The sequence below is a fragment of the Mchenga conophoros genome, linkage group LG20, assembly GCF_057382185.1.
Source record: "Mchenga conophoros isolate Kocher_MC1m ecotype Shallow Benthic linkage group LG20, M_conophoros_male_GT1.1, whole genome shotgun sequence".
NCBI classification, from domain to species: Eukaryota; Metazoa; Chordata; class Actinopteri; order Cichliformes; family Cichlidae; genus Mchenga; species Mchenga conophoros.
Genome location: NC_140545.1, coordinates 28,473,135 through 28,544,603, shown reverse-complemented (window position 1 = coordinate 28,544,603; position 71,469 = coordinate 28,473,135). Strand labels below are relative to the sequence as shown.

The window sequence follows — 71,469 nt, the reverse complement described above, 5'->3', positions numbered from 1 at the left end:
ATTAACAAGATGAGGATTGTGCACGCCCCTGCCCAGTGTCTTAAGTTTCTGCCTTATTACTGTTTTGGAGAATGCTGTGTGTGTGTGTGTGTGTGTGTGTGTGTGTGTGTGTGTGTGTGTGTGTGTGTGTGTGTGTGTGCACACATTACTGTGAGGTAATTTAATGTGATGTAGGCACAGTAAAAATGCTAAAATTTTATCAGCATTTCAAAAACCAAACATGAGCACACTGTGCATGTGTGTGCAAAAGTTCAAGGCCTTAACTTTATACAAAGTCTGTTTGGGCTGAGCAAGTGAAGTAAGGTTCAGTGACTGAGGGGAAAATGAAATTTGTGCTCTTTGAGCACTTTGCCTGGGCTGAGCCACCTGACTGCTCAGTGGTAGCCTGTATCACCATGTTCAGTTTCATGCTCCTCCAAAAGTACAACAAACTGCATGTAAATCAGTGCCTTTGTTACAACATCAACAGCATGGTTCATTTTAAACACCTATTTGCACAACGCCTCCTGGTGTATAACACAATGCAAAAATACCAGTTAAAATTCTGGGTTTGATTCAGTCACTTTAACTCCTCCTCAGAGGCTTGATATTTTTCCCAACCATAAAAAACGACTCAAAAAACACTAAAGATAAAAAGCCTGAAATTTTCACTGTTTTTTGTTTGGTTTCTTACCATCTAAATTGTTAATTAGTATAAGCAATGTGAGCGACACAGAGAAACCATGAAGGTCCTGGGTTCGAATCAGCTATCTGGGGCCTTTCTGTGGGGAGTTTACATGTTCTCCCCTTGTCTGCGTGGGGTTCCCTGCAGGTACTCTGGTACTCGTTCTTCCTCCCACAATCCAGAGACATGTAGTTGGTGGGATTAGGTTAAAGTGATGATTCTAAATTGCCCATAGGTATGAATGTAAGTGCAAACTAATGTCTGTCTCTCTGTGTTAACCTGCAACATGACCTGTGTAGGCGGTACCCTGTGTTTTGCCACATGGAAGCTGGGATAGACTGAAAAGGAGAAAAATATTTTTGTTTTGTTTTATTTATTTTTTGCCAACACAAATAAAATCTTACTCTCACAGCAACTTTAATAAGTGCTTTTATTTATTTAGATTACTTCCTTCTTCTGTTGCTCTGTCTAAGCAGATTTCTGTAATTCTATAATTCAAACCAACGACATGTTTGTTAAACCGTTTCCTAACAAGACCGTTGGAAGAAGCCTCAGCATTAATATGCTGTTTATCTTTATTAAAAGACTATGTATAACAGGCTTTTAAGTCATGTTTTTAACCACAGTCTTCTTAAAAAGCTTTTGTTTTTGCTAATTATAGAATTATTCCTAAATAGTTCTAGGATGACGTCAGTTCTGCCTCCATAACCCACCGGCTGATCGCTGTAAGATTTAAGAGAGACACAAGGCCTTTTATTTCCCACTAGGACAAGAGTGATTATAGGTCATACTATTAAGAAAGTTTCATTCATGTACATGCTTATGAATGATTTCATCCAACAGTATTTAATAAGCATGAGTGCACTGATATGTTTTTGTGTCTGCAGGTGGAACGTCCATCTTTCTCAATAGAGAATCTAAGAAGATATACACCAGATTCAAAGATGGACAGCCTGTCAACAAAGGGTTTGTCAAATTTAAACGTTTCTCTTTCTCAGAATATGGGTTTGGTTTGGACACGCTTGTCCCTGTAAATCAGTCCAAAGCTGTACTGAGTGGTTGTCTTTATTCCTCAGATTCCTTGTAGACTTTCAAAATCAGTGCCCAGGACTATGAAGCTGTTTTTGTGGCTCTTGGTGGCCCGACACTTTACTAAGACAAGCTATAAAATTAATTTATAACTTTTTAGAAATGCATTTCTCTGGATTTTTATAGTTATTGTTCTGTCTCTCACTGTTCAAATCAACTCAAATTGTAGACTAGAGGTAGATTTCTTTATTTAGTGGGCAAACTTACAAAATCAGCTGGTGTTCAAATATTTTTTTCCCTGACTGTAGATTGTACCAACATCAATTTGTGTCCCACTGTTTTCCAACTGTCAGTAGGCTTTTGGATGGCCCTTTGTAATAAATGTATAAATGAAAATCATTACTGTGCCTCAGCATATTTGACCCGTCCAACACTTCTTCCCCAGCTGGGTTTGTGACAAAGATTTGATTGACTGCAGAGCTTCAGAATACACAGTAAGCTGTAGTCAGTACCACCCACACCTTCATCCTTGCTCAGTTATATGCAAGATTGAGGAGATTTCCAGCATTTCTTTTCTGAGGGTGCATGTAGAGGTAGAAGGTGTAGGACAGCATCATGTTGAAGATGCTTAAAAGCATAAGAGCAAGCAGGGACGCTTGTTTTGCATCACTTTTGAATGGGCTCTGAACAGGAACGTTTTACAGAATGATGCCATATGCATTTTCATGGAAGGACGGTATCATCAAAAGCTCCCTAAGTTGGAACAGTTTGTTAGTCCAGTCTGATCTGTCACTACCACAGGGATTGGTCGAAGGGTTTTGAAAGTAGCAAAGTGACCTCAGCTGCACATATAAACGTGTTTTGGCTGCTCAGTGAGACTAAAAAAGTGCCATTAAATTTCATTCAGCATTTATTTTGTGTAAGAAAGCAGTCAGGAATACTGGGCATAAAGGGAGTTGTGTAGAACTCTAGAGTTGTGTTAGCCCCTTGTTTTGGTTAACAGCTTTGGTGTTGGTGCTGCTGGATGCAGTTCTTTTTACTGGATGTTCAACAGTTTCAGCGTGATGATCACAAAGATTGTGTTGACTGTTCCCTCAGAGGTAAAGGGCCAGCAGGAGCCCATGCTGACCTGTGAATTATGCGGCAGGGTGGATTTTGCCTACATCTTCAAAAGATCTAAGAGGTTCTGTTCTACGGTCTGCGCTAAACGGTAAGATCATTGTCTTCATTTTCACAGTTCACTGTGGTTCACTGCCTTAATATTGTCTTCGAGCTGATACATCATTAGTCGACATTTAGGAGAATATGACTGAGGAAGCTACTTGAGTGTTTGGTCCAGACTTTGCCTGTGACCTCAGTGTCACATGTTTCTCTCCCGTGTGCAGTGACTTGCTGTGTGCTATAGTTCCAGCTATTTTAAAATATTTTAGGGTCTTTACCTTAGAATATAAAGCACCTTGAGGTGACTACTGTTGTGAACTGGCACTATAGAAATAAAATGGAACTGAATACAAAGAACACTTCTACTGAGAATGACAAAGGAATAATTTAATTCACAACACACCAGACGTAAACATCTAGTTCAGATTTGTGAATGATGCACAGATTTTGAACTTGCCTTGTTTGCTATCCTTGTAGTTACAATGTGGGATGCACAAAGCGAATGGGTCTGTTCCCGAACCGCAAAACCACCCTGGAGAACATGAAGAAGCAAAAAGCTGTGAATGGAAACCACAAAAACACCATCATAGACTCTAAAAAGAAGGTGAGACAGTCAGGACTATTTACCCTAATGAAGTGAAGGATAACCGAGAGTGGTTTGCAAAGATGGTGGTGGTTGGTGCTTTGAACCCCGGCTGCTCCCGTCTGCATGTGGCTAACATTGTAACGTTAGTAAGATGCTGAACCCAAGTTACTCCCAGTGCATCCATCAGACTGTAAATGTTACATAGAAGTGCAGAGTGTGTGTGGGTTTGCTGTGTCTCTCAGTACGGTCTCAACAGCATAGAGGAGGTTTCAGTACTCTAGCAGAGCTGAACACGGCCATAGAAGCTCTTTAAGCTGTCAGCGGGACTGGTATCTGCTCCTTTGTGTAAGAAGGAACAGGATAAGCACTGCCCAAACCAGAGAGTGGATATCTCTGACCAAACAATCAGAAACAAGCTTCATCAGGATGGCCTGAGGCACGAGTCCTTCAGTGGCCTTGTGCTTCCTGCAGTTTCTGAAGGATGAAGAACTGAAATGTTTGAAGGTTGCCATGTTGCCACCATCCTGGAGGTCCAGACTGGCTCTTAGTCCATATTCTTGTGCCTTCCCAGTGTCATCAGCATGGACCCTACCACTAACAAGGGTGTTCAAAACACAAACAACCAAAACATAAATAAACACGAGGCTAAGAAGAATTCTGGATTCTGCTGGTAAAAAAAACGGGTACCAAACTTTTGAATATGGTTATATATATAGATATATATATATATATATATATAGATATATATATATATATATATATATATATATATATATATATATATATATATATATGTATACATATATATATATATATATATATATGTATATATGTATACGTATATATATATATATATATATATATATATATATATATATATATATATATATATATATATATATATATATATATATATATATATATATATATATATATATATATATATATATATATATATATATGTATACGTATATATATATATGTGTATGTGTATATGTATATATATGTGTATATATGTGTATATGTATATATTAGGGGTGCAACGATATTCGTATCGATATTGAACCGTTCGATACAGTGCTTTCGGTTCGGTACGCATATGTATCGAACAATACAACATTTGTAATTTCTTTTATCAACTTTCCTTCTGACGATGCTGTCTGTGTTGAGCGCTCAGTGGATCTGCGCTCGACAGTGCAGCCTAGGCGGAGTAGTCGAACGCAGATTCACTGAGCGCTCAACACAGACAGCATAGTCAGGAGGAAGAGCGCAGGGCAAGCTAGCGAGACAGAAGTTAAGCTCTCCTTGCAAGATGGACCTCCCCCACCCTCATTCAGATCTGGCGTTTGGAATTATTTTGGTTTTCATGTGACGTATGACCCTGAAGGTAAGCGAGTCATGGACTAAAGTAAAACAGTATGTTGGATGTGCCATGCAATGCTCAATTACATGGGTGTGAACTAGTGTGTTAGCGCAGTTAGCTCGTTAACGTGTTGGCCGTCTAGCCCCATGCACGGAGCGATCGGCGGTAGCTCGTTAACGGAGATTTGCCGTGTTGTGGCGTTAAGGTCATTTCAATGAGATTAACCTGAAAGCACTAGTGGGAACACAACGAATATGACTGCACATTTACGCCGACATCATCCTAGTGCAAAGACCAAAACAACAAGCATGCTACTAACTTTAGCCGAGTCATTTAGACAGCTGTTAGCACGTGATTCTCCTTATGCTGCTGAGAATATAGCCCAGAAGAAGCGGATAGTATAGCTTTTATTTTGGAAAGAGACATTTCTCTGTAATAAACTCTCTTTTCCAAAGATGAGTGATTCCTCAATCAGATACAGGGCTTGCAAAATCGCTAGCCCGACGTCCCGGAGCTAGCGATTTTTTCAGTCGGGCTACCAAAATCTATCTCTGCCCTGCCCGTCGGGCTATTGTAGGAAAAATATATGTCAATGCTTTTGCATTCTTTCAGAAATGTAGCTGGGTAATTATGTCATTGGCATCGGTGAGCCACTGTCAATATGTGACATATTGAAGTCGCGTTTGAATTTGCGCTTGTTTTTTTGCTTTCACTTTGCAATCGTGCGAACTGTGTATAGAGAGCGACAGCACTGATCTGTGAGTGATGATAATTTGTGCACCAATTCCTCTGACGTCGTCTTATTAATCGTTAGCTTATATGCAAACATGACAAGTGAAATCTCCCGCAGCAAGCTTAAACATGTGAGAGGTTGATCGCGCAGAGAATCGCTCAGCTTATGTGAGTGCGTGTGTAAAAGCAGCACGATATATATTTTAGTTCTGCTGAGCCAAATAAGACAGGTCAGGGTGAAGAAGTGACAGCCAAAGAAAAGCTTACCACAAAACGGAGAAGTTATGACAAATGAGACTATAAGGCAAAAAGAAAGTGCAGCTTTATGGTTTCATGGACAAAAGAATTTCTGTGGCTGCAATATGATGAGCTAAATAACCAGGGCTGCACATAAGTGGTCCGCAGGTGCGCATTCACTGTCAAAATAAAAAACACGCACAAGGGTTAGGGTTAAATTTAAAAACTGTACTTTTGAGTTAAAATATATATTTATAATTTTAATAAATGACAAATTAAAAATGCATGAACATTTTTTTGTATCGAAAAAATATCGAACCGTGACACCAAAGTATCGAACCGAACCGAACCGTGAATTTTGTGTATCGTTGCACCCCTAGTATATATGTGTATATATATATGTATGTATATATATATATATATGTGTATGTATATATATGTATGTATATATATATATGTATATATATGTATATATATATATATATATGTTATGTATGTATGTATGTATGTATGTATATATATATATATATATATGTCTTTTCTCTTTTTCTTTTTTCTTTTTTTTAAATCAGACTGATGTATTACACCTATAAATGAGAGAAAAACCTCAATATAGTCCCATTTTTCTCTCGGACTCTCTCAGACCGCTCCCTGTGTTCAGAGGCCTGCTGCTGCTCTGCCTACTGCTCACTCAGTCCACCCTGCACAGGAGGATTCAAATCAGTGTTCAGATTTGTCCCTCTACAAAAGACCCCCGTCCCCCGTGTCAGTTCCCCAGCGCCTGCCTGTGACACAAGGCTCTGAGCTGCCACTGCTGCACCATGGCTTCCTGCCCAGTGATCCGGGGCAGTGGAACATAGGGGACGTTTACGAGTTCATCTCGTCTCTGCCAGGTGGGTGATCAATCTGGTAACGCCTGCGTTCATCTCCAGCTGTGAATTTTTCTTTCTTTACAGTGCAGAAAGAGTCAAGTGTGCACAACTCTACAGAGGCTCTTCTCATTTATTCATAATTTGTTTCTATGGAGACAGACAAACTTGTAATAACTTAAACTGAACATTAATCTACAAATCGTTAAAGGCACTTAACTCAATCGATGACAACTAAAAATCTCAACCAGTCTAAATCTCAGTGACCTGAAGTTTTGTGAAAATCTTGTGAATTTTCTAACCCTGAGAGGAAGCCACTTAGGGGTTTCAAACTGATACCATTGGTGTATCTACTATCTGCTCTCAGACAAGTTCCAGTGTCAGTCATCTTGGACTCAGCGTCAGAATCAGAATACTTCCTCAGGGATTAATAAAGTTTTCTGATTCTGTTTCAGAGGTGAGAAGTTGCGTTTTCTAAAAATCTTGTGAATGCAGTAACTGGACATGACGTAGGATAGGTCTATCTCCTAAATATCTTGGCTGTAGCTCAGGTGGCAGAGCAGGTCAGTCACTAATCAGAAGGTCGGTGGTTCGATCCCAGGCTGCCTCCTGGCTGCATGTCAAATATCCTTGGGCAAGATACTAACCCCATGTTTGCCTACTGGTGGTGGTCAGAGGGCCCGGTGGCGCCAGTGTCCGGCAGCCTCGCCTCTGTCAGTGCGCCCCAGGGCAGCTGTGGCTACAATGTATCCCATCACTAGTGTGTGAATGGGTGGATGACTGAATGTAGTGTGAAGCGCTTTGGGGTCCTTAGGGACTACATTTTACCATCTTTGACGAGTTCAAATCTCAGTGACCTTGACCTCAAGGTTAGTGGTCAAGTTTCTGTAACCTTCTGAATGCAGTAACTCAACAACAAAGTCACCTCGGATTTTAAAACTGATACCAGATGTGTATCTACAAGGAGCTAAGGGGTTGCACTGGCAGCTGCCAGCAAGTTTGTTTTTCCAGTGAAATATATAAAAATGCCAAAGATGATACGGTTTGTCAGGCATAAAATAATATTTTTACACCACCAAGGTATTACCAAAGAGCCTTTGGGATGGTGTGTTGGGTATGTTCTTTAAAAACTCGAGATATCTGGACAAATGGAGGACAGAACAAGCTGTCTACAGCAGCTGACCAAATTTAAAAAATCCAGCAAAGATCTGACGCAGATTAAATTGATCCTGACTCAGCTGATCCTGTGGTTTGCTGAAGCCTCATCATCAATTGATTGATTGATTGATTGATCAGACTTTATTCATCCCAAGGGAAATTGGGTTAAGGCTGCCAGCCGTGCCAGCGCCATCTTACCCTTCTGACCTACACAAACATCACATGGGGAAGACAGGTCAGAGAGGTATAACAATGGTAAATACACAACATGAGGAAATACGAGGAGAAAAAAGAACTCCCCCCAGACTGAGCTCCAACAGGGAGATCAGTTTGAGAACAGAAAAAAAAAAAAAACACCTCAGTGCATACAAAAAGCACATGACTATCAATACACCATAGAAACACAAGACAAGCAACAGGGGCGGGCAAAGGGTAATAGAGAGCCGGTGTAAACAGCGCATCCGGTCCTGCAGCATGTCTGCGCTGGTCCAGTCGACCGCCATCTTCCCCAGGAGGGGACAAGCATCGAAGCCGTTTGGAAAGGGAGGGGGGATGAGTGTGTATCAGTGTATGTGTGTGTGTGTCCAGAGTTCAGCTGAGACGGTGTCCTTCGCCCTGCCAGGCTAAGTAAACAGTCTTCCAGCCAGCCAGCCAGGTGGCCTTGCATAGGGGAGGAATAGTCTAAGCACCGTCTGTTTTCAGGGTGTTTTTGTTCAGCTCCAGCCTTGAGATCACAGCTGGCGCCGAAGTGGTAGCTGCATGAAGTGATGGTGGTTTTTACTTTAGTGCGAACAACTCATGTGAATTTCAAAGCTGTTCTAACAGTCCGACACTGGTCTCTCAATCTCCTGTTGGAGAGCCGTGAGCTTCTCCATGATGTTATCAAACTTACGCTCCGTGATGTTGTCATTCTGGGTGGCTGTAGCTCAGGAGGTAGAGCAGGTCACTTACTGATCGGAAGGTTGGAGGTTCGATCCCAAGCTCCTCCAGTCTGCATCCAAGTATCCTTGGGCAAGATACTAACCCCAAGTTGCTTTCCGATGCATCCATCGGAGTATGAATGTGTGTGAGTGTAGTTAGAAAGCACTCAGTATAGAGGTAGTGCTTGTGAGAATGGGTGTGACTGGGTGAATGTGGCGTGTATATGCTTTAAGTACTCCGGGAGAGTAGAAAAGCGCTATATAAGAATCAGTCCATTCTTGTGCTCAAAGAGCCGATTCTGAGAACTCACGACTGCAGTGAGCTTCTCCAAGGTGTAATCAAATTTTCGCTCAGAGGTCTTATTCTCAGTGTTCTTCTCCAAGATATAGAATAGAATAGAATAGCCTTTATTGTCATTGTACAGAGTACAACGAAATTGGAGTGCCACTCCCTTGGTGCAAGTTTCAATAATAAATATAAATGTAAAATATAAAAAGTACAAAAAAAACAATCGTAAGTACTCAAACAATAGTATGTACAATATATACAGGATAGCAGCATTAATATAATGACAGTATGAATAGCAGCATAATATAATGACAGTGACGGTATGGAATAGGTTCAATTGTTTTTGTGCTTATTTACTACGGTGATAGCTCTGGGAAAGAAGCTATCCCTGAATCTGTTTGTCCTGGTTTTATGTGACCTGTACCGTCGGCCTGACGGTAATAGTTCAAACAGTTGGTTGCTGGGGTGAGAGTGGTCCTTGATGATATTGCCAGCTCTGCTGAGGTACCGAGAGTTTGCAGTGACCTCCAGGCTGGGCAGAGAGCAGCCAGTGATCTTCTGGGCTGTGTTGATGACCCTCTGCAGTACTTTCCTGTCTGCAGCTGAGCACCCTGCATACCATGTTGTTATGCCGTACGTTAGGATGCTCTCTATGGTGGCTCTGTAAAATGTCACCAGCAGCCTCTCCTCCAGGTTGTTCCTCCTGAGCACTCTCAGAAAGTGGAGACGCTGCTGGGCCTTTTTAACCACCGCTGTAGTATTTGCAGTCCAGGAGAGGTCATCAGATATCTGCACGCCCAGAAACCTCATGGAGTGTACCCTCTCCACACAGCTCCCGTGAATGTAAAGTGGGGCCGGGTCTGCTCTGCCCTTCCTGAAGTCCGTGTTGCGCTCAATGAGCCCATTTTGAGAACTCACCACTCATCCCATCGATTCAATCCCAGCGGGCAGCCTTGTGGGGTTTTGAACAGCCGATTCTGCTTTCTTTATCTTCAATAAGCCAGGGCCAAGCCAGCTCCGATCAACAAGAACCCTGTTATCATGGTTCCAAATAGGTAGATATCTTCAGCGTCTTCGATCGACAGTCCCGCCAGGCACACAACCCTCCAGTTCTGCCACCTGTCCATCGTGTATCCGGCAGGGAAAGTACAGGGAAAGTGCGACCGCCTTCACCAATTCAGACGCCACCAACCTTCCAGTTAGTAGATGACCTGTTGTCCCACATCTACCACACTGGGCTGGCTGTCACTTCCAGTTAGTAGCACAGGTCAACTTCTAATTGGAAGGTTGGTAGTTCGATCACCATCCTCTAACTGAAGCATCAGAGAGCAACTTGGAATTAGTATCTAATCTAATTAGGCAAGCTGAAGAGGGCGGTGATCGAACTACCAACCTTCCAGTTAGTAGATGACCTGTGCTACTAACTGGAAATGACAGCCAGCCCAGTGTGGTAGAACAGTCCCCATCAACAATAACTGCTTCCTGAGAGTGGCTGTTTTCAGGTCATCAAGCCACTGATGTAATGACACTGAGTATTCAGGACCACCTGTGTGTCTGTGTGAAGGGGAGTGAAACAGCAGTGATGGCTGAGAATATCCATGGAAGACAAAAGGCTGCATTTAACTGCAAAACACAAGTTTGGCTTTCCAAGTAACTTAAGGGTTAACCCAGGGTTTTCTGTACTACTAAGGTGGTTTACTCCTTAACAGGGTAAGTCGTCATGGTAACTTGTGCTGTGAACCTATCTAGCTCTGAAGCAGGTTAAAATCCAGATCAACAATCAGTTCTCCAGAAAGTAGCATCACCTGTCCTGGAAAATCTGCCCGACCTCTGTACACACACAGTAGGAGGGTTTATTGTTTTTTAATGGAGGTGTCTTTGTTTCCCTAATGAACGTCTGTAATAAATAATGTCGATGTTTAGACACAACTTCATTCTGCGACACCACGCCCAACATGTTGGCAGAACCTTCACTGTATATCAAAGTCATACATACATTATGTTTGAATTCTATTTTTATATTTAATATTTGCTCTCAAATCCAACACTGAGTGTGCAGCTGAGAGAATAAAAGCTGAAACCGTCAGATACAGGTTTCAGTTTAAAATCGGCTGGAAGTGCCACATTTACAGTTTGTTTTAAGCATATTATAGAGTTACTGCTGGTTGAATGTGTTTTATATGTGCAGCTTGTTAAACTGTGCTTTGCTAAAAAACACTGAATGAATCACAAACTGTCACATTGTCACAAGAACACAGGACACATGTTACGATTACCTGTTCATTAGTTTAAAGCTTTCCAGTAAGCTTTAAACTGGATCCATTTAAAGATTAAAGTTGCAGAGCTCTAATGTTTAACCATCAGCTTAGGAATCAGCAGTGAGAGTGCACTCAATGTTAAAATGATCAACTGGATTTAAAATGATACCATTCTGTGTGCTGAATCACCACGTTAACAATGAATGATCGTGTCTTTTTTTACAACAGTGTTTCATTTTATTGACATGTTTTCTATGTTTCTTATAGATTTTAACACATTTCTAGTAAAGCTGTCACATGGATCATTTTCTGTGATCCATAAAGGCTGGTAATGTAAATGTGCATTTGAAGTGTTTTAAGTAGCAGGTCATTTCAAATGCAACATTTCTGTCAGCTGAACAAACATCAGCAAACACACAAACTGTGTGTGTGTGCAGTCTGTGACAGTGTGTTGCTAACTAAAGGTCCAGCTGCTGGATTCCCAGGGAGAGAAAAGAGTGTAACTTTAGTCAGAGATGGAGGAAGACAGATGAACAGGTTATAGTTAAAGGTAAGAGCTGCAGATTTAAAGGTTACATGTAATGTCCTCATTTTTATTCCCATATTAGATCTGTATATAATGTGTTTTGATAAGTTGTATATTTTCACATTGTGAAACTCCCTGCAAAACGAGCTAAGTATAGTAACTTTGTGTTATTCAAATGCTGATGTTGCATGGTAGTTTTGTGCAGGTTAAACAGGTTAGCTTGCTCACAGTCAGTGTTGGGTTACATTAAATGTAGCAAAGATTAATGTGGACTGGAGCTGCTGTCGCTTAGATTCATTCACTGAATTTCTACCAACTGTATAAAGACAGTGTACTGTTAGAGTAGGATAAGTCAGCAAAGATGGCTCAGTAAACATCTGCTTACATTTAGTTGAATTCAGTTGTCTAAATCCACAAAGAGCAGCAGGTCAGCTGACCTGTTCACTAATAATCACAACTGATGTAGAGTTACTGAATCCCACCTTAAACCCCGACTGTAAACGTTTTTCTGTTTAGATGTGGAGGCAAAGTCGCCCTCTACAATATAGGCAACAGTTTGGAATGATGTTTGGAAACTGTCTTTCACTGCCTGTGTCCTGCATCACTCGTTTAAGCTTAGTGCATTCATTAGAATTAGAAAGTAGATTTGTATTCTCCCGTTGTAGTCTAATGTAAAACTAGGTGTAGTTACCGTTGGTAGAATTGTCCTTCATGGAGCTACTCTTTACTTCCTTACTTTCAGTACATTTCACTTGTTTACTTATACTCGAGTAAAATTGATTTAATACTTCAACTTTTACTGCAGTATTTTTTTTAATTCAGGTATTTGCACTTCGGCCTATTTCAATAATGTCTGTACTTCTGACACTCTGTGCCTTCATAAATTAGACAGCAAAGCCTCGACAATCTCTCTGAGATTGCAACCAATCTGTCCAAGTGAGGCTATGACTATTTGCTGAAAGGTTACCTCCTGTCAGGGGATATTTGCTGTCTTTAAAAAATAATAATAAAATATCAATATTTGGGTTCCCCGTATTAATACAATATGCCTGCGAAAAATTTGGTGATGCTATGCTGTATCAATTTTTTCCTCCACCCCCTTTGAGTTTAGTGATGCAAGGCTTGGATGCAGTTGCTCAGCTGTGGAAAACTGCTCCATGAGCCCCTCTCCACCCTTTTCTTGATCTAATCTGAAGACCACCTGAAGTTTGGAGCTGACTGTGATTTTATGTGGCCTACCACTCCATGTCTGGGTTGCTGTTATTCCCAAGTACCACTAACTAGATCATTGAAAAGATCATTGGAGCCTCTGTTCCCTCCATCACAGACACTTATCGCACCCACTGCATCTGCAACGCCACCAGCATCGTGGACGACCCCACACACCCCTCACACACACTCATCATCCTGCTGCCTTCTGGCAAGAGATACCGCGGCATTCGGCCCTCACTGCCAGACTGCCAAACAGTTTCTTCCCTCACACTCCAGAACACTCAGTGACTGGACCGACACGCTGACACACACCTTCTTACACCAAGTGACTTTTTGCACAACACTCAGTCTTTTGTGCATTTCTATTGCACTGTTGTGTCTGTATCATTCTGTTGTGTCTTTGTTGTAGACCATGTAGCACCATGGTCTTGGAGGAATGCTGTCTCGTCTCACTGTGTACTGCACCACTACACGTGGTTGGAATGACAATAAAGCCACTTGACTAACAGCTGACTGCAGAACATTTAGTAGTCAGGATTTTTACTGATTTTTACTCGTGAACTCGAGGCTGGTCACGAACATGATCCTGTCGGACATCAGACTGGTCGACTTTGGCCACACAACAAAGGCAGCAGTGAAATTGTAAGAAGTGAAGCTGAACACCAAACAGGTGTTAACAGCATGGAAATCCCAACCCTCTATGCAGATTAGGGTTGTCACTATCTGATTATTACACAACAACAGTCGATCATAGTGATTTCTTTGATGCCTGACTTCAGCAGTGTCCTGTTCTGATTCCGCTCTCTTTGTGCTTCCCTTTTCTTGCAAAGAGATCTCCGATAGATTGTTTTACTGTTCTCTGTAAGGACTGCATGTGAGCTGTGAACTCACCGTTGTCGCTCTGTTGCTGCAGGCTGCCTGGAAATTGCCGAGGAGTTCCGCTCTCAGGAGATCGACGGGCAGGCCCTGCTGCTGCTGAAGGAGGACCACCTAATGGGAACCATGAACATCAAACTGGGGCCTGCACTCAAGATCTTTGCTCAGATCAGCATGCTCAAAGACTCATAGTTCATCTCATCCAATACATACCCAGCTCTCAATGGCAGCTCAGCTATTACTGCACTAACAGGACGTGCTCAGGATTCCCCATGTTAAATAGTTCTCGGCTGAATTCAGGTCCCAAGACAATTTTCATTGATGGATATTTTGTAACTGTCTCCTGACCTAATGGCCGTCAGCTCCAACGTTTACACTGAAAACTTCACTGTGCCCTGTGGTTGGGAGGGCTGCTGTGTTAGCTAGGCAGTGTAGAAAAAAGTTTGATTACGAATACATTTAGTTTTTTATAGTGTTTATTGTACCTTAAGTTTAGCATTTCATTTGTTCTGGAGGGTGACTGTGAAGATTTCAAACGTGTGCCTACTGTTTCAGTAAAATACACTTTATTCAAGCCTCTGCGTCCTGCATGGAGTCAGTTATTCCTGAATGCCTGTGATCCGGCTTTAGGACTGTCTCATCAAACTCTGCGTGGTTCTGTGTCTGGTTTGCACAGTATTTGAGCTATGGGAAAAATACATTTAAAAAAATCACAAGGAAGTTAACTATTCATTTATCCAGCTTAAATACAGGGCTCTGATTAATTGTGTTAAAGTTAGACATTAGACAGTTAACAAAGTAACTAAGCTTTGTCCAGACTCTGCACTCTATGGAAGGTATGGTTTTGTTTGTTTAGTAATCTTTGACTGAAACGGAGGTAAAGATGCAGAACAGCCCAGCTCAGAGCCAAGATGCAGCTGGGAATGTGTAAGAGTATACTCTGTCAGAGCATGTCATTGCTTCATACACAATAACATTTAAAGGTTTTCAGAAAGGTGAACTATGAAGCAAGTTCAGGATAGCCAGGTGTTCTTATTTAGATGGCCCAAATATTCGAGCAGCTACCACAGCAGTGGCTTCACTCACTTAAAATGGGGCTATTTGCCTGAACATTTGTTAAACACAGACTGGTGCTTTCTGATGCTCTCCAAAATTCAAGGAGGCCTGGAAATTGCCTGGAAGTGTGCAGAAACAACAACAATCCAATACACTTTCTGCAAAAAACAGAAATAAGAAACCCTCAAGAGGCTCTTCAGCGATGGTACTTAGACTTTTTTTGTTGTGCTTTTATTGCACTGAAGCCGTCGTAATGTTTTCTTGGTATTGATACACAGTACTACTACTAAAACTGGTCTGTGGAGGTTCATCTCCAGGACAAAACAGAAACTAAACAACATTGTGTATGCTGTGCAGAGCAGTGAGGAGTGCTCAGTCCGTTACATTGGAGAACCTAAACCATAAACACATGGCACAACATAGAAGAGCCATACTGACAGCACATGACTCAGCCGCACATCTGCACCCTAGGACAAAGGTCACTTTTCGAGGATGCTGATGTTCACATTCTGGACAGAAAAGACAGATGGTTTGATAGAGGAGTGAAAGAGGAGGCCAATTATGCATACTGTCATCTTTGAACATGAGCTTACGACTCATGGCTCAGAGAAGGTTGGGGACCACTGCCTTAGATGATTCTAGAATGTACTGCATATGTGTCAGCCTTTTAATTACTTAAAAGCTGCCTTGTGAAGGTGACATGCTTCATTGCTATATGACAACATTCGTCTAAATCAGTTGGAAGACCTACACTTTTCCATGTTTATGGAATAGTGTTTGTCTGCTTCCACTCTGCCAGACTAAAGATTTCATTGGTGGTGGATGCACAGACAATATCAACTGGTCACAGGATGCCTTCATCAGATGAGCAGCTTGTTCGTTGGATCAAAAACAAAAACAGGAACAATCAGTCTGCAGAAACATGATGATTACTTTTGCAAGAATTTGAATTTACAAACACACAGACTCAGGTTGAGGCTGACAGCAGGAGCACCTGTAAAGTTGATGGTGTCCGTTGATTCAGTCACATTTCAGTTCACCACTTGCATTCATTGTTTCTTTACAATGTGCTTCTCGTGTCCTCTGTCCTCTGATCATCTGCATGTGACCTCAAGCAAACCAAGGATGTGTCAAAAATTAAAATACAGCTGTGGTGGGCTGCATCAAAACAATTCATGATTTAGTTATAAAATTATGTCATTAATATTGTTTATAAAGGTTTACAGATATTACATTGGATTCAAGTTTCCGCCCTTCCTGGGACACTGAAGGACATTCAAAGAGTGGTCCTGATTCAGTCCCTTTCTGTGTCCCTACTGTCATTGTCCCGTTGGGAGATGAACCTTTGCACCAGTTGGAGGTCCAGATTGCTCTGGAGCAGGTTATCAACAAGCATGCACTGTACACGTTCATCTTTCCTTTGACCATTACTAGTCTCTCAGTTTCCAGTCTCCCCCCAAAGCCATCCCCACAACATGATGCTGCCACCGCATCACTGTGGGGATGGTACTGACCAGGTGATGAGCCGTGCCTGGTTCATCCAGACATCATGATTGGCATTCAAGCCAAACAGGTGAACCTTTGTTTCATCAGACTAAAGAATTTTATTTCTCATGTAATGCATCATTTACTGAGGAGTGGCTTCGTCTGGCAGCTCTACCATACAGGGCTAATTGTTGCAGTGCTTCAGAAATGGATGTCTTGGAAGATGCTCCTCACTCCACAAAGCAGCACTGAAGCTCTGTTGAAGTGACCATCGGGTTCTTGGTCACCTCACTAACTACAGCCTCTCTACCCTGATTGCTCAGATTTGCCAGGCAGGAAGAGAACTGGAGGCCACTGTGCTCACTGGGACAGACAATTCCTTGTAACTGGACACAAAGGAATATATTCTAGCATCCACAGAACCTTCTTTTGTGGTCTTCCAGATCTTTTGGTGTTAGACCTGTTATGGGCTCCTGACCTGTCTCTTGCCCAGGGACAGTTGGAATAGGCTCCAGATTAAGTTTCACACTTTTTTTTTTCTCGATAAAACTTGACCCTGAAGCTGATATAGGCTGCTTGGAAACCAGCCAAACCAGTTTATTCCTAATGTTGGTCCCGAGCCCAGGTAAATCAGGAGGGTTGCATTGGGAAGTGTAAAACCTTTGCCAAATTAGACATGTAGATAATCCTGGGTTAACAACGCTGCCAAATCGTTGTTCAGTAAATTATGTGCAGTTTGTTCACCTATTAGTTCTGTTTCATTCAGCCGACACTGGGTCCGATGGGTCCCAGATGAAAGAAGAGAGAAAAAATGAACACATTTCAATATTTTCTCACAATAATTCGTGATTTATTCTCCCCAGTGTAAGACAAAAAATCATTTGCTTTAAATTTACACGATCAGAAATCACCCTAGCTTCTTTCTTCATTATAAGGCACACACAACAGAAACTAAAAGCTTCACATCCTCTCGGCTACAACGTGTTCATGAACATACACTCACGTAAGAACCTCAGTTGAAAAATACAAAACATTTTTTGCAACTTGTTAAAAGTAGTAGAAATGTGTACACACATAAACTGAGTTTGCTTTGTTTTTAAAACCCTTTATTTGATACAAGTATTTTTGCAAATTCTGAAATCAATTCTAACCTTCGATTTATTTATTTTATTAAAGTTGTTATAAATAGTCAGTTGCAAATTGTTTTTGAAGTGCTTCAGTAAAGATAGAAAACAGCAGAGCTACAAGTTACTAATGATGTTGTCATGGCCTCTGACACTGAGCTCTGTGCAGACACTAGAATAAACTGTTGGCATTAAAATAGTTGTGCTGGTCTAATCTCATCTGTCTGATACATCATTTATCTGAATGATGATTTTTCCTCATGCACGAGTTCTGCAGGATTGTGTGTTGGGACCAGTACTTTCCATATTCTACATGCTTCCCTTAGAAATTATTATAATGAAAGTTATTATTAAATTATTAGAAACACGTACATTGCACATGATACCTAACAGCTTTTCTGATGAATAAAATGTCTACCATCATCCCCATTTGAACTTAAAAATGTCTGTTCGACACCTTTTCAATAGAATGTCTTCTGTCTCATTACTGACAAACAAAACCTAAAGTGCCAGAATTATTTGAAAAATGCAAGAATCATGTAAACTCAGGTAAACTGACTCAGCTGTAGCTTAAATCTTATCATTTACTTTTAAGAAGCTGGTACCAGAGGTTTGGTCAAACAGCCACAATCTCTGGTCATAAAAACTGAAATATTATATAACTGAAATAAATAAAAAAAAAAATATATATATATATATATATATATATATATATATATATATATATATATATATATATATAATCATAATCTTCATTTGAGTTTCCTTGTTGTTAGTCACAGTCACTTTAACCAACACTGACGATTAGTACTAAACTTTTGCTTTCACTTAGTTTTTGGATCACTGGATCATGCTTTGGGTTTATGAGCTCTATTTTCTGGGTTAATAAACTAAATTCCATTTTAACCAGTTAGTTTTACAGGAGCGCTCTGCAGCAGATGACGACTGTGACTTACAGGTCAGCACATCCATGTTAATACCCCCCCCCCCCCCCCCCCCCAAGCTCAAGCAGGACCACATGTGTGTGCATCACACAGCTGCAGCATTCACTCAGTGTCCAAGGAGTCATGGCAGTTATCCTCATGTTTGCTGGTCACCTGGTGAAGTCAGAGGGAAAGGTTAAAACAGCTGGCTACCCCAACCCAACAACTCCACCCAGGAGAAAAACAGACATGCTGAGAGTGACAGGACCCCGACCAAAGCATAGGAACATATCACAGAGCAGCAGGGGAAAAAAAAGAGACAGAGACAAATCCACATATTTCTCATCATTTAATTAAGTGATTTGATATAAAACATCATTAAAACGCAGGGGGAAAGGAACAGCAGAAAGAGACCTGGCAAAGAAAGCACACGGTTCATGCTGATCTGAGAAACGTTTAACCTGCCTCTCTTGCAAATGTCCAATTTTGGTATTTTATGCTTCCAAATTGATGTGTGTTTGTTTGTTGTGCTGAAAACGTGAAGAAACGAGGAAGAAAGAAATGAGCAGACACCATCAGACAGCAAAGAAAGCTCTCCTGAAATACCGATAACACCTGACTGCAGAGCTAACACGTTAGCCTTTCATTTGTCTCCACTTAGGTTTGTCTACAAACCAATAAATAAAATGAGAGAATCTACATATTCCAGATCGATATGATACCGATTTGCAGATTTCACAGTTTAACATTTCCTTTCATTATCGGAGCGGTGCTAACGCTGGCTCGTGTTTTCTGTGACTGCCTGTTATTTGTTGTGTATTGTTAATGAACAGAGCGTTTCTGGGCCGATGGTTTACTCCAAAATGAACTGATGAATTTGTTTCAGTCAAACATTATACTGGGAGCATAAAACTGCTTTTCAAAATGAAAGCACTAACCTGTGGAGTACCTGTCACTGGTTTAAAAATCCTCAATGTTTGACACATATACCCTATAATTACTTTACATGAGCAATGCACTCTGGGTAAATGATGTAAACTGATGGCACTTCAGAGCAGTCTTTATCAACTGCCACTTAACAGGTTACACAAAGTATAAAACATGGCACAGTGTGCTACTTTTGGCTTTGATTTCAAGCTGGAAGGAATCAGGGGAAGTGACACTGGTCTCTTTCTTATTAGAAAGGATTGTGGAAGAAGACAATACCCACAACACTTACTGTGGTGTTCTTGGTACGAATCACCTAAAAGAGCAGACAAATGGCAGATAGAGTCCAAACACCCTTGAATAGTCTGAGAAACATGAAAAATAAGAAATGCTTTCCTGCTGGGTGGTAAACCAATCACAGCCGCAGTTCCTGTTCCTGAAAACAAACTGGTACTCATCACGACCCTGATCACAGAGGCAGCAATAACTGCAGAGGTTTAGCCAAGTTCAATCAGCTGGTGTATAAAGTATAAGGTGATCATAAAATGATGACCACTCTTCCTCTCAGCAGGGCAGCAGTGGCTGCACTGACATTCTCGCCTTGCTTTAATGTCAGATATGTCTTCCAGCTCAGTTTGAACCATCTGTTGAATTACCCAGACTGCAATGCAACTTAAACAACAATGGCGGCTTGTTATTATTATATCAGGTCTTAATGTTAGTATAACAGGCTGTGCACACATTCAGTCAAGGTGCCTTTTAAATGTGAATTCATGTGGGAGGCTGTTTGATTATTGCTGCTCCACATTTAAAACACATGATGTCCTGTCTAATGGACAACTCTCCAAGAGGACTGTTCAGTGTCATAGAACAATGAAACCATCATTTTCATTTCATTCAGAGATCGTTCATCACTACAGGAATGTGGGTAATAAACATGGCATGTTAAGCCAATTTTTAAAAGAAGGGATTATTTGGAAAAGGAGCTCCGAATTTTTGACATTGAAAAGTTGAGAAAGAATTGAGAAAACTGAGATCACATGGTTTCAATTTCAAACATTAAACCAATTTTACTAAATCCAGGTTTGATCAGCAAAATCACAGCACAGATATCTGTTTGTACATTTATTCATTTTTCCTATTCTTTTTAATTTCCCGACTTTTTGTTACTGTTTAACCTGACAGCAACCATAAAACTCATTATTGTAGGCGATTAAGACACCAGCCTGGATTGATGGGTAAGCTAGCAGGAGAAAAATAATGAAACAGTAGCCCCTTGTGCTCAAAATTTCACCATTGTAATCAACAATGTTTTACATTCCACAACGAACATGAAGTGCAAACAGATGTGCTAAGAGGACTGCAGACTAAATGATTTACTGCAACTCTGTAAGGACGCTACTCTTTGTTGCTACTCTGCTTTTAACTGAGATCTGACTTTGCCTTCAGCCTCTTAGAGTAAACATGTGCAGTGAAAATCTTTATCAAGTCATTCAACATGAAACAAAAACTGTAGAAAGAGCTGGAAAGGAGAGGTGTGTAATGTCATTATGCCAAAACGATCCATGTGAGTTTAGAAAACAGTTCATTGACAGAAAAGGTTAAAGTCAAAACTGAGAACCCATCCCACAGAGAGAGCACTGAGCCAGCGACACACACACACTCGAGCAGAGAACAGTTCTGCTTCATCTCTGCTGTTTATACCTTGCTCCTGAAGAGAGGCTTAGCTCCGGGTCCACAGTACTCGTTGTATATGAGCTTGAACAGGAAAAGGTGGAAGAGAGTTATGAGCGAGGCCACGCTGAACCAGAAGAGGAAGGGCAGGCCTGGGTACCTGTTGGCCATGTGTTCCTCGTGAGCGAGGATGGCCTTGAGGTGCAGAGTGTGGCGGAGGTCCTGCAGATGCCGCAAGTCTGTGGAGATGTAGAGCAGCGGCGTGATGGGCTGCGTCACCATGACGGGGAAGGTGTGGCCTTTGATCTCTGAGGTTAACTCCACGGGCTCGTTGAGGCAGCCGGCCTCACAGGCATACAGCTTCACCGGCTTTTCCTGCGGCTTTACCGACACGTGGAGAAAAGGCTTTCCGTCCACATCCAACAGCACCGCCAAGTTGATGAGGTCCTGGTTGTAGTGAATGCCTCTCAATGCGTAGCTGTTGTGCAGCACGTCTGGGTCGGTCTGGAACTGAAGATGGTTCTCTGTGAACTGAAGGCCACCAAAGCTGAGCACCATGCCCTGCATGACTCCATGGGCCCCAGCAGCTACCAACACCTTGCAGCCTCTTTTGTGCAAAGTCAGAGTCCACAGCGTGACCAGCTGCAGGATCTGAGCAGTGCTGCTTACTCTCTCAGGCCACAGGTTTTCTGCATGCATGGTAGCGTGGCCGCTGAAGCAGTGGTCAGCGTAGTTGAGACTGGATTCGAGACTGGCGCGCTCCTCGCCATTTAGCCTTTGGTCCAGAAGCGGAGCCGCGGAGGAGGACAAGATGTAGTAGAGGGTGGTGTTCACAGTGCGGCTCGATGGCGTGTGGGAGTCGATGATCTTCCTCATTTCAATACCTGAATGGAAACAAAAAGCAGAGTTATAGCTTCACATGACTCCCTGGGCCCCTTCTGAATAACACAGCAGGTGAAAGTAGCTATTGAAAATACATTTAACTGTACACAGAGAGACACTATTGGCTGACAGGAAGCTTTAATAAATTAAAGACAGGGTCACTCACATCCTATTCCAGTGGTAGCTGCTGATTCAGTTCATTTGTTAGTCTTGCTACTTCTGTGTTATTTTTGGTATTTTTGTAGATTCAACTAAAGAAATGGGAACAAATGTTGTGTTTTTGTGACTGCCAATAAAAAACTACAGACACTAAACTGGGTCTTTATAGGCAGACACAATAGTTACTAACTTAAAAAAAAAAGCTTCACCTTTGGACGACTTGCAAATCACTGCACTGTTTTTATTTAGCTTTAAAGGAGGTTTGCTCACTCTCACGCTTGCATTATGGCTGTACAGTGACACCATCTGTGATCGCTTTTGGTGCAGCCAGCTACTGCTACTCCTCACCTGAAATGAAGAGCTCCCTCCAGGCTTCCTGGTGGTGTTTGACCAGGTCATCCTCACTGGTCCTCAGCAACTCTTCCAGCTCCTTTTTGGCTCCATCTTTGAGGGCGCTGAAGGTCTCCTCCAGCATTGAGGACTCGATGGACTCTGAGGTCCACACCACACTCACAATGTTGTCTACGTGCTCTGACTTAGCCAAAACATGGATCCTGCTGCTTAGCTTTTTGGTGACCACCACGACCAGAACCATCCTATTTTTTTCCACCGGCACCCTGCCAGAGGAGAGGACTACCTCTCTGTCCTCCAGTTTCTCCACACTGGTGGAGAACTTGCTACCGAAAGAGGGATTTCCAGACGATAAGTCCAGGTTAAGCGCCCTATCGGAGGGATTGTTGATATGGATTCGCTGCAGAAATACGTTAGGTCTGCTTCTATGAGCAATAAACTCCTCTCTAATAGTGACACAGTCTCGGGTTGACTGCAGGGTGGCTGGTGAGGCGCAGCGGACTGACAGGACCGATCCCTTCCGGAACCACAGCATGTTAGCCTCAGCCTCGGCCAGCGCCCCATCCAGGCTGACGGTGACTCTGGGAGAGTACTCAGTCTGGTGTACCGGAGCCGAGCCAGGCTGTGAGGATGAGGCTACCCAAAGTTTGTTAGACTCAATATCAATCAGAATATGGCCGTTTCCAGTTACAAAAGGCGTGTCTAGCCGTTCCTGAGGTGTGCTGTATATGCCTTCTCCTCGGTCTACCAGAGACCTCCACCTGTAGATCTCAGTCAAGAGACACTGGCCGGCCGCCCCTCCGGGCATGGCCGAGCCACCGAATAACCTCCATCTTCGCTCGGCTCCCAGGTACCAATAGAAAATGAGGAAGAGCAACAGTCCTATAAGGAGTCTTCTCGCCCAACTGCTTGATAACAAGCCTGGTAGCCCCTTCAGTCGTTGCTGTAGCCACATTTTACGATCAAAACCCGGCTGTGAGTCTGCTAAGGACAGCACCCAGAGGGCTCGGGGTGAACACGCGAGGATGTCTCACATGGAATTTCGCTCGTACTTTCTCCAGGAACGAAAGCTGACAAACAGGATTCAGGCTAAATGAGCTCGTTAGCTAGCACTGTGGACAAAAGCTGCACAAAATGTGCGGACGCTTCTCGCATTGTAAGCTTCTCTCGTATCCTCAGAAGTGAGACTTCAAGATCTCCGTTTGACTTCAACTAGAAAAAAAGCGAATAAATAATTAAAACAATTCTCTCCAGAAACAACTTTGCCATAGGCTGACACTTCTGGTTTGTCAAAAATGTCGTAAAGCAAATCGGCAAAAAAAAAAAAAAGATCGGCAAACATAACAACCGGAACTGTCGCAAAAACCAGTAACTTTACGACAAACAGCGCTGGACAGGAAAACCCTGCGGAACTGATCATTCAACATCTCCGGCCAGAGCAAAGTGGAGTTACTGGTGCTTTATGCTTGCTGATGTTTGGGTACAACATGAATAACGACAGCTGCAGTCAGGGGAGAGGAGATCAGCGTTTACTTTCCATAACAGCGACTGTCTGTCTGAACTGACAGAGAGAACATGTCAGGTGGTCTCGACTAAGGAACACGAGTCTTCATTTTTATAAATATCATAAAATTTTGATATTTCATACCTCAGCAATAATCATTTACCCAAAAAATAAAATGAAAATAGGGGAGATGGACTAGGTTGATGAACAGAATGTTTGAGATAGAAATTAAACTGATGGAATAATTCATATTGGTCTGTTGTCATTTTTAGAAAAAAAAGTTGAATTTTTGGACAAAAATGTCATCTTTTTAGAAACTGTTTTGGTGACCTGTGTGTGTGTGTGTGTGTGTGTGTGTGTGTGTGTGTGAGAGAGAGAGAGAGAGAGAGAGAGAGAGAGAGAGACTAAATGTGTTGAACCATAAAAAGAAGGTTATTTTTGATTAAATCGGTGCTTTTGTAACAACAGAGGGCAGTGAAGATGGGGGGAGTTGGAGGCTGTGTGCTTCGTTGGCTTTGATTCGTTTCATTTGTGTTTGTTTAATCCAAACAAAGAAAATCAAAGTCAGACTTACACACACTCTACCTTAGCGTGAGACGGTCGTACCTGAGCAAGGATCCCCAAGTCACACAGCAGCCAGTGTGGGTAAAATGAGGATGTCTCTGACTCACAGTGCGACCCCAAAGCAATTTCAGAAAAGCAGGTTCTCACTTTGCTCTCCTCCAGAGAGTGGAGGAGGCCTGGGTTTAACCTGATCCATGTGAAACAGCTGTTTGTGGGGGGATATCCCACCCCCGCTCAACTCCAGCGACCCCGAGTGACTGGAAGTTATTGCTTGCCTGACTTTCACCAACTGGAAATATCCCCCCGACTGTAACCCCACGGCCACAACCGCGAACTCCTCCCAGACCGTCAATAAAGTCATTACAGTGAGTGTTACTTCAGCCACTGAAACACCAGGGGATAGCTTTGATCTGACCAATGAGCCTAATTTACTGATGAGTGAAGCGCGCAGAGTTTTTGAAATCAACCAAGACAGCTTTGCAGATTCTGACTTTTTAATTAACATTTTATTACTATGCTTTGAAACAATGTCAGATTTCCATATAACATTTATTTGTATGTTGTAATGTTTTTCTTACACCGCGTGTAATTTTTATAGAAACCTTATTCATTGTATGAATGTGTAATCATGTATCTTTGATAAATAAAATATTTCATCTTTTATTTGTTTACTTTGTGGTTATTAAATAAAGATTAGTCACATATCGCATTGATAAACACAGATGGCAGATGGAAAAAGCAAACACAGTGTTGTGCTGCTAAACTTTGAGGTTCTAAGACACCAACGTTCAAATAAGAAAAGATCAAGAGGAGATGAGCAGCCCTGAGTCTGCATGTAAAACATGAAAACTCCAAAGCAGCCAACCCAGGTGGCCTTGCATGGAATGGGAAGGAACAGACTCAACACAGTCGTTATCAGGGAGTTTTTGTTCGGCTCCAGCCTTGAGCCCACAGCTGGCGCCGAAAGGGTAGCCGGATTATGATGGTAACATCTTAGATCTATTTCCAGGGGCGAGAATGTTGTATGTTAGATTTTGTTTTAAATCAGATGATTATGGGGTAAATTGCAGTACTGAAGGCAGAACATACATATAATACTGAGTGCAGAAAGAGATGGTTTCACTTCACAGGTGTGTCTGTCAGGGTTCATTTGTAGCCTTCTTAATGAGGTTGGGACCATCAGTTGTGTTGTGCAGCAGTCAGGTTGGTACACAGCTGACAGCCCTATTTGACAACTGTTAGAATTCATATTATGGCAAGAACCAATCAGCTAAGTAAAGAGAAACAACAGCCCATCATTACTTCAAGAACTGAAGGTCAGTCAGTCTGGAAAACTTTGATTGTGTCCCCGAGTGCAGTCGCAAGAACCAAACGCTATGATGAAACTGTCTCACATGAGGACGCCCCAGGAAAGGAAGACCCAGAGTCCCCTCTGCTGCTGAGGACACATTCATCCGAGTCACCAGCCTCAGAAATCACAAGTTAACAGCAGCTCAGATTAGAGCCCAGATACATGCCACACAGAGCTCCAGTAGCAGACACATCTCTACATGTTCAGAGGAGACTGTGTGAATCAGGCCTTTATGGTCAAATAGCTGCTAAGAAACCACGACTAAGGAAAAGCAACAAGCAGCAGAGATTTGTTTGGGCCAAGAAACACGAGGAGTGGACATTAGAGCAGTGGGAATCTGTGCTTTGGTCTGAGGGGTCCAAATCTGAGATGTTTGGTTCCACCCATGACACAGAAAAGATTAACTGATAGTGTCTACATGCATGGAGGAGGAAGTGTGATGGTGTGGGGGTTGCTTTGCGGGGACACTGTTGGAGATTTATTCAAAATTGAAGCCACACTGAACCATCATGGCTACCAGCATCCTGCAGCAACATCCCATCATTGATTTTTCAACAGCACAATGACCCCAAACACACCTCCAGGCTGTGTCACGGCTGTTTGACCAACAAGGAGAGTGATGGAGCGCTGTTGGAAAACCATTTCAGGTGATGACCTCACGAAGCTCATCGAGAGAATGCCAAGAATGTAAAGCAGTAATTAAAACAAAGGGCAGCTATTTCGAACCATCTGAGATCTAAAACATGAAGGAAGGATTAATGAGGGATTAATCTCCATCTCATATGTTTCCTCCGTCAGGTTAGGGATAGGAATTAATAAGGATTTGGCGATTCCGATTCCATTACCAACATCACTTATCAATTCAATTTCCTGTTGATTATCTTAGCACTTCTCACTGGGTTCTCGTTGGCTGCACTTTGAGAGTGGCCACCATTGTTAAACAGCATACCAAAGACATTACATTCATGCAGATGAATTGCATGTTCTGGGTCAAATGTTTGTACATGTTGGAGGTTACTTAAAAACGTCATTAGTACCGATTTTTCTACCTCTAATAACCTCTAGCTGGACTTTAATGAATGCAATAACACTTTTTAACGTCAATTAAATTAACCACTAACTAACAAAGAACTCGTATACCAGTATTCGCAAATATATCGGATGTCAACACCACATTAGATATACCTCTGTCTAAACTCTTCATTTGGGTTCTAATGTTAGGTTTATGATTACTTTGGATAATGTGATTGGCACTGATGTTTAACATTTCCTTTCTTTCTTTTCATGGTCAAGTTATAGTGAGAGCTTTAATTTAACAAACTGAGTTTACCCATAGTCTATGTAAGAAACTTATATACAACCACCGTTTCAGGCTACGTGCAGATACGCATGTCTGCGGAACAGCAGGATCCCCATGTGCACAGTTCTCTCCTGCCCACTGTGGAAGTAGGCGTTTGCTTGCGATTTTAACAAGTGGGCTACTGTGTTATAAAAGAGCCTGGATGGCAAATCTTTACACAGATGCCAAACTGCTGTTTTACTACTGTTATTCTTCTACTGTAACTGCTGTATAGACAAATACACGGTTTGTGTGCACACACTGAGAAACTGCGAGGAGGAGAGAGAAAAGGCAAAGTAGGGAAAAACAAGGCGAGTTAGAGAAGGCTGAGCTGGCAGATCCAACACAGCCGTAGTTGACGTTCGCTAACGGGACCAGTCCGGTTCAAAAACAGGGACGTTAACCTGGCAAAAATGAGATTTTCATCTTTGCTGTTATTTTCAGCTATTGTTGTCTGCGCGCTTTCCGCTCTGGTAAACTCCGAAGTAGAGGGAATTCCTGAAGGTAAGTCTGGAATGCTGGCAGAGATAACGCTGTGTCCGCACCCCACGGTGTTGGTGGTGCAGTTTGTAGCAAATGTGTACCGAGACGAGTTGGGCCAGTTAAGCTCGACACAGGGAGACTTAGTTCATTTGATAACTGGCTGAAAAAAGCTGTGTTGCAACCACGCGTGTCACAGAAATGTGTGAGAAAGAGTTGAAGCCGAACTACAGACAAAACAAGACGATGGCGACAAATTATCTGACTGCATCTTTATGAAAAGCCCGGATCCTTGGATCAGTGTTAGTCTGTTAGAAAAACCGAAATTTCCCCACTTTGTCTCGTAGTGCTTGATGCATGTCGAAAAGTTGTTTTTCAGTTTTCCAAAATAAAAATCACTGTTAATAAAACATGAACGGAGTTTATTAACGTTTCGTCAGCGCTTTCCAATTCAAAGCAAACTGTAGTCGCTCCGGGCTGAGGAGGGCTGCCATGCCGCTGACGTGGACGATGCTCCTCTGAACTGCTGTAATCATTGCCTCTAACACATTCACGTTAGCCTGTGGGAAGCCTATATTATTAATAGTTGCAGGGGATGCGGACTTGATTCTGTGATACACCCACAAAGAATAAAAATCTAAGTTTAGAGACTTTTTTTCAGGCTTAATTCATAGCGACATTAACCCTGAGCAGTTCACTGTTACATCGTAACCATAACCATCTTAAAGCCTTTATCACAGCCTGTGCAAGAAACGTATTTGCTCCTCTGTAGAAATGTAACTACATGTCGACATAATCGCACAAGTATAGCTCTGCATTAAAGCTCTGTGTTTAAGTGCAAATATGCGAGCATCAAAATGCCATCATATTACTAATACAGCGCCTCTTCTTTCTGCTAGGTTATTGTACACTATAGTTCACAGTCATACACGCGTTACATAAATACTCTTTATGGTGGTACTGTAAAGTTTTGTCACGCTTAAGTCATTCTGAATTCCTCTGTCATGCTCTGGTTTCCAGACAAACTTCTAGTTGTGACTGTTGCGACCAAAGAGACTGATGGCTACAGGCGTTTTCTGAGGACAGCGAAACACTTTAACTATACTGTCAAGGTAAGAACTTCTGGGGCAAAGTTTTCGAAAAAGTTTATTTCATGCTCTGTAGACGTGAGGGCTCACAGTCTCTTTAAAACAAGTCCCTGCTGTGTGCTTTAAGGAGTTTTATCCAAACACAAAAATTGGTCCTTTTCAGTGGATTTCAGTCATACTAATATGTGTTGATAATATAAAGCAGAAAATAAGGAAAGACATAACCTTAATGGCTGTATTTTTAAAGGATGATACATTAAAAGCTTTAAACTAAAAGATGAGGTGTATGTTTTTAAGGTTCTGGGCCGAGATCAGAAATGGAAGGGAGGTGACTACATGTCAGCCCCAGGAGGAGGCCAGAAAGTACGACTTCTTAAAGAAGGTCTGAAGGAGATGGAGGATGATGGCCAAATAATCCTTTTTATTGACAGGTAGAGTGTCTATCTGGGTACCTATGCCACTATAATACTGTGTTAGTTATTCAGCCACTGGTTCAATTTCATTTCATGTTACATGAATCTGCCTTGTTCTGCCTTTTGTCAGCACACGAAATATAGTAATGTGTAGTATGTAATTTTACAGCTTGACGACAAATTAAGGAAGAACTGTATTAGTAGGTGAGAAACATACTCTGTTTGGATGCTTTTCAGCACTGTGGTGCTCTGCAGGCTGCAGTTAACATCCAGTCATTCTGTGTGGCATTGTGTGTGTAAACTCTAAGCAGGTTGATTCTGATGTATCAAAACGATAAGAAGAAAAGAGCTCAGTGGCTGTGACATGACGGTTCACTTTGTGTTTCGGTAGGAACAGTGACTAGAAACACATCTGCATTTAGACATATTGGAAGAACATCAGTCCACATGGTTAGAACAACAGCAAACATTTGATGAGCGTGATATTCGGCATTGATACGTAAGGAAAACATAGAAGCACTAAATATTAGTGCATGATGTAATCAGGCTGTAAGTATGAATAGTCAACAGTTAAAGTGATTGATATTGAACAGCTGCACTGCATTTGACTCTCTTTGTAAAGATGAATGCACATTTGTGACTTCATCATTTGAATAGTTGTGTACAACATGAGTATAGAAGTAAAATTAACAGTAACAGTATTTTGTCTAAGTCCGCCATTGTAGAAATCCATTTCACCGAAACAATAACGTGGCGCACGGTGTGATGTCAAAAAAGGCGCACACCTTTGACGCTGCGTTTTCTCCGTTTTCCTCGTTCACACATAAACGCAAAAATGGAGTTTTCGAAAATTTCCACCCTGGCAGTAGTTTTTAAAAATCTCAGTTTTCAGTGATCGAAAACGCCGTTTACATGTGGACGAAAGGTGCACCTTTCGTCCACATGTAAACGGCGTAAACACGTAAAAAAAATCACACTTACAATTATTTCTATTGTGCGCTGCAGTAGATGTGTTTTAGCAGACCTGCAGCTCTTTGTGGTTTTACAGAACTGAATTCAGCCAGATGTAAGCAGATGTTTCACGAGATATCTTGGCTGATTGTCTCCCTCTACACTGACAGCACAATGTTTATGCTGGACAGTCTGAAGCTGCTGTGAAGGTGGACTTCAGTGAATGAATCTAAGCATCATCACATAAAGTTCATATTATGTAACTCGACACTGACCATGAACACCACAGCTGCTGTGCACCCGTCCAGTGCAGTGCTTTACCTAGAATCCATTGTATGACTCTAAGCTAACCTGTTTATCCTGCACTAAGGAGCAGATTCAGTAACACAAAGGTCAAAGGCTACACCTCAGTTTGTCTTGCAGGAAGCCTAAAAAATAAGAAAAAAAACAAAAGGTCACGTATACAGAAGCCAGTATCTGATGTAAAAATGAGGACTTACATGTAAACCTAAAATTTCCAGTATATTAAATACCACTGAGCAGTCTTTACCTTTAAATATAACCTCTCTTCTCTTCCACATTTTATACCAAACTAGGCCAACTGACTCAACATGTCCAGGTCAAAATAATGCAAATATCGAGTACAGGTGTATAAGAATTGCCTCGGTATAAATTTAATAGCTACTTATTTAAAATATATTAGCAGTTCTTAACTGTTTCTGCTGTTTCTCTAGTCTTTTAAGGTAGCGTGCTTTGAATTGAGTAACAAGCTCCACTTATAGCAGTTTATTTGCTGTGTTACGATGTTATGAGTCAGTATACTAAATTCATAAGATATTACTGTTTCAGTGTTTATGTATATTTAATTTAAATGACATGTTTTTGAAGCACATTTGATGCACTTTAGCTGTACATGGCAGCTAAAGGAAAAGTCCTGACATTTTGTAAAGTTGTAAAATTCTTTATGGTGAAGCATGTAATTATAGTGAAATCAAGAAAGTGTGTGTTGTTTTTGTTGCAGTTCCTTTTCTGGTAGTAAACATAGTCACAGGCAAATTAACTCTGGCTGGTATCATATAATAACAACGCCTTCATTTGTTTTAACTGTGTCACTGGCTTCACACAGTGCTGAGCTGCACTGTGTACTAACGTTTTCTGTTTTCACTCCCTTAATGACTTAGCTACGATGTGGTTTTTGCCTCGGGTCCCAAAGAGCTGCTCAAGAAGTTCCAGCAGACCAAGCACAGGGTTGTGTTCTCCTCTGAGACCCTCATCTGGCCAGACAGACATCTGGAGGACAAATATCCCCATGTCAGGGAGGGCAACAGGTTCCTGGGCTCAGGGGGTATGTTTATCAGTCTTGTTGTTTCTTGTACTGCTGAGAAAAGTAATATTGCTGTGTAATTTCTGTCTGTTTGTTTTTACATAACATGAAGTATTTATTCTGAGAAAAAACAATATTTTTATGTCATATTTTTTTATTAGAGACACCTGCGTCACAGTGTAGCCATGTGTGGAGGGTCACATAATTTTAGGATGCAGGACACAGCACACAAAGGATTTTTCAAAAAGGGAGCTCTTTAATAGCTAATCCAAAGTGAATCATTGTTCAAGGGAAAAATCCAAAACACAAGAAATTAGAAAACAACAAAACACAGCAAAGTTACAAAGAACAGTGCATACAATGCCAGAGTGGACAAAGCAACTACAGTTCACACTGTACAGTACTGCTGTATGTAGCCACACTGAGGGCTGATGAAATACTGGAGGCCAGCTCGGCAATGAGATAAATCGAAACATAATAAACACAGGTGAAAACAATCAGGGCAGTCACATAGCAGGGACAGGAGACATCACAGAACAGCCTTCACAGTAAAACAGGCACATTTATAGCATCCTGAATACCAACTCCCACTACCTCTCACTACAGAACAAGGAAACACAAAAAGACCAACGCACAGACACAGAATTGAGACAGTTTCAACAGATTTTCTAATATGTGTTCATATGGGATGGGAATCTATTGGAATTTAGCAATTCCAATTCCATTGTTGATGTCACTTGTCCATTCAGTTCCTAACCAATTATCTTATTGATTCTCTACATAATAGCTCTCTAACCTCGAGTACTAGAAGTTAAACTCAGCAGAAAGCATTTATTAACGAAAATCAACCCAGAGACTGAAGTAGCTCACTAAGATACGTAAACAGATCCAAATCCAAATGCAGTGCAGCACTGCACTTAATGTTGTTTTAGTACTTTATTAATCAGTACTTTCTTAATGTTGTTTCAGCATTTGCATACTTAGTCAACTGGTGCCATGTAAGCAATTATAAAAATGTAAATTATAAAAAATAAAAAATTTTCAGATGGTATTAAATGTTAAGCTGTTGCTGTATCTCTCACATCCAGCAGGAAAACCTGGAAGGTAAATGAACTGGTTCCTATGTAGTGCTTTACTACTCAACCTCAGCACTCAAAGCTCTTTATACAACATGCGTCATTCACCCAATCATAGAAACACTACTCCCCACCTGTGTAAATAAGCAGGTTAAAAGGGTCACTCACCTTCTGGGCTTAAGAAGTACCAGAAAAAAAAATCGTTAAAATGTGAGGCTCACAGGTTGCTGATAGATGAGATAGGGCAGATGGTTTTATAGCAGGTCGTTAGTCAGCACTGCACTGGTGACATAAACCTGGTAGAGCTCATTAGACATGCTCCTCGAAACACACGCCTTAACTTTCCCTCACTGTGTCTACATGAAGGTCATGAACAAATGTATACTTCTAATATATGTGATCATTTCCTGTCTCATTTCTCTTGTCTCCTCACAGGTTTCATTGGCTATCTTCCCAACATCAAAGAGCTCGTTGCTAATTGGACAGGAGACGACGGTGACAGTGATCAGCTGTTTTTCACCAAGGTTTACACTGATCAATCAAAAAGAGTAAGACTTGTTCCACTGCTGTAACTTTATGAAATTCCACTATTTTTTCATGAATGCCTCTACAGCACTGTAATTACATGAAGTGATGTTTATAACATCTCCTGCTAACTGAAATTCAGCACTTTCTGTCCACATGGTTCAAATTACAGGTCTTTTAGCTCATTGGACATTTTCCTGGTTCGTGTTAGGCTTTTAATTTGAAACATGTACCAGAGGCTTTTGATGGTAATGATGAACAATACACAAAACAATAGTGCTGAAAATACATCGTTTTCATATTGAATGCAGCATAATTCAGGGCAGTACAATTCTGATGTTAGCTATCATGTGAAAGCAGGTAAATATACGCTGCTCGGTGTTAAATGTCAACACTTCACCGAGTTCTTTTGATTCCTCAGAGGCATCCGATGGAAGACAACACACTGCTCAGTAGACAATTTAGCACTTTATTTCTCTTTCACATTACTTCTAGAAGGGAGATGCGTCCTGCATGACACATTGCCGTGGATCTCCAAATGGTGGTGTGCCCCTAACGGTTTTATTACAGAAGCTCTCTATCTCTACTCTAAACAACAGTGTCTCAGTAACTTTCCACTAGAGATGGTCCCCTCTTATCTACATTTTCCCAAGCAAGCGTGAGTGAGTCTGCAGCTTTCTACTCCCCAAGGACACATGGTCTCATGCCTTTATTTTCAGGGCTGTGTCCACTTAATACTACACTACATAACTTTATAACACTTATTAATAAAAAAGCATAGCATTATTGAGGCACTGAAAAATTATTTATTCCCAACATCGGCCTGAAGAAGCAGCCACAGTTTGTTTGTTCCTGTAGAAGTTTTCATCTTATTGGATACATGTAACATAATAGATCAAAAGAATATATTTCTATTTTTCAGAAATCTATAAATATCACCCTGGACAACAAATGCAGACTCTTTCAGAACCTTCATGGAGCACTTGGTGAGTGCATTGAATTTTGTTTTCTTTGACCAGCAGGCCAAGGTTGTTGATAACACATGTAACACTGCCCAGCATCTTCTCCTGCTCTTGTTTACCATGCACATTATAACGAAAAATGATAAACAACAGACAATAAATCAGAAAAATCAGAAATCAGAGACACTTTACTTATCCCAAAGGGGCATTTAAGATACAACAGAGCAGCATGACATTGAAGATAAGGACGGGGCATAAACAGGCAATAAAAATGAGAGCATTGGGTTCACGTCGAAGTGATGGAAACAAGTCTGAAAATCACAAAAATGAGGAAAAAGAAAAGAATACAAAATATACTGAGTAGATGGCGAAAAGCAACAACGAAAAGAGCATTGAAGTTAGAAAACAGTAACAGAGTAACAACTTTAACAACCTTTTAAGGAACTTATTGAATTTTAGCATTTTCACTTTGACCTACGGATACATAGATGAGGTGATATTTTTGGATAATAACTTAAAATTCATACACTGATGATGAAGTGGTGATTGTTTTAATACCCCAAAGGTGAAGGGTATAATTATGGTTTGCCAAAGTAATTTTTGTGGCATTACTTCCTTTGCTGAAATGAACAATCATTGGCTACCTTAGCAAGGTGCATAAAAAACAAAACGATGTCAGCAGATGGTGACTAAACTATACACTTCATTTAGATGCTCCATTTATTTCCTCTGTTGACAGGTCTGTAGTCACATTGTAAAGTCTCAAGGGGAGTGCTCCATTTACTTTTATTGCATCACCAAAATGTACAAAGATCATTGTAAGAATGAGAGAGTTAAAGTGTCTTTACAGGAATAACAATCATACTGTTTACAGAACAGTTGTCTAGTTGGTGGCAGGTAGTTTTTTGTGTGTAACTGAACAAGTCTAGTAGGGAACACATGTCACAAGGTTTGGCAGGCAAGGCAATATAAGGAAGTCCCTCTCTGGTATTGTGTGGGATCAATTCAAGTTTATTTATACAGCACCAAATAACAACAACAGTCGCTCTCAAGGCGCTTTATAGTGTAAGGTAGAGGCTACAATAATACATACAGAGAAAAAACCCAATAATAATATGACCCACTATGAGCAAGCACTGGTCCAGCCCTAACTATATGCTTTAGCAAAAAGGAAAGTTTTAAGCCTAATCTTGAAAGTAGAGATAGTGTCTGTCTCCTGAATCCAAACTGGAAGCTGGTTCCACAGAAGAGGGGCCTGAAAACTGAAGGCTCTGCCTCCCATTCTACTTTTGGGGCGATCGTGGCTCAAGAGTTGGGAGTTCGCCTTGTAATCGGAAGGTTGCCGGTTCGAGCCCCGGCTTGGACAGTCTTGGTCGTTGTGTCCTTGGGCAAGACACTTCACCCGTTGCCTACTGGTGGTGGTCAGAGGGCCCGGTGGCGCCAGTGTCCGGCAGCCTCGCCTCTGTCAGTGCGCCCCAGGGTGGCTGTGGCTACAATGTAGCTTGCCATCACCAGTGTGTGAATGTGTGCGTGAATGGGTGGATGACTGGATATGTAAAGTGCTTTGGGGTCCTTAGGGACTAGTAAAGCACTATATAAATACAGGCCATTTACCATTTACCATTTTAAATACTCTAGGAACAACAAATAAGCCTGGAGTGTGAGAACGAAGTGCTCTAATAGGGTGATATGGCACTACAAGGTCATTAAGATAAGATGGGGCCTGATTATTTAAGACCTTGTATGTGAGGAGCAGGATTTTGAATTCTGGATTTAACAGGAAGCCAATACAGGAGAAATATGCTCTCTCTTTCTAGTCCCTGTCAGGACTCTTGCTGCAGCATTTTGGATTAACTGAAGGCTTTTCAGGGAGTTTTTAGGACTTCCTGATAATAATGAATTACAGTAGTCCAGCCTGGAAGTAATAAATGCATGAACTAGTTTTTCAGCGTCACTCTGAGACAGGATATTTCTAATTTTAGAGATGTTGCGCAAATGGAAGAAAGCAGTGCTACATATTTATTTAATATGTGCATTGAAGGACATGTCCTGGTCAAAAATGACTCCAAGGTTCCTCACAGCGTTACTGGAGGCCAAGGTAATGCCATCCAGAGTAAGAATCTGGTTAGATACCATATTTCTAAGATTTTCCCCAGAGGTATAGTCGTTTTGGGGGGTTGGGCTATTATCAGCAACCATTTTTGCTAATAGCTAAGTGTTAAGGTATGGAGTCCGTTTCTTTCACTGTTTGCAGAAAGCTCAGGTATATGATGTCTATAGCTGGATATCTATATTTTACTTGGTTCAAGCAGATTGTAATGTTGGTCTGGTGAGGAAGGTCCCGCGGGCATTTGGCATGGAGGTTAGCCGGACAAGTCGGAGCCTAGGCACCAGCCCATTACAATGGGAAGGTCTCTCTAAAACACATGAGCGGAGAGCAGCATGCTCGACTGTAATGGCTGCACTCACACTAGGAGACTCTCCAACTACTACAATAATGGGAAGACACCCCATAACGGTGTTATGCCATAATAATGGTTGTTACAAGATGTAGGCCTTGAAAAGCTCTCACTGGAGCTCCAGTGGTTGCAATGCTCCTATATTGGTCCCCACGTCTACTTCTGTGACTCCAGTTCTTGCATATTTTCATTGTCGAGGAGTGGTTCTTATTGCTTTTTTGCTCAACTGTAGAGGACAATCGGCAGTACCTTCATCGTTTCTTTGTAGATGAGGGTGCATCCCACCATTCTAGGATAAGTATGGTGCCATGGTGAGGACACCTTCTGTTGGTCTTTTGAGGAGTTATCTTGATGAGGTGTCACTATGAGAAGGCTACATAACCTTTATCCAGGTGTGGATAAGTTGAGTAGCACAGGTTAGAGCAGAACAAAAAATGTTATCCATGACACGCAGGTCATCTTTTCTGTATGAAGTATAAAATGACTTGGTTACATTGGTCTGACAGTAACAACGTGTGAGTGTGTTTTTTGATAAAAGTTGACGTCACTGACATCAACATTGCAGTCCATTTTAGGGCTATTTCTGGGCAGTATTTAGCCAGTTTTTATCCTAACTAGTTCTATATTGCAGATGATATGGACACATTGGACAGTGGGGTTTCTGGTCAATTCACAGTTTGGTCATTACCTGCCAGTGAAATTGTACAGGCCATCCTCTCTCTGGCATTTCACAGAGCATCAGAACTGATGCTCTGTGAAATGCCATCTCTGTTGCATCTTTCTGGAACAGCGATAAAGTCGACTTTTCTACAAGGCCACACTTCTGCTAGCTTCAGAAGATATCTACACATATGTGTCACACTTTGACATGTGAATGAATAGACCCCACAGTTACCAGCTGATATTGAGTGTGGGTAAAAATGTTGCCAGTTGATTTGGTAGATTTTTACACCAGGTATCCTCCCTGACACAATCTTTTAGGGATTTATGTTTCCTCATGCACCCAAGCCAGGGATCTTCTGCTTGATACTCAAATACCTTAATCACTACACTATGGAGCCACTTGCCCTGAAAGACAAAAATAGTCCACAGTAATCATATTTCCCTGTATGGCATTTGCTTATTATAAATAACATGACATCCAGACAACAGGGGGTAAGTGTGGGTGAACTGTGGGGCAAACCCATACTTATCCCAGTCTTTTGGTTGCCCACAGTCAACTGTGATAGGGGCCCCGTGAAGTAAAACTACTCCTAAACTATTAAAGGGCAAAACTGCTATGGGCCCTTTTTCTTTGCCACACAGCCAGAGCTGCCCACTGTGGGCTCACCGGGCATGTTTGCTGGGATTATATCTCGGTCTAGTCTAGATTTAAATTGAATTACTGATATAACACCTTTTCTATTTTCATGAGACACAGGATATTGAGGGATCATTGGAAAGTCTGTATTTTTCTTTAATAGTATCTGTACAGGCTCAGCAGATCTGATCAGATGTAGGAAGAGTGGAAACTATTGTGTCATAAAGCTCCTCTGTGAACTGACTCTGATCTAACAGTGTGACAAGTGTGTTGTCCTGGCTGGTTTCAGTAAGTTTGCCGTTCTAAGTATATCATATAACAATGTCTCTGTCACCCTCGGAGGATGGTATGTGTGTGTTCCTCAAGCTAAGGTACTCTCAGGTACTGAGCAGTATCTTAGCTGTTCCTAACACTGTGCTCTCCCATGGCTAGAGACCTTGGATGTTGTAACTGGAATCTGCTGGAGCCACTCTTCCAGTTTCGTGTTTAGAAGCTAAGGGGGGAATTCCAGTGTGGTACTGTGTGGATGAGTTCTTGAAAACACGTTCAAATCTTTAAGGTGTTTATATCATACCTAGAAAATTAAATATCTATGAGGCTTTTAATCATTTCCTCTCATTCATAGTCAGCTGTACCATAAATGCTGTCTCTGTATATATTCTCCACCAAATATTATAAATTCTTATTTATATTGATGAGCCAAAGAGAGGTTTAGAGTAAGTGGGGTTGGTTTACACCCAACTAATATATAGGACAATATATAGATCTCTCCAAAACTAAGATTTTTACAAATTTGTTATAAAAATGCTATTAATATTATATTTGTCAAAGGATACTGATATGAACTTGTCACGGTTTGCGGGGCAAGCCGTGTGGATTTGTAGTAAGGACCCAAAAGGCGGCAGCTCTGGTGCAGGTGAGTGTTTATTTACAGCAGTGGGTACAAACAGCAACGGGGTGTGAACATGAAACCGAAACCTAAACTGGGTAAACTAACAACACAAACCAGGAATGACGGTGCAGGGAGATCCGGGGAAATACACATGAAGAGAGGCAGGGAGACCGAGGGGAAACAACACAGACGAACCAGCGATTACTAAGACAGAAAATACAACTTAAATACACTCAGAACACAGGGAGATTACACACAGGTGAGAGACACAGCTGGGAGAGATTAACATGACGAGACCAGGGAGGCAAACTGAAAACACTCACATAAGACGCAGACCTTCACAATAAAACAGGAACACACGGGGGGGAACAGGGTAAATACCAATTAGAGCACAGAACCAAAATCGCGAAGAGAAAACACAAAACGCTGGGTCAAAAGGACCCAGGATCATGACAGAACTCAAAGCGTTTGCAGCTTCATAGTCCAGCTATATATTTGATTAATTCCATGCTGCTGTAACTTCAGCTCTGAAGACAAACAGCAGACGACCTGACAGGAATGAAAGAAAACACACAGACTAAATGCACACAGGAGGCGATCAGGGCAAGTGGAAACACCCGGGGAAACAGCTGACTAGAATGAACATAATGACGCCACGTAGGAAGTGAAACTAAACACAATGAACATGGGACACCAGACCTCTTCAAAATAAAACAGGGAGCATAATGAGACGCAGACATGACACAAGCTTGGCAACATAGGACATGCAGACATGAAAGACATGACAGACTAAGACACGGATTTACCATGGTGGACTGACGAGGAACGCGAACACCATAAAAACTTACAGAGGATGAAAAAGGGACTGGAGATGAGACATGGATATAACTAAACACGATGACCGGGGGAAAGCACACGTGACAGAAGGAATGGGTCACAGGGGGAAAAACACGTAAACAAGAAGAGGAAACGGGAGACAACACATGAAGGGCGAGGGAGACAGGGGGTGATAAACAAAGAACTAACATGGCGACCTCGTCAAAATACAGGGAGTGCAGAATTATTAGGCAAGTTTTATTATTGAACAACAACCATGTTCTCAATGAACCCAAAAAACTCATTAATATCAAAGCTGAATGTTTTTGGAAGTAGTTTTTAGTTTGTTTTTAGTTTTAGCTATTTTAGGGGGATATCTGTGTGTGCAGGTGACTATTACTGTGCATAATTATTAGGCAACTTAACAAAAAACAAATATATACCCATTTCAATTATTTATTTTTACCAGTGAAACCAATATAACATCTCCACATTCACAAATATACATTTCTGACATTCAAAAACAAAACAAAAACAAATCAGCGACCAATATAGCCACCTTTCTTTGCAAGGACACTCAAAAGCCTGCCATCCATGGATTCTGTCAGTGTTTTGATCTGTTCACCATCAACATTGCGTGCAGCAGCAACCACAGCCTCCCAGACACTGTTCAGAGAGGTGTACTGTTTTCCCTCCTTGTAAATCTCACATTTGATGATGGACCACAGGTTCTCAATGGGGTTCAGATCAGGTGAACAAGGAGGCCATGTCATTAGTTTTTCTTCTTTTATACCCTTTCTTGCCAGCCACGCTGTGGAGTACTTGGACGCGTGTGATGGAGCATTGTCCTGCATGGAAATCATGTTTTTCTTGAAGGATGCAGACTTCTTCCTGTACCACTGCTTGAAGAAGGTGTCTTCCAGAAACTGGCAGTAGGACTGGGAGTTGAGCTTGACTCCATCCTCAACCCGAAAAGGCCCCACAAGCTCATCTTTGATGATACCAGCCCAAACCAGTACTCCACCTCCACCTTGCTGGCGTCTGAGTCGGACTGGAGCTCTCTGCCCTTTACCAATCCAGCCACGGGCCCATCCATCTGGCCCATCAAGACTCACTCTCATTTCATCAGTCCATAAAACCTTAGAAAAATCAGTCTTGAGATATTTCTTGGCCCAGTCTTGACGTTTCAGCTTGTGTGTCTTGTTCAGTGGTGGTCGTCTTTCAGCCTTTCTTACCTTGGCCATGTCTCTGAGTATTGCACACCTTGTGCTTTTGGGCACTCCAGTGATGTTGCAGCTCTGAAATATGGCCAAACTGGTGGCAAGTGGCATCTTGGCAGCTGCATGCTTGACTTTTCTCAGTTCATGGGCAGTTATTTTGCGCCTTGGTTTTTCCACATGCTTCTTGCGACCCTGTTGACTATTTTGAATGAAACGCTTGATTGTTCGATGATCACGCTTCAGAAGCTTTGCAGTTTTGAGACTGCTGCATCCCTCTGCAAGATATCTCACTATTTTTGACTTTTCTGAGCCTGTCAAGTCCTTCTTTTGACCCATTTTGCCAAAGGAAAGGAAGTTGCCTAATAATTATGCACACCTGATATAGGGTGTTGATGTCATTAGACCACACCCCTTCTCATTACAGAGATGCACATCACCTAAAATGCTTAATTGGTAGTAGGCTTTCGAGCCTATACAGCTTGGAGTAAGACAACATGCATGAAGAGGATGATGTGGACAAAATACTCATTTACCTAATAATTCTGCACTCCCTGTAGAAGGATCTTTAGATAACTAAATGAGACTAAAACATAAACAATGAATATCAACATACAAGGAAACACAAAACACTGGGTCACATGACCTAGGACCATGACATACTGTCAGCAGTAACAGTATTGTGTATGCTTTGTGGTAGCTAGGTCTTACAGTAGTTAACTTGTTCTTCTGTCTATCTGATCTATTTATCTTCAGTGTTCTCTTGAAACATTTAAAATGTAAATGTGTAGTTTTGATATTTCAAATCTTAAAAACAAGTCTGATAGTTGTTTTACATCTGTTTATGTTTCCAGATGATGTGGTGCTGAAGTTTGAAGATAGTCAAGTACGACTCAGAAATGTGTTGTATGATACTCTGCCTGTCATCGTCCACGGAAACGGACCAACAAAGGTACCAACTTATCTGTTCCATGTTATTAAGCTGTAGTCACATCGCACAGTTTTTAATGGAAACAATAAAACCTGCTCGAAAAGTTTGAGTTTGTATTCTCTCAGCAGTTTTCTCAGCTGAAAAGTGAAGGCTCTGCCTCCCATTCTACTTTTAAATACTCTAGGAACAACAAGTAAGCCTGCAGTGTGAGAGCGAAGTACTCTAATATGGTGATATAGCAACAAACTATTTCTCCGGGCTAAATGATGATCTTCTAAATTTGTGACACGCCATTTCCTCTCCAGCTTACGAGTCATCTGCTTTAGGCTACGTGTTTGAGAATTATACCACAGAGTCAGGTACTTCTGATTAGAGACCTTAGTTTTCACCGGAGCTCCAGTATCCAGAGTCGTACGTAGTGAGGAGGTGAAATTATTAACAAGATAATCAACCTCTGTTGGAGTAGCGTTCAGGTAGCTGCTCTGCTCTGTGTTGGTACAGGGCATTGAAGATGATAACAGTGGGTGGATTATATTCTTAAACTTAGTTACAGCACTTTCAGAAAGACATCTACTGTGATAAAGTCTACTCCCCACTGCTGTGTAATCAATTATTGTAAATGTTATCAGGAAATGATCAGACAGGAGAGGGTTTTCAGGAAACACTGTTAAATGTTCAGTTTCTATGCCATATGTTAACACAAGATCTAAAGTGTGATTAATGTGGTGGGTGGGTTCTTTTACATTTTGACAGAAGCCAACTGAGTCTAATAACAGATTAAATGCCATGTTGAGTCTGACATGTTTAGTACCTGCCTATAAGGCCCGGGTGGACGATGAATAACAACAAATAAAACCGTTTTTTTAGTTTGCCTTCTTGGGTGGACTGGGTTAAGTATCAGGCTTTCAAATGAACTGAAACTGTTGGTGTGTTGGTTGATTAATAAGTTGGGTTGGACGATTGTTGCCATCCCCACCTCAGCCTGTGCTTCACTGATTCTGATACATAATATGTATGTAGGGGTCGTTCCAGTAATCTAATGATAATCTACCTATATGTCTGAGATTCTGAAAATCTGTTTCATCTTTTAGTACGACTAAGAGATTACCAGTGTTAGACTATTAGATATGAGATTGATATAAAATGAACTACAAGAGCACACGACTGTTTTCCAGCTCCAGATCAACTACCTGGGAAACTACATCCCCAACACATGGACATTTGAGTCTGGGTGCACAGTGTGTCATGAGGATCTACGGTCACTCACAGCTCTTCAGGTCTGTTTACATTTCCTGACAAACTGTATCCATATTATTTCCCAAAGCTACCTTTGATGCCTGATAAAAATGGCATAAAGCCTCATCCTGGTAGAACATGACACTTATTTTTTGTTTAATGTGTGTGTTTCTAACAGGAAAATGAATACCCTCTGGTAGTGATTGGCATCTTCATTCAGCAGCCCACTCCATTTGTTACAGTGTTCTTCGAACGGCTGCTGAAGCTCCAGCATCCCAAGAACAAGATCAAACTCTTCATTTTTAACAAGGTAACTACATTTTCCTGACACTCAGCAAAAATATGTCTGATGTAGTCTGACACAAATTAGCATCACACCAGAATACCTCACTAAGATGTAAATACACTGGCTAAATGAAATACTGTGGAGTTTATTTCATAAAGCTGCTACTTCTATATATATATGTACACACACACACACACACACACACACACACACACACATACACACACCAGGTGCTAGTATAAAGTAAAGAAGGATCATTATGTGCTTCACAGCTACTCCAGCAGTCTGTGAATAGAAACTTGCTCTGTGGGACTGTAGTTTTATTATCAGACAAAGCCTTTCAGGTTATTTTACAGAGAAACCCAAAAGTAATGTAACGCGTAGTGTAACAAATTACCTTCTCCTTGGAGTTATTAAGTAATGTACTGTAATGCAGCGGTCCCCAACCTTTTTTGCGCCACGGACCGGTTTATGCCCGACAATATTTTCATAGACCGGCCTTTAAGGTGTCGTGGATAAATACAACAAAATAAAACTAGTACCGGTACCGAAAAAAAAGAACATTTATTCATAACACACGTGACGAAGAAAGGAAAAACCTCAACAAACACCCACAAACATTTGACCGCATAGCGTGCAAGTATGTGCATGAATGTAATGCTGTTGATGTGTTGCTTAGGGACGGTGGTGACTCTCAAAGCAGAGCCAGTGACAGTCGATAAGTGATATCGATAATGGAATCAGAATGGTTACAGTATCTACTCTTATCACAGCTGCATGACCTTCTTACTTTGACGTTTTTGAGGACTTCTCTTCACATGAAGGTTTATAAGGACATTTTCAGTCCTTCTAAAAATTATTAACCTGCTGGATTTAACGTAACTTAGTAGGTAATGAACAGATTGATTTAGGCAATTTTAACAGAAGATGGGTTCATGATTTTCTCTTTGACAAAGTCCATGAAACTAGGAGAATAGTTTGTTAGACTGCTGTGTGTGGAACCCAGCAGTGCGTTTAGCCACAGAGAGTTGGAGGGAATCAAGTACTTGTGATTTGTACACAGTGTCCTCAATGTCCAGGCAGCAGTTATCCTTTGGCGCCTCCCCACCTTTGTCATATGGGTTAACCTTTATGCCCTCCTCAGACATTTCTGTACATTCTTTTCAACTTTTTTTTTGATTTGGCAAACATTTAGGTGGTGTTATAGCCTGTGACATTTTTGCAGGAAATCTTTTGTCACATCTTTGAAATCGAGTGTCTTTTACTCTTACATGTAATGAATACGCTGTTGATGCATTTTCACACTCTTTAGACACCTCAAGCAGTTCTGCAGAGCCTCGCTGGCTTCCTGCTTCCACCTCCTTGCAGACTTGGTGGCAACAGGAAGCAGCAGGAACATACTGAGGTGCTAACTGGACAAGAGTGTGGTCTGATCCACTGAGTGGGAGGAGGTTTATTGTCCCGTGTTTTGCAGTCCACATATTACTGCAAAGTGGGCAGACTGGAGTCCAGAGTGGTGTGATTAAACCAGTGATGGTGATTAAAGCCTCTGCGTGTTTATGCAGTAGGTCAGCAACAGTCGTGTGTATGATGTCAAATGCTGCTGTACCATTGGCTAATGAAGATCATTTGGTCTTCTGCTTTCTGATTGGCTGACCTGCTCCCTCCACCCCCAACCACCATGCTCCTCACCACCGCCTACAAGCTCGAGTTTTACCACACATCACAGTCAAAGTGCAGATTGTGGATTTGTGACTTGAGAGGATGCAGTCAAGCACTTTTATTCAGATTTGTGATTATAAGAAGTAAACAAATAAATAAATATGACAAAAATTTGAATTACAAGTTTGCAGTTCTAGTATATTTGTGAAAACATCAATCTATGCATTTTTTCTGTAACCGTAAATTTAAAACACAAGCGTGTAAAAAACGTACAGGTTTCTACACATTCTCACTTTTTATTCTACATTTTGCAACATATTTATCTTCACAGCAGTCTTCCTGCTCTGCATTTCTTTGTGTTTTCCTTTTCCCTCCAGGAAGCTCATCATCAGCGTCAGGTCCGATCTTTCCTAAAGGATCATGGAAGCCTGTATGAGAATGTCACAGTCATCGAACCTGAAGAAGAGATGGATGGAGCTGCCTCTAGGAACCTAGGCCTGTGAGTACTGTCCAACCAGAACGTGACACATCTTCATTTTAAAATGTTTATCAACTGAGTTGTAGAAGATGATGTGTACTCTTCATTATACAGTATTAAGGTCAATAACAGATTGCTCTTTAAATTCTATTATAATATATGTGCTAATCTATCAGTGTGTTTTCTTCTTCAGCGATCTGTGCCGGAGGGACCAGGACTGTGACTATTTCTTCAGTTTGGACATTGAAGTGGTCTTAAAGAACAAGGATACACTCAAAATTCTGATTGAACAAAACCTGTAAGGAAATGTTTTTATACTGAGTCATTCACTGATGTGCTGGCAGTAGTCACAGTCACATTTAACTTCTTTAGCTCTAGTGTATTTATGTGAGTTGAGTATATGTCTAGATGAAGAAATGTAACACATAGCACTTCTTGAATGGCCTCCTGCAGTCCTATTGTAGCACCAATGATAACTCGAGCTGGTCGGCTGTGGAGCAACTTTTGGGGAGCCCTCAGTGGAGACGGCTACTACGCCAGGTCTGAGGACTATGTGGACATTGTACAAGGACGGAGAGTGTAAGTTGCTTATTTGCTCCCTAAAACCTTTGTCAGCATTTAGAATTTTTTTTGCATTCCTCATTTTTGACCATAAAAGGCTGAGGGGGTGTTGTCGTCACCTGTGGGTGGTACAGATACCCAAATCTGTGCCTGCAATAACTAGTGTGTCTAGGTGTATCTAGGAAAACTCTCAGACAAGTTTGAATCCTGGTGACCTAAAGGTCAAGGTCAGAGGTCAAGTTTCCAGAAAATCCTGTGAATACAATAACTCAAGAAGGAATTGGGATTTTCAAACTGGTGCTATATGTTCATCTTTTAAAAATCGAATGAGTTTGATTCTCAGCAACCTTAGCCCCAATGTTCACAAGTGTGTGTGAGCACAGGAGCTGGATGAGAATTTAAAATAGATCGAGAGTTTAGGAGAGGTGAGAGGCAGACCTGTCTTGATAAAGATAAAGCGATGGTAGAAGTTGTCAAATGGCAGGAACTGCTGTGGCTGTTTGTAAGTACAACCCACCTGGACCTTGGCTAGATCCACCTTCACTTGATCCTTCAGAATAATAAAGCTCTGGGATGAAAGTGTGTCATCATGGAGTTCACGCTCTGTGATAGCGCAGTTCAGCAGGAACCGGAGAACAGCAACAAAAACCTCAAAACATCAATGTCTTTGAGAATAAAGCAGAAATTTCAAGATTGATGTCTAAATGCAATTTTGAGAAAAAAGGTGAAATGTGGAAATATGGAGATGTTGTATCTATAAAATGCTTTGACTGACAGCATCTGACAGCGATTGTGCTCCCTCTGCTCGACCGTAAATTCAGCTTTCTTTGGCTCTCGTCACCTGTCTGGAGATAGGAGGGATGTCTGATCTGCTGATAATTAATAACTGCAACAACATCAAGAATAAATGAGTATGTTCCTGTAGGATTTCTTATGCTAGAACCATTACTTCAGTTCAAGAGTGAGGCTTCAGGTGAGAAGGGAGAGGATGAGATGGGGATGAGGATGGGAGAAGTGGTGGAGAAGGCAGATGAGAAAGATTAGAAAGAAAAAACTAGAAAGACATAATAAAAATATAACTGTAAGATTTTTAAATGGTCAAATATTATTTGAAACAGATACTGGTGAGTTTAAAAATTGAAATAACTTATAACAAATTCTATGTATACGATGAAGGAGAGGTATAAAAAGATTCTCCTTCTGTCCTTGATGATTGACAGCTGAGTGTAAGCAAGGTGGGCAGTGATCATGTTTATGTAAGAAATGTAGGCGTGATTGGACGTGATCGCCACAGGTTATCACGTCCAACATGGTGGACAGCTCTACAGTGATGTGTGCATTAGTGTATCGTGTTCTTTGCCTCATTCCCCTGAGACGCTACGTTCTCTTTTTTTGTTCGTTTCACGTGTCACGTTCAACATACATCACCAACTAACAGTCAGCTTGCATCAGTGATGACATTTTGTTCAACTCGCCACAAAAAAAAGCACAGCAGGCCTGAAAAAAGTGCCTGTAGGGTGGGCTTGTTAAATAATGACCAACAGAAATTTGTAGCAGCTAAGACTTCATTGGAACATTTGTTGGTCCATCAATTATCTGTTGTTTTTAGGGGCGTCTGGAATGTGCCATATGTGTCCAATGTGTACCTGGTGAAAGGCAGCCTCCTCCGTAGAGAGCTGAAAGACTACGAGCTGTTCAGCTCCTCGGACCCTGACATGGCTTTCTGCCACAACATACGCAACAAGGTCAGTAAGAGAAACAGGAAACTGTTTTTTTTAACCTAAAGAAAAGTTCAAAACTGTCCACAGTAGTGACTGACCTGTTGTTTTTGCTCTCAGGGAATCTTCATGTATGTAACCAACATGCACACATTTGGCCGCATCCTGTCTACAGAAAATTACCAGACCGGTCATCTACACAATGATCTGTGGCAGATCTTTGAAAATCCAGTGGTGAGATGGAAACATTACTAGCTGCTGTAGTGTTTGTGGCAGGCAGAATGGTTATTGCAGTGGCAGAAATGAAGTTGGTGGAATTAAGCTGCTACTGTATGTACGATATAAAAGCTGTTTTAATTTTATAGTGATGTATAAATGTTAGCTACAAAATCAAAACATTCATATAAGTACACAGTATCTCACCACTCAGACACTATGTGTTATATAGGCTCAGTAAAGGATCCCTGTGTTTATATAAAATCAGAATCACAAATATAAAATGAGACAAAATGGAAAAACAAAGCAAAGGAATAAAACAGTGTAACATATGAAGAGTGTTTAAATAATTAATGTAGTTTGTGTGAATGTATAGACAGTGGGTTTTTAGGTTGGGTTTAAAGAAACACCGCTTGCTATTTTTTACTAGGACACCAAATGATGATATATATCTGCGAGAGAACGTCCACAGTTCCTCCTCGAGGAAACCTTTGATAAACCTAATCTAAAATATGTCGGACTGGCTTAAAATTTCAGGGGAATAGTTGCCATATCTCAATTTCACCAGTGTATTTTTGCCATGCCACCAAACATGCTAACGTTTCAGTTTTATGACCGTCATCAGAGCATGACAACATGCAGGTCATATCATGTATGTACTGCAATATGGCAGGTTTAAAAAGTCACATGGTAATCCACATCCTGGTCTCATCGGTTTGGATGACAGATGAACACTTCATTGATCCCAAAGGGAAACTGCTGTGTTACAGTTACAGTAAATAATAAATAAACAACAAAAATAGTAAAGGTGCCACAGATGCCTGGTAAGGGCCTCTTATACTATGAGATACAAAAATGTAAAAGTAAAAATGAAGTTAGCTACAAACAGTAGACGTAAGACAGACATTGTGCAGGAAACAAGTGCAAACTGGATTCATAAATCATGTGTTCATGAAGGTATAACACAAAATATGTTTGGGATCTTAAGTCTGACAGGTGTGTTGTCTCACTCTGGTTTGTCTCACTCCCATTTCTTCCTGTTCCGTGTTGAAGCTCCACTTGGAACCTTGTTAAGATCCAACCATGCAAAATATGAGTTTTCAAGTGGTCTTAAACTTTTGATCAGGACTGTATCATCTACAGTACACATCCACTTAAATTGTTAAGTATTAAAATGCTTTGCCATGTATACTGTAAAATAAGAGCTATGCTTATTTCTTCCCTCTGTGCGCTTCTTCAGACACAGTGTCTTCAATCATCTTAGCTCCACACACATATTTGGAATATTTCTCAGAAAAATCCTGAAAAGAAAAATGAAATTTAAAAGTAATTATCTACAGAAAACTGTCTGAGAAAGTCTTTTGTAATGTTCACAGTGAAATTCAGTTTGTATTTTTTGTGATGTGATGGTAGATAAGATATATTCACAGATGTGCTGAACCAATCTTCTTTTTTTTTTTTTACAACATTATACGACTTCAGCACAAATGATCCATGAGAACATTGTAGATGTCGTTATAGGGGATTTCCGTGTTACGAGTGCTGACATCAGCATAAAGTATCAAAGTTTTAGTATACATGTCAACATCAACATTACTGAAACAGTCAGTTTAAACGTTTTTTAACGTTACTGTCTAAGCTAAGCCACCGTCTGATCTTCATATGTAAAAGAAGGCAGTCTAGAAGAATTTCTGCGTCTACGCGAAGGTTTGATGAGGACACGGTGTGATTTGCAATGAGCAAATCTGTATGTTATATTTATTTCAGGACTGGGAGGAGCGCTACATCCATGAGAACTATACCCGCATCATGAAGGACAAGCTGATTGAAAATGTAAGTTTAAACTCGAGCTGAGCTGGAGTCAGATTAACCTACTGAATGAGCTGTTGTGTTTAGAAGAGGCAAAAGCAAATACATTGAACTCCTATCAACTTCCATGTTTCTTATAAATATTGTGGCACAGATAAGAAGTTAGTTCAGTTACATCTGCCATAACCAGAGGAACTAACACCGTCCTCAGTTTGTAGACCTTCCTTTAAGAGGCAGTTCTGTTACAAGCTGTTACTCGGTGCTTAATGCTGTTGTATCTTCTGCCTTCCAGCCTTGCCCAGATGTGTACTGGTTCCCAGTCTTCTCCACTGTTGCTTGTAACCACATGATTGAAGAAATGGAGCACTATGGAAAGTGGTCAGGAGGGGGCAATGCGGTAAGGCATCTTGTTATTAACATTAATCATGTAGTCATGATTATTGATAATAACATGTCAGTCATGTAATAAGACGACATCACTGAGCTCCAGTGTTCCTTATATTCAGTCTTTGTTTGCATTATTTGTCACAAGTTCATGTCATTTGCATCTTCCAGCTACATACCCAACTCTGAAAACGTCGTGTAAAAAAATAAAAAGTGAATGTTGTGATTTTCAAATTTCAGAAACTCATATTTGTATTCAAATAGAACAAAGAAAACATATCAAACGCTTATAAAATGTGCCATTTTAAGAAACATACTAGCTCATATTTAATTTGATGACAGCAACATCTCCCTAAAGGTAAAGACAGCCACTGTGAAGATTCCCTCTTCTTTAACAACAGTGTGTATTTCACTCGCTGAACTCACGTCCTCATTTTAGGTTTTTTAGTAGATAAAGGCTTAATCAAGAATTGAGCTGCTGTTTGGTGAAGGCCTCGATGGGGCCTGGCGGCGGCGCCCGGGCCGTGTACTAATGAGAAGTGAAAGAATTAAAAAGGGGAGGGACGGCTTGTAGACCTGGGGGGTAAGACCTGGAAGGGGCGTGTTTGGAGGTGTGGCCCTGCTGCTGAAATTGAGATCATTTATCTCCAATTAAAACTGAGAGTAGTTTTCATTTATGCTGAACAACATCCTGGGAGAGGAGTGTTGTTCCATTCTCGTCTGATATAGGATTCTAGCTCCTCCACAGCTCTGGGTCTTCATCATCATATTGCTTCATAAATGTTTTCATTTGAGGAAAAGTTAGGCCTGAAGTTCAGCACGTGAACTCTACCAAGCTGAGGTATTCTAACAGATGCAGTATGCAGTTTAGAATAGTCTCGTTTTGATCCGAGCATATGTCATTGTAAAGCAATAACAGCAAGCAAGCTGCAGCTTCCATCGACACCGATGCACCTCAGTACCATCAGAGACGCAGGCTTTTGAAACGAGTGCGGATAAAAAGCCAAACGGTCTCTTTTCACTTCAGACCAGAGCAGCATCCATGTTTTCTTCTGCAGTCTATTTTAAAGCTGCTTGGCCCAGAGAGAGACCTGAACCTGCATCTGTGGACAGCACAGCAAACTGTGTTTGCACTGATTTTCACACAGATTTATCCAGATTCTCTGAATCCTTTGATGATATTCTGTACTGATAACAATTTCAATTTTCACTTCAATTTTATGTATAAAGCGCCAAATCACAATAACAGTCGCCTTATATTGTACTCGCACTTTATATTGTACAGTAGATCGTACAATAATAACGAGATCAGTTTTGTTGAAGGACATTATTCTGAAGTTGTTTCACAATTTATAGATGCAATTTTTTGCAGACAGGTAAACCTCTCTCTGCTCGTCTTTATTTGATGTCACTGACCTGTTACTTATTAACCAAGTTCATTCAAATTGTTCCAACAGCTCCAGTTTCTTTTTAGTACTACTTACTTTTTCAGCCTGTTGCTGTCATCAAATCCGAAAAAGGCCATAAGTGTCTTTTTTATAAAGTCAGTTTCCCAGTTCATACATTTAATGTTTTCTATATTCTGTTGTGAATAAAATGTGGTTTTAAAATATGGAGATTTACAAATAACTGTATTTGTTTTTATTCACACCGTACAGGCTCCCAACCTTTCTGGAATCTGGTCCTGAATACCTCCTGTACTTTAACTATATACCTGATAGAAGTTTCTTGTTTTTCCAGGATAACCGAATCACTGGTGGCTATGAGAATGTCCCCACCATCGACATCCATATGATTCAAATCAACTTTGAAAAAGAATGGCAGAAATTCTTAGTGGAGTATGTGGTACCAATCACAGAAAAAATGTTCCCTGGATACTACACCAAGGTAAGACCATCACTACACACACTTGTGAAATGTTTCAGAGAAAATTCAAGAATCTCCTTCCATGTGAGATCTGTGAAGGATGTTCTCAGCTTTACTGAAGAAGCACACTGTGAACACATTCTCAGCTCATTTACGTCACCTGCTCTTGACATTTTGGTGTCACATGCACTGATTCATTTTTTTAAATCTTTAGTACACACATATACCTGAGTGTTTGTAGAAACAGGAAGAAATTTCAAGCAATGGCACATGAATACTTCTTTAAGACACTCCAGCTAGGCCGGCCACATCCCACAGCTTACATATAAAACAGCTGACAGACATGAAACCTGTGATCATTTGGTGTGCATGTGTGTACTTTGTGTGGTACCGTGAGTGTGCAGTTCAGTGTGTGGTGACAGTGTGTGTCCGTTTACCTTTGTGGTGAGAACCTTTCTCAGTAGCCTGGCAGGATTTCTGTTACGACCTTTCTGTGTCTCACGTGTCAGCCGGCGTGTGAGAGTTCCCCAGCCTATATATATATATATATATATATATATATATATATATATATATATATATATATATATATATATATATATAAAACACCTAGCTCACCCTCTGCGGGCGGTTTATCCTTCAAGCTCGGGTCCTCTACCAGAGGCCTGGGAGCTTGAGGGTCCTGCGCAGTATCTTAGCTGTTCCCAGGACTGCGCTCTTCTGGACAGAGATCTCCGATGTTGTTCCCGGGATCTGCTGGAGCCACTCGCCTAGCTTGGGAGTCACCGCACCTAGTGCTCCGATTACCACGGGGACCACCGTTACCTTCACCCTCCACATCCTCTCGAGCTCTTCTCTGAGCCCTTGGTATTTCTCCAGCTTCTCGTGTTCCTTCTTCCTGATATTGCTGTCATTCGGAACCGCTACATCGATCACTACGGCCGTCTTCTTATGTTTGTCTACCACCACTATGTCCGGTTGGTTAGCCACCACCATTTTGTCCGTCTGTATCTGGAAGTCCCACAGGATCTTAGCTCGGTCATTCTCCATCACCCTTGGGGGCATCTCCCATTTTGACCTCGGGACTTCCAGGTTATACTCGGCACAGATGTTCCTGTACACTATGCCGGCCACTTGGTTATGGCGTTCCATGTATGCCTTGCCTGCTAGCATCTTGCACCCTGCTGTTATGTGCTGGATTGTCTCTGGGGCATCTTTACACAGCCTGCACCTGGGGTCTTGCCTGGTGTGATAGACCCCAGCCTCTATGGATCTTGTACTCAGAGCTTGTTCTTGTGCTGCCATGATTAGTGCCTCTGTGTTGTCTTTCAGTCCAGCTTTGTCCAGCCACTGGTAGGATTTCTGGATATCAGCCACCTCCTCTATCTGCCGGTGGTACATACCGTGCAGGGCTCTGTCCTTCCATGATGGTTCCTCGTCTCCCTCCTCTTTCTTGGGTTTCTGCTGCCTGAGGTATTCACTGAGCACTCGGTCAGTTGGGGCCATCGTCTCATCCTGGACTGTGGTGCTGATACTCACCAGTCCCCGGCCCCCTTCCTTCCGCTTAGCGTACAGCCTCAGGGTGCTGGACTTGGGGTGAAACCCTCCATGCATGGTAAGGAGCTTTCTTGTCTTTATGTCAGTGGCTTCTATCTCCTCCTTTGGCCAGCCTATTACCCCAGCAGGGTACCTGATCACGGGCAGGGCGTACGTGTTGATGGCCCAGATCTTGTTCTTACCATTCAGCTGACCCCTCAGGACTTGCCTGACCCTCTGCAGGTACTTGGTGGTTGCAGCTTTTCTAGCGGCCTCTTCATGGTTCCCATTCGCCTGCGGGATCCCCAGGTACTTGTAACTGTCCTCTATGTCTGCAATGTTGCCTTCTGGTAGTTCAATCCCCTCAGTTCTGACTACCTTCCCTCTCTTTGTTACCATCCGACTACACTTCTCCAGTCCGAACGACATTCCAATGTCATTGCTGTATAGCCTGGCGGAATATATATATATATATATATATATATATATATATATATATATATATATATATATATATATATAAAGCATTTGTAAAAATATAAAACCATAATATACATAATGCACAATTACTTAAAAGAAATCAGTAAATTTTGTTTTGAACTTCAAAGATTTTAAGTTCAATTTTATTTAATCATTTACCATATAGATTAAATAAAATTGGAGACAAAATCCCACCCTGTCTGACACCATTGCTGACACCAAAGGGGGCAGAAATACTGCTTCCCCATTTAACCTGCATGTTCTGATGAGCGTACCAGTAAGAGAGAATCCTCACGATGTATTGAGGAACTCCCCATCTCTTCATTTTATCAAAAAGTTTTCTGTGGTTCACTCGATCAAAAGCCTTAGAGGCATCAATGAAAGACATGAGGACAGATGAATTTTTAGCCCTGTACAAACTGACTATTTCCTTGAGTGCATATATGCACATGTCAGTGCCGTGCTTTGAAGCCAAACTGATTATCCAGAGAAGAGATGAACACACTAACTCTGTCAAACAAGATTCTTTCTAACACCTCAGATAAAATACTGGCTAGTGCAATCGGCCTGTAATTATCCAAGCAGCTCACTTTTGCAGCTTTGTCTTTCATAACTGGTACCAGTAAAATACACAGCATTGAGTCTGGTAATATGCCATGAATCATAAACCCAGTGAAACAGAGTGCTAGAAGAGGAGCTAGCCTTAAACTAGCATGTTTTAAATGTTCTGCAGTGATGTGATCCAAACCAGAAGCTTTATTATTAGATAACCTATGAATGGCTTCATATACTTCATATGTCCTTACACTTATTGTGTCATTACTCATGTCAAGATTGTCCTCATATGGATCACTTTTTATACAGTTAAACAACGCACTGTAATGCTGTCTCCATAATGCTGCAATGTTATCTGCCCCAGAAACACCTTCAACAGTTGATGGTAGAGATGGTTTACAGTTATTAAGAGCTTTCACCTCTTTCCAAAAATCTGCCGTATTATTACACAGCATTTTCCTGGCCAAAGAATCTGCTCTTAGCATTTGCTCATTTTTAGTTATAAAGCGAACAGCGTACTTATATCTGGCATTCGCACATTTTTTCTGTTCCAATTCTGGGCCTTGTTTAGGTCTTCCAGCCATGGCCCAACATTTATAAGCTATGCGAGCTTCATCATGGTACATCATGGTACGGCCTAGCCGGAATGTCTTAAAAAAGGGCCACGACAGATGTAACTGCATCTCTTCTGAGATGTTTGAAAGTACTGTGTAATGATCAGGTGATGACCAATGATTTTGATATCTGGTTATTTAACTGGTAGAACAACTGGAGGACAAAATCAGCCGTTAAATGTTATGAACTTGTTGAGTAAAACAGGATAACAGTCGACCTCTCATTGTTTCTGTGCTGCTATCTGTGCTGGGGCGATTGTGGCTCAAGAGTTGGGAGTTCGCCTTGTAATTGGAAGGTTGCCGGTTCGAGCCCCGGCTTGGACAGTCTCAGTCGTTGTGTCCTTGGGCAAGACACTTCACCCGTTGCCTACTGGTGGTGGTCAGAGGGCCCGGTGGTGCCAGTGTTCGGCAGCCTCGCCTCTGTCAGTGCGCCCCAGGGTGGCTGTGGCTACAATGTAGCTGCCATCACCAGTGTGTGAATGTGTGCATGAATGGGTGGATGACTGGATATGTAAAGCACTTTGGGGTCCTTAGGGACTAGTAAAGCGCTATATAAATACAGGCCATTTACCATCCTGTGTGTGTATTACTGACCAGCATGTCTTATCATCAGCGTGTTACACTCCAGTCGATTTAGTGTAGTGGGACAGAAACCTGACCCCTCTCATGCCACATCATGACAGCTACACATTCTGTTCCATCTCTGGAGGTGAATGCTGGACCAAGAACCAGGATTCTGCTTTTATTCAATAAACTGGAGTGTATCTGTGTACAGGGGGCTACAGGCAAACGTTTGCATGATTCTTTTCCCTCTGTGTGTTTGCAGGCTCACTTCGAATTAGCCTTTGTAGTTAGATATAAGCCAGATGAGCAACCCTCCTTAAGGCCGCACCATGATGCCTCCACATTCACTGTAAACATTGCACTCAACCAAGTAGACCTTGATTACCAGGTGAGTGTCAAGCGCTCCATTTCCACCTACGTTTCAGTTAACATGTATTTTGGTTTTATTCGCACAGAGACCAAATCATTACAAATTCATTCTTTTGATCACAGAATGAAATAAACCCATTCTTCATGCAAACATTAAAAGACAAACAGCTGGTTTACCAGCAGCCCAAATCTGAATGTTGATTGTCCTCTTCAGTTTGTGGCAGTGAGGCATAGAAAAAAAGGCTTTTGTATCATTTCTGTTAATGAAGAGCTCAGGAAATTGTTGAAGGGTTGTTAATGATCATAAAACTGCCACAGCCATCAGCTGTTGATATGTACTGTTTCTTGGCTGCAGGGTGGTGGATGCAGGTTCCTCCGCTATGACTGCTCCATTCAGGCTCCTCGTAAAGGCTGGGCCCTCCTGCACCCGGGCCGTCTCACCCACTACCACGAAGGTCTGCCCACCACCGCCGGTGTCCGCTACATCGCAGTGTCCTTTGTGGATCCCTGAGCTCACAAAGATGGCTGAACTTGACCAAGCGGGACACATTGACCACATGGTCCAGCATCATTCTCTGCATTATCCGATTTAAAGCAGAATTGTTTTTGTTTTCATCAACTCATTTCCTTTATTCTGATATGGCTTCTGTCACACTCACACGGTGATTAACTATTAGCTGCATTAGACAAACTTTTCTGTAGTGAAACATGAAAAACACAATTTTATCACCACTTAAGATGAGAACTTTTATTTAAAGTGATCTTTTGCCCATGAGTATTTTTCAGCAGCAGTCTGCAGGTGTTACCCATCATATGCTCATTTGTATTCAGGCCAGTAACCATCAAAGGTGTAATTTGAATAATTGTTGACTGGCTCACTGAGGTTTGAAAGGCCTAAGTTATCTATTTGTTCATAGGTTTTGTCATAATTAAGCATTTCTGTAAGGTGCACCACTTCTTGTCAGGTTTTTGAACAGCTTCAAAGGGATATTTAAGAAACCAATAGGTGATGTCATAGCTCACACACTTCTTATGTGAAAGGAGGAAGTGAGGTTGTGGATAAGCGTGCACATAAAGACGTCACAAACACACAGGAGATGACTTTTTTTTTTTTTTTTTAAATACATTTTATAATACCGTATGTTCATTTTGACTTTAGAATACTTGCAGTGCTGAAATCACCAAGAGCTCACAGAATGGCAGCATCTGTTGCTGGAGAAGCTGTGTCATTCAGCATTCATGGTGCTGGATCGATGGACAGCTGGATGTTTAATTGGTTTATTTTGCATTTCTTTGATCTCAGTTCTGTTTTTTTAAAGAGGTAACGCTGCAAAAACCAACGTGGGTCAGGCATAGGAAGCCTGTAAATGCTTGGACCCATTAGTTTTATTGGGCCATCCAGATGGCAGCTTGTGTAGTAACACAAGTCATGTTTTCAGCTGAACTTCATTGCAGGCAGCTTACCTTTGATTTGTAAAAATAAGTTTTGCTTGATTTTACGTCAGCAAATATATCTTTACTGTAGCTAAAGCAGCTTTATTCAGACACTCCAAAGCCTGTTTTGTACTGTATTAGATAAAAGCCACACTGAGAAGTTTCATATTGGAATTAGGGCTGCCACGATTAGTCGACTAGTCACGATTATGTCGACTATTAAAATCGTCGACGACTAATTTAATAGTCGACGCATCGTTTGAAGCTTTGTAAGATCACAAAGGACGCAGGAATGAGTAGTAGGATTTAAGGGTGTAATAACGGACTGAAACAGAAGATGGCAGCACTGCATGTACAAGGATGCCAGCTGCCGTTAAACCCCGAAGAAGAAGAAGCTGTGTCCCAGAATTCATAGCGCAGCTGTCAACAATGGCGGCAGCTAGTTAGTTTTAACTTTACTCTTATTATTCTTTCTGGGTCACAAAATAAACGTTTAACATATTTTCAGGCGAGAATGTAGCTGTGTAAACCTCAAATATCTGCTCAGTTTATCAAGACACCACATATTTTCAAAAGCTCTCCGACGTTTTCGGAGACGTCTGTTACCCACTAGCTCGTTAGCTAGGCGGGGGCAAGGCTAACTAGAGCCCGTGAGAACACCGGACTCCCGGCAAATCGTTTTCAAACCCACCGCCGTCTTTCGCTACTCAGGTTAAACATGATATATAAGTCACTTAGATAACTTAAAATGTTATTGTTTGGCTTTCTTTAGTATTTTATTTGTTCCTGAGTAAATCGGTTTGGCTAAGATTAAAGTTATAGTTTTTGCACAGCTAAATAAACTTCAAGCAGACAGCTGATCATCAGAAGTTTGAGACGCTGGATAATATACTCCGGTGTCCTGTTATATTTTAGAAAGCAAGGAGTTTATTAAACTTCACCGAAACAATCTGCAAATTTCATTAAAAATTAATAAACTACCATCTTGTCTTTATTTTTAGTTAGCACAAACACTTCAAGCTGTAAGCTAATGATAGTTATATAAGACCAGATGCTGCTGGTGCAATAAGCTGTATGCTGTATGTCCAATGGATGATGATCTGATTAGTAGACTAATCGCAAAAATAATCGGTGACTAGTCGACTATCAAAATAATCGTTTGTGGCAGCCCTAATTGGAATCACAGCTCACTTTTATTCTTGAAACGGATGTTCATGAGCTTAAATTTATAGGACAGTGAGGTTCAGTCTCACTGAACGGTCTGACTCAAAACCATCAAGTTGTGTGTATAAACATATTTAAGAATAATGATGATTAAAAGTCTCAGCAGTGCTCAGTGAGAGGGCTCGTCTTATGAAACAGCGCCTCTGGTTTGGTGGTTCAGCTGAGAGCACCATCAGGAAACCAGCCAACCAGGAGAAGTCTGATGCCAAGTGTTAAAATTTAGATATTAAATTTTGTAATAATTCTTCCCCATGGACGCACAAGTTATTTTATTTGTATAGCACTCCAGTTCCTGGCCAATCACAAAAAGAGCTCTTTAGCAAATAAACTGGCAACTTTGTGCTGATGTCAAACAATCTGACAGAACAAACTCAGCAGTTAACAGGCCAATAACTATTGGTGGGTGTAGATGAAGTTTTATTCTGTAATTTAAAACAGTCACATTAATAAGTGTACATCAAGCAGTTAAAATACAAAGCTAAAAATGGAAAAAAAGAAAAATGTAAAAGCAATGTAAAAACAAAATTTCAGGTCAGATATTTCTGTGGTAATGTTACATTTCACAACAAAAGTGGTCACAAGCGGAAGCGATCAGAGAAGTTTGGAGACTCCGGGACTGTAAGAGGAACTTCGCTCTTCTTCACAGCTACAGGTTTGTAGTGTCTGATGGGCTGAGCTTTGTGCACCTGCAAAGTGTGACATACACTGTGTCAGACCACAGACAGGCTGTAAAGTACTGATAGCGCAATAACATACAAGTATACAGTATCATTACACGGAGCCCTGTAATGACTGTGCAGCGTTTCACACGACCAGCTCAAACTGTCTGTCACACAGGTCATCCTACTGGGACGTGGCACGGCCTTATGGTTGATATTTGATATGAAGCACCTTGTGGAAACTGTTGTGATTTGGTGCTGTGTTAATAAAATGACATTGAGTACACACACACACACACACACACACACACACACACACACACACACACATCTCAGTGCTCTGTCCAAGTCAGAGGGTTAGCTGAAGAACACTGGAATGTGCAAATGTTACCAAAGACTTCCTCTGATAGTTTCCCAGTAAAGGTTTTAATGGTGACCACAGGAGCAGCGCTGCTGTTTTGGACGGTCGTTTTCTTTCACTTAACCTGAGCTCAGCGTCTCAGTAGCAGCTCCGCCTCTTTGCAGTGTATAAACAGACTGTAGCTGCACCTTAAACTGTGCCAGCGTCATCATCATCACTGCTGCTGTTGTGTTAACAGTCTTTGTTCAAAACTGGGGGCTGTGTGAGCTGCCAAACGTGCATTTTTCTATCCATCTGTAGCTCTAGATCTACACACACCAGCACCAGGCGCTGCTGATACTTTCTGCAGTTACCTGCTCTTGTCGCAGCCGGGCAACCTCCTCCTTCTGTCTCTGCTCTTCTTCTCGTCTCTGCTCTGCCTCCATGTGCGCCCGCAGAACCTCCTTCTCACTGGTCACTCGCTCGTACTCCTGCCACTCTCGGGCACGCCGCTCTGTTGCCAGTTCAAAGGCCTCTACAACTATGGAAGAATTATTGCCTTCAGAGTGCAGTGACAGATGACAGTGAAGACAGAGGACACAGTGAGTGACACAACCTTGAAGAGTGGTTCAGCCTCAGCAAAGCTGAAGCACTCTTCAAGACACATGCAATTTTCAGACAGTATTCAACACCAGCCCATTACTTTTATCATCCATTAGTCATTCTCAGATCAATCAGACAATAGTGAGATATTTATCAAGAGCCAGTAAATGTGGCTCCAGTGTTTGATAATCAAACTCAAAACTGCTTTTCTGATAATTGCACTGAATACTCGCAGCAACAACAAAGCGCAGACATGTGGCTGCAGCTGTATCGCAGCGTTCTACATGTCAGCTGAAGCAAACACCTCTGTGCCTAGGTGGAGTCTCCAGGTAATCTGATTTGCTAAGAGCAATATATTTGTCATTGACATTCCTCAGAGAGAGAAATTATAAAGCATAAACTGCTTTATAGTTTGTCAGACTGTCATTTGAACATTTTGGCAAATGTGGCATTCAGCTGAGGAAAGGAGATGTGACAACAGCACAACAGACAATCTCTATACAGCTGCAACCTCCCATCATGCATCACAGCAATGATAATAAACACAAAGGATCTGTTTTAGTCTAAACTGAGCGTCCTTACCCACTGCAGGCCGGGCCTCTTTCTTGGGCCTGAAAGGCTCCTTGTGAATGACGGTGTTGGGCCGAGCTTTAAATACTGCTGCTTCCTCTTGATGTTTCTGTTCTTCTTTCACCTGTGAGGTACAGATGTTGTGAGTGTTATTCAAATAAAAAAATGAAAATAAAGTGAAAAATCCCATCATACCATCTGCTCCCAGCGACTGTTCTTCACAGTTCCCCGTTCATCCAGAAGCAGCCTAAAAGGCTCAGGCTTGGTAGGCTCCAGCTTCTTCTTCTCTGGCAGGACCACACTGTCAAAGTCAGGCAGCGGCTGGGCCTTAAACTGTGGTATCTGGAAAATATTCAGGCGACAGAGTCACTCAGTAACTCTGTACTGTGAAACTCTCGACGACAGACTGAAAGTCAGACTACCTCTTCGTTTCGCTTTTCCTCCAACTTTTTCTCTCTCAAGGCTTTTCTTTCACGCTCCCTCTGCTCAAAGGAGAAAGGACAGACCTCCACACGGTGGTTCTCAGATAGCCGGGGCTGAAAGGGCAGGCCGAAGTGAGGCACTGGGGGGGCCTTAACTGGTGACGGCTGCTTGACCTGACAAAGACAGTTTTATGGGTATAGCTGCAGTAGATGGTGCACAGAGCCATAGCAAAGACACACGTCCTTACCTCCTCGACCTTGCGATCTAGTCGAACTCTCTTCTTGAGGGCAAAGGCAGGAGACTCGGGAACAGTCGGATTTGCAACTTTCTTTTCTGGCAGTCCCTGTTGATGAGAGGATTCTTAAAACAGTATTCCCACACAGTAAAATCTGCCTTTCTGCAATGAAAAAACAACTTTGAAACTCATCAGTGTTTAAACTCACCACAACTCCTTCCAGAACCTTTTTGGGCAGAGGCTTGGCTTTAAAGTTCTGGGGCTTTTCGTCATCCTCCTGGGGCTTCTTTGTGGCCTGCCTCTCCTGGAGCCTTTTTTCAATCTCCAGCTCGAAGCCTTCGGGTACGGTGGGCTCCTTCACTGCTGGCTTTTTTAGGTCCTCTGCACTCTCCAGTATCTTCCTGTTCAGCTCCAGCGCCTTGATTTTAAAGCTGCGTTTAAAAGCCAACATTAGTCAATGGTCACTAGATCAAAATGTAACGCTGTCACAGTGAAGTGACCCAAACGTAGCTTCTGCCACAAACTACAACTGTAGCGGCAAAAACACGTCACATCAATCAAGACATTTCAGCATTTTGGCCTCTGTAACTGTTGAAGCTGCAGCCATGCACATACTGATCCATGATTCCTAAATAATCAGCTGTATTTTGTATAATAACAGTCCTTAAAGAAACCCTGCAATGCCACATTTTCCATGTGTTAGCAAAAGGAGGAGGTTTACAATGGCTCATCTGAAACATCTTAGTGCATTTATTATTTCTATGCTATTGTAAGTCATTATTGTCAGGCTGTCCTAAACACTGCATGAAAAACCTTCAGTTGATGCCAAATATACTGCACCAAAAGTACTGACAGGGACTAGAAAGTAAGAGAGCACACACTGGCTTCTCTTTAGTGGCTCCAGATTCTGATTTAAAATCCTTCCCCTCAAACACAAGTTTGGATTCAGGAGGCAGACGCTCTCTACTTTTAAGATTAGGCTTCAAACTTTCCTTTTTGCTTATAGTTAGCACTGGATCAGGTCACCCGAACACTTTAAATACAACGTTTTTTGCAAAACACCAGAAATCTGTTGTGAAACCACGTTTCCCAACACAAAGTGACGGCACATTACAAGAACCTCCAACCAGAAAAGGCCAAGCTTCTCACTTTGCAAGTTTTTCCGCCTCCTCAGCCTCCAGCTCAGCAGAGCACTTAACAGTAGGCGGCCGGCTCCTCTGACGAGTCATCAGGTATGGGGAGTGGGGCTGAGTGAGCTTCAGGTGGTTCCCCTTTGCTGTGGCGGGTCCTGTTGAAACAGGATGCAGATACAATGAAAACCTGCAATAATGTTTTTTTTTTAACCCTTATCTGAAGAGTGTCACAGAGAGTCAGCATGCACCACACCTCTCTCTTGACTTCTACGACTGTGCATATGGTAGCGGGTGGGGGTTCGCTTCTGGAACTGCTCGATCTGCTGGGCCATGGGCACATAAGCGCTCGCCTCTTCCGCCTTTCTCTTGTTGCCTGTTGACAGGTTGAAAGGTTTGGGCACTGTGGCACCTTTCCGAGCCTTTGCCTGAAAACAAGTATAATCAGTTTTTTTTCCCCCCATCTCACCTTAGCTTAAATATGCAGATGTTTCATCAAGTTTCTTTTAGCTGCTGTTAACAAAGATGAACTTTATAGTGGGCTGCAATGAACTGGCAATAAAGCAAGTTGTGTCACTTACTGGGGAGGACGGTTTGCGAAGCTGACTGACAAAGTCCACTTCCTTCTCTGTGTTGCATGAAGTGGAGGACTTAACACGGGTATCTGTACTGAAGTGGAAGTCTTTGGGCACAGTTGTAGACAGGAACGTCTTCTTTGGTGGTGGATCTGAAATGACAGTGGTTTGGTTTGGTTTTTTTAAACCAAACAAGTAAAGTGAACACTTTTAACCCCCAGAACTCTAAATTCATCAGAACTGCTAACAGGAGTCATTTTGACCTGCAACAACAGTAATGGCAAAGACAGCGCTTCTGGGTCATCTCAGATCCTTTAAAAATGCACATGAGAATAAACCAATAAACAAAGGGTACAACACATAAAACTGACACCTAAACAATTTACTTGAATAAGAACATTATGAAAAGTGAAAAATGTGGTAGTACATGTGCTGAAATAGAGGTGTGAAAACACTTAAACAGACCGATCAACTCATTGTCTGCATTGTAAACTTAACCACAGAGCAGGTTACAAAAATGTAAGAAACATTTAATTTCTATAAAAAGTAAAACAGTCAAGTTTCATCCGTTTCCTTCACATCGTCTTTGCTGATTGGACCTGAAGCACCACCCACACTGCAGCTCAGTTCTGACACATCTGCTTCACCATCTGATTGACTGCTCTCTCCACACACTTGACTGCTCAGTTCACCCAGCATGCCTAGCAACACTTTCATTTTACTTTAGTCTCTATAGGTCACAATGACATCTTTGACAGTTCAGAGTATGAGTGGTCGTACTATTTCTCCCCTCTTAAAAAACAAATTCACCAAAAAAAACAAACAAACAAATTTTAGGAATATTTCTGGAAACACAGGCTGATGAAAAAAAAAAATGATGGGGTTTTATTTTTCACAGCTCGTTTTGTTTACGGTAAATGCCAAAGGGTCAAACGTACCCGTTGGCAGTTCTAGAGTTAGAGTGTTACTACTGGCTGTAGCACCACAGTCTGAAACATGTACTCACTCCCAGCTAGAGCAGCCTTGTAGCTGGCCTCATTCTTCTTCCGGTGAAGAGCAACTTCCTTCTGAAGGTTCCTGATGCGCTCCAGCTCCAGCTCCTCAGAGGTGCTCGGCCTGCGGGTCACAGATTTTTGTAGACTTTAATCTTTAGTAAAGGTACATCTGTACCCCCGTCTCTCATTTAGAGGCTCAACATGTCAACGTTCTCTTCATGACCCTACTACTTAAAAAAAAAAAAAAAAAAAAAGGCGACTGGCTCAAGCTCAAGGACTCATTTACACCAAATCCCAGACACTACACCTGCTACCATCATCCACCTCCCCACATGTTTGGGTGGGGTACTGTCTTAAAGAAGGATTCCTACAATGTGAGTACTGGAGGTCAGCCCAGTACTCAGAACAAACCTGAACAAGAGAAATTCAAGCACTTCATGCACTGCAACCATTGATCATCGTAATTATTAAGCATCCTATCCTGTCAATTAATCACATAATCAGACAAGAAATTATTTTTACTTATGAGCAATAATCAAAAGAGAAAAAAGGGTTTAAAATGAACTGCTCATTGGTTTCCATTTTACAAATGTCAGTCAAAGAACAGTCAAAGGTCAAAATCAAATAAGGTATACATAAAATCTCTACTCTGACACAAAATAAATGTCTGTGGCATTTGGCTGTTTGGGAAGAGGGAATGTTTTAGAAGTGACTTGGCAGCAGCAGACGGATGCAGAGCGACACAGGGCGAGCTTTCTGATGTGAGGGGTTTGTGACATTTAGTGTAGTCATCTGTTTTTTGTTGTTGTTTTTTTTTTCAAAACAATGAGGCGACTCCTGAATGTCACAGATTGCTAAGAACCAACCAAAGGCAGGAAGAATTATATAAACACCTGTTTTTGTGAGGCCTGATGTGGCTGTATCGCCTGATACCTGTCCATGAGGAGGAGAACTCTGCAGCGGTTACCTGTGCCTCAACAACAGCCGCACACAGGAGTGACTGATACTGCAGCAGTAAGCAAAACAACCGGGCTGGAGAGTTCAAACAGCTGGAGACCAACCAACTCTCTAACCCCACTCCACACGCCAAATCACACAAATCCCCGTTTCTCCACAATAACTCAGGCTGTCAGTAGCAGCTCATTTACACTGTGGGAATGATTTACCTGACAATGGAAAAATACTTATGACACGACACTAATGTGACAAATGCAAATTTTCTGGCCATACACTGTAACAAAACACAAGATTAATGTATGGTGGGTCTTTTAGCCATTATGTAGCGCTTACCTTTGCTTTAACAATGAACAATTTGTTGTTCCCCTCCGACACGGCGCCATTATTTACCCAGCCAGATCCAAAATGCATGTATCTGTCCCTGCTTTCAAAGCTTTAATCCTGGCAGCAGTGTAAGGTGAGGGGTGCTCTACAAGCTACATGGTGGTGACCAAACTGGTGAGACTCTCACAGAGACATCACTACTTTCAGGGATTCAAATAAAGCTGCACAGTATGATCACAGGCCCCCGAAAAAGTTTCCCTCCATGGACAGATGATCCAAGCAGTCCGTCTAATATTTACAGTCATGAATAATGTTTTACCCACGAGGGTAGTGAGTCGGGTCATGTGACTGAAAACTGAACACACTTCTCACAAGTCCAGATTCTCTGTTTATAACCACTTTAAGACTAACAAATATCTGATTTTCATCCTTTTCTCTAGTTTTATACTCTCCAGCCTTCCTTCTGTTACCAGTATCAGCTCACCCTCCGTCCTGCTTACAAACTTGGAACCTGCCGTTTATTTTTAGCCGTCTTAAAACCGCTCGCTCTACCATGAAGTAAATACATATGAGCCAGTTTTACTTTATCATTCTACACAAATGCTGAACATTTCCAGCCGAGAGCATTTTAACATTAATTTCAAGTTCTTTCTCATTGTACATTCAAGGATAGATAAAGGTGTAAGGCACAGTCTTACTCTGTGAGTGTGGAGGTGGAAGCTGCTGCGTGGGTCTGATGTTCTCTCTTTGAATTTAGCCGCTCACTCCTGCGGGGACCAAACCCAGAAAGCAGCTGCTCACTCCTGGATTTTTGGGCAACAGGACATCTACATTAAACTGCTGTAACTGAAAACTCTAAGAAAAAAGCTGAAGGTGAAGAGATGGTTTCTTAGCTTTCTAACTGGTAGAAAGTGTGCATGTGCTGGACTCTCAGCTTTTTCAGGTTTAGAATGATGACAGGATACTTCTAATACTCACTCTTTGCATTTCTTTGATGGTGGTGGAGCTGGACCGCTGGTCATGTCTTTACGCTTTGAAACTCTAAAATAAATTAGAACAGAAGCAGTTCTCAAACTTGAACCGATTACACACAGATGCTGTTCTATAACCATCGTGTTTTTACGCAGGGGCTGGATCAGACAGCGAAGCTGCAGTGTTTAAGGTTTGGACTCTGCATGGTACAAAGAGTACTGCACACCCACTTAGAGGAGTTGCCAATACATACATGCAATGCCACACATTTATTAAGTATTTATTAATGTATTTACACTTGTCTCTTCCACAATGTCAGTCTTACTTTTACTGTTTTGAACCAGCTTCATTTTCACCTTCTTTCCTTCCTGCACTCGGCACCAGTGGCACTTTTATTGTGACGACTATTTTTACTTTTTATCGTTCTGCTGTAACAAAACACTTTTCTTTGTGGGATCAATAAATTATCTGTCCATATTTATCATGTAGGGTTTGTGTAGAACCTATTTAATACAAATGATATACAACAGGAAACTGTCAATGAATGACTGGATGCCAGAATTTCATGAGTGCCGTCTCGTGTACAGCCCCTTTGGCAAAACCCAACAAGTCTTCTACTGAGTGCATCATGTGGGAAAGAAACCTTTTGTGTGAAAGTTTCACATGGTTACACAAAAGTAACAACTACATCAACTGTACCTGCGTGGCTGTGCAGAGACTTTAATAACAGGCCTTTGCTTTGAACGGACATCGTTCTGTGTGCGACGTTCAGCACCCCAGGACGTCACAATGTTTGCAGGTGGAGATGCCGATATGCTGGGACCTGGAACATAAAAACAATTACAGATAGTCACACATTAACCAAGTTACAAGGACAGAAAATAATGACTAAAGATGCACGGGGGTGTTGACTAACCAGAGTCACCGTCAGTGTTTGTTTGAGACAACATCACATGCTCAGGCTCATCACTTGTCAGATGCAGCTGGTCCGGTCTCGAAGGTGTGATAAGATGATCACTTTCTCCCACAGCGTGAATTTCTGCCCACGAGAGATTCGATGGTCAAAACTTTTCAATTCTGGTCACTAGTACACTACAGATTCGATTGTAAAACCCCACTTTTTTAGTTAGAAATCCCACCTGAGGGGCCATTCCAGTTTAGGAGAAAAAGAAAACATTAACCTAATAAAGTCTGACTTTAAATGGAACGCTCAGTCAAATCCTCAGGACTGACGATCAAATAGAGCAAGCCTATTCAAATGGTGGCAAACAGGCTACATGCAGCCCAGAAGCAACCTCTGAGTGTCCCTGCCTGTGGTCCTGGCAGAATTTTTTTTTTTTTTCTTACAGCATAGTGTAGACTGTGAATGCAACACTCCTAGTAGGCTAGCAACATTCAACCCACAATGCAGCGTGATGTTGTAAACATTAAGCTATCATGGCACCAGTTCCCCAATGTTAAGAAAGTAGCAGTCGTCATCCTCATCCTCTGTTTGGGTCAACGTACACATGTGAATCAAGCTTTTCACACATGAACTCAATAAAAAGCAGCTCTCGTTGTTCACTGACTGACACTTCACCACTGCCTTTGGATTACACTGACATCTTACGAGCCAAAAGTTGCCGCTCTTGTTCAGAAAAAAGTCACGTCTCCCATTAATAATGTAAGAGGTAACTGTAGCCTACATATCAACATAATGTGGGATGTCTAACAAGCCATGCCTAATTACAGGTGTTGATTTAAAACAAACCTGTATTCCCTCAGTGTGCAGCAGTAAATATTGTATTCATATGTGTTACTGCTATGGTTTGTGCATTTGATAGGATTGATTGTTCTTTTTTTAAATTCTGTTAAATGCTCTTTAAGATGTGTCTGAGTCACCAAAATATTTATTTTATTTTGAAAGGGAATTATCAAAACGTCTGTTGTTTTTTTTTATAAATTCAAATGTGAAGAAAAAGTATTGCTACTACTGCAGACGCTATTCAGTTATAGCTCATTTAATGTTTTTTTTATGGACCTTTAGGTGTGCATTTGTGAGCGGTCACCAGATTTAAAAGGAACAAAGTGAATAAACATTACTTGTTTTTCCAATACATTTGTGTTGGTTTGAAATTCATCATGATCTGCTGCTACTGGCTGCAAAAATATCTCTACAAAAAAATAAATAATAATAATAATAATAATCTAGCCCAAATAACTTTTTAGTTGAATAGCCGTGAAATAGAGGATCAAACTCCATTAAACAAAAAGACACTATAGTAGTTTGTTGACCTCGAGTGCTGCTGATCTGACCCAAGCTAAAAACGACTCTTCCTCCCTCATATTTTAAATATCACAGTCAGGACGTGCTGGTTAGCTCAGTGAGAGACCAGCAAACCATTGGCCACATGGCCAGAGTGCAGCGACGCATGCTTGAGCTGCAGCCCTTTGCTGCATGTCTTCACCCCTACTCTCTACTTTCTTGCTCATCTATCCAATAGAGGCATAAATGCACAAAAAATGTTTTTAGAAAACAATTAAAAAACACCACAGTCAGGACTAACACGTGGTAATATTCCCTAGTCCTCTGGATTACAATGGAGACCCTACTCTGCAGAAGAATGCCAGAGTTAACAATCTCACAGTTAGTTGTGACAGTTTGTTGAACATGCTTCCTGGAATAGGGCCCTGTTGATGTCTTTGTTTTGGTTTTGCAACCATTATGAGGCAACAAACCACAATGCATTGCCATTCCAAGAACAATCACTGGTGTGTGTTTATATACATCATCGGGAATTCAATGGGGATGTGGCAAACAGCACCTAGAGGCCAACTTCAAGCCTGTAGCACAAATTACCATCAACTGTGGGATTTACCAATGAGATGCTCTGTCCCCACTGCTGTTCTTCACAGGCCTGAACCCCCTCAGCCCGACCATTAACAAGACTCGCTAGGGATACAGACTACAGAATGGAGCTACCTTCGCTTCATGGAGGACACGAAGCTGTATTCAAGGAGTGAACGTGGCATTGATTCACTGATCTATACAACAAGGATCTACAGTAGTGACACAGCTATATAATCCAGATTGCAGATGTGTCGTTGGACGGTAATAAAGAGAGGGGGGTAGTCAGAATCGAGTGGGTTGCACTACCAGAAGGCAACATTGCAGATATCAAGGAAAGTTAAAAGTACTTGGGAATCCCACAGGTAAATGAACGCCACAGTCACCAAATACCCAACATGACAAATCTGAATTTTAAAAAACTGGACTAAATTTCAATAAAACTCATTTTCAATGTAAAAGATACACACAGGCTACAAAACAGATCTTTTTTTTTATATATATAATACAACACTCTTAAAATAAATATGCAGGGACACTGAAGCTCTTGTAAATATGAAATTAAATAGTAAAATGGTAAAATGAGGAACTGACTGGTTAATATACAGCGCTTTTCTGCTCTGAGCATTCTATAAAACCGCCTCATTCAACCATTCACACAAGCAACAAATATCAAACATTAGTACCCCAATGGATGCATCAGAGAGCAACCCGGGGTTTGCATCTTGCTCAAGGATATTAGGCAAACAGACTGGAACAGCCCAGCATCAGAGCACCAACTTTCTAACTAAAGATGACCTGCTCTACCTCCTCAGCTTAAACTCTCTCTCTACATTCAAAACACTTGGAGATGACAATATGACCTGCGAGTGGACACTTTGGTTAAAACTGTTAGCCAACATCCTAAGATAAAGGATACTGGAAAATGGTAGGAATGACGTACGCAAGTTTTTGTGAAACAAGTCACCAAAAAGCCTTCTTCAAAAAGTGATCGCTGCCTGTTAGATCCGCTTTTGTAGCCCTCCATAACAACACCCACTTGCTGTATGCCCAGCAGGGTATCCTTTAAAATGCATATTGTTGGATAAAGATGTGCAGAGGACACTTACCAAACCACTTGTCGTCGGTTTCAGCATTCACTAGTTCTTTGAAGTCAACGACGTGGGACGGGGCATCAAACTCGTAGCGCTCCGAAGTATCCCCGGACTCGTTCTCGGCCATGTTTTCAGGTTATTTCTTCGACAACTCACTAAACAGGGAACTACGAAGATTGCAAACTTCAAATTATCAATCTTTCAGCCAAAAAACAGTTTTATTTGCAACAACCAAACTGAGGTGACTTGCACCCACATAAACCACGGCTAGGTTGCATTCTATCGTTATGGCTTCATGGGAGACTATTGGCCGTGTTAGCCAAGACAACAGACCAAACTGGCTGGAAAAGGTCAAAAGCATTTACTTCTCGTCTCCTACGAGAATTTATCCCACAGTAATGTCACGTTAGCTTTGCAATTGCGGTTCCGAGTCGCTTTTTCTTCATAGAAACAGAATATAAACGGTAACATTGCTGATAAGGAAACAACTGCCGAGCTAGCGTTACATACGTCTTCACGAGAAGGTACTATTAACATAAACCCAACTATAAACTCACTCCATTATACACATAACAATATGCAACACTATATATTTTTAGTGAGCTAAAAAACTACATCTGAAAATAAGGCAGCAATAAATAATGTAAATGACTGCAAAAACTCACCGTCTTTGCTCACTGCGACTAAAAGGGAAAACAAACAAGCCGCGCAGCGCTCAACGGAAGCGTTTAAATTTGCCACTGTTTTGAACCAGCCAATGACAAACGTTGTATTCACCAACTTGTCACTTATTGGCTTATGCAATGTAAAAACGTATTACGTAACCACGTAATCACAAAACTTAAAATCTGCGTGATTTTGTACAGTGATGTGCGTAATTTTGAATACGCCGGCTCCAGTCCACATAATACTGAATATACGTTGTTATTTTTTAGAAATACACACCCACAAGTTGTTAAATTCAGTGTCACAAACTGAATCATCCAAAAGTAGAAATGTTTAATGTGTGACTTTCTTTTCGTTCTCTTAAAGATCGTTAAATAGGCAGCCACGTTTTCTTCCTCCAAACTTTTATGTCTTATAAACAGTGTAAATGGGTACATTCATCAGCTAAGGAAAA

General features: G+C 41.5%; 4 protein-coding genes across 5 annotated transcripts in view; 2 read left to right on the top strand and 2 right to left on the bottom strand.

Annotated features, from left to right (window-relative positions):
- phc2a (polyhomeotic homolog 2a (Drosophila)) overlaps positions 1–14,461 on the top strand; it is a 24,191-nt gene extending 9,730 nt beyond the window's left edge. Inside the window, exons 3-7 of the mRNA XM_085260234.1 lie at positions 1,552–1,630; positions 2,792–2,903; positions 3,332–3,458; positions 6,416–6,665; positions 13,918–14,461. Of these exons, the coding sequence (XP_085116360.1) occupies positions 1,552–1,630; positions 2,792–2,903; positions 3,332–3,458; positions 6,416–6,665; positions 13,918–14,072 (723 nt within the window). The 3' untranslated portion in view covers positions 14,073–14,461. The remainder of the gene's footprint in view (positions 1–1,551; positions 1,631–2,791; positions 2,904–3,331; positions 3,459–6,415; positions 6,666–13,917) is intronic.
- A 4,077-nt stretch (positions 14,462–18,538) lies between these two features.
- kiaa2013 (KIAA2013 ortholog) lies at positions 18,539–24,182 on the bottom strand. The gene is made up of 3 exons (XM_085260323.1): positions 22,459–24,182; positions 21,100–21,953; positions 18,539–18,642 (listed from the first exon to the last, which is right to left on the bottom strand). The coding sequence occupies exons 1-3, from the start codon at positions 23,414–23,416 to the stop codon at positions 18,592–18,594; spliced, it is 1,863 nt and encodes a 620-aa protein (XP_085116449.1). The 5' UTR covers positions 23,417–24,182; the 3' UTR covers positions 18,539–18,591.
- Positions 24,183–27,326: 3,144 nt separating this feature from the next.
- On the top strand, positions 27,327–58,401 carry plod1a (procollagen-lysine, 2-oxoglutarate 5-dioxygenase 1a). Its single transcript, XM_085259196.1, has 19 exons — positions 27,327–27,723; positions 28,720–28,811; positions 29,085–29,218; positions 31,333–31,496; positions 32,987–33,099; positions 33,999–34,062; positions 41,577–41,674; positions 42,829–42,930; positions 43,068–43,199; positions 45,215–45,336; positions 45,509–45,613; positions 45,769–45,894; positions 47,486–47,621; positions 47,715–47,828; positions 49,578–49,643; positions 49,912–50,016; positions 51,744–51,890; positions 55,881–56,006; positions 56,343–58,401. Exons 1-19 carry the CDS (start codon positions 27,633–27,635, stop codon positions 56,496–56,498), a joined length of 2,193 nt encoding a protein of 730 aa, XP_085115322.1. The 5' UTR covers positions 27,327–27,632; the 3' UTR covers positions 56,499–58,401.
- A 621-nt stretch (positions 58,402–59,022) lies between these two features.
- tpx2 (TPX2 microtubule nucleation factor) lies at positions 59,023–71,130 on the bottom strand. 2 transcript variants are annotated; one of them, XM_085259197.1, is made up of 17 exons: positions 71,015–71,130; positions 70,365–70,516; positions 67,345–67,467; positions 67,128–67,251; positions 66,435–66,497; positions 66,155–66,259; positions 64,187–64,296; positions 63,187–63,332; positions 62,862–63,033; positions 62,625–62,763; positions 61,684–61,906; positions 61,488–61,583; positions 61,240–61,413; positions 61,013–61,159; positions 60,830–60,941; positions 60,019–60,203; positions 59,023–59,331 (listed from the first exon to the last, which is right to left on the bottom strand). In XM_085259197.1, the coding sequence occupies exons 2-17, from the start codon at positions 70,474–70,476 to the stop codon at positions 59,221–59,223; spliced, it is 2,142 nt and encodes a 713-aa protein (XP_085115323.1). In that variant the 5' UTR covers positions 70,477–70,516; positions 71,015–71,130; the 3' UTR covers positions 59,023–59,220. The 2 variants fall into 2 exon arrangements, with proteins under 2 accessions (XP_085115323.1, XP_085115324.1); XM_085259198.1 differs by having other exon boundaries at positions 60,019–60,185.
- Between the last annotated feature and the right edge of the window lie 339 nt (positions 71,131–71,469).

Excerpts from the sequence above, each read along its gene's own strand:
- kiaa2013 (XM_085260323.1), bottom strand. The coding sequence starts at position 23,416 with ATGTGGCTACAGCAACGACTGAAGGGGCTACCAGGCTTGTTATCAAGC. Across the intron at positions 21,954-22,458 it reads GAGGGAGCTCTTCATTTCAG|GTATTGAAATGAGGAAGATC; the intron begins GTGAGGAGTAGC and ends GTTTCCATTCAG. Across the intron at positions 18,643-21,099 it reads AGCCTCTCTTCAGGAGCAAG|GTGACCAGCAAACATGAGGA; the intron begins GTATAAACAGCA and ends TGACTTCACCAG.
- plod1a (XM_085259196.1), top strand. The coding sequence starts at position 27,633 with ATGAGATTTTCATCTTTGCTGTTATTTTCAGCTATTGTTGTCTGCGCG. Across the intron at positions 42,931-43,067 it reads GGTCACTCACAGCTCTTCAG|GAAAATGAATACCCTCTGGT; the intron begins GTCTGTTTACAT and ends TGTTTCTAACAG. Across the intron at positions 43,200-45,214 it reads AACTCTTCATTTTTAACAAG|GAAGCTCATCATCAGCGTCA; the intron begins GTAACTACATTT and ends TTTTCCCTCCAG.
- tpx2 (XM_085259197.1), bottom strand. The coding sequence starts at position 70,476 with ATGGCCGAGAACGAGTCCGGGGATACTTCGGAGCGCTACGAGTTTGAT. Across the intron at positions 61,160-61,239 it reads AGGAAAAGCGAAACGAAGAG|ATACCACAGTTTAAGGCCCA; the intron begins GTAGTCTGACTT and ends AATATTTTCCAG. Across the intron at positions 60,204-60,829 it reads AGAGGCCCGGCCTGCAGTGG|GCAATAATTCTTCCATAGTT; the intron begins GTAAGGACGCTC and ends TGCACTCTGAAG.